At 38.2% G+C, this 72089-nt stretch overlaps 3 protein-coding genes across 5 annotated transcripts; all 3 read left to right on the top strand.

Annotated features, from left to right (window-relative positions):
• Positions 1–33621: 33621 nt before the first annotated feature.
• Positions 33622–35383, top strand: LOC140341313 (chymotrypsin inhibitor-like). Its single transcript, XM_072426964.1, has 4 exons — positions 33622–33742; positions 34233–34292; positions 34475–34522; positions 35056–35383. Exons 2-4 carry the CDS (start codon positions 34253–34255, stop codon positions 35277–35279), a joined length of 312 nt encoding a protein of 103 aa, XP_072283065.1. The 5' UTR covers positions 33622–33742; positions 34233–34252; the 3' UTR covers positions 35280–35383.
• Positions 35384–51635: 16252 nt separating this feature from the next.
• Positions 51636–56753, top strand: LOC140340712 (zonadhesin-like). 2 transcript variants are annotated; one of them, XM_072426075.1, is made up of 4 exons: positions 51636–51741; positions 53006–53064; positions 53154–53198; positions 56128–56753. In XM_072426075.1, exons 2-4 carry the CDS (start codon positions 53019–53021, stop codon positions 56481–56483), a joined length of 447 nt encoding a protein of 148 aa, XP_072282176.1. In that variant the 5' UTR covers positions 51636–51741; positions 53006–53018; the 3' UTR covers positions 56484–56753. The 2 variants fall into 2 exon arrangements, with proteins under 2 accessions (XP_072282176.1, XP_072282177.1); XM_072426076.1 differs by lacking the exon at positions 51636–51741 and adding an exon at positions 52863–52904.
• On the top strand, positions 56748–65570 carry LOC140340711 (hemocytin-like). 2 transcript variants are annotated; one of them, XM_072426073.1, is made up of 7 exons: positions 56748–56889; positions 59625–59772; positions 60519–60574; positions 61399–61461; positions 62303–62494; positions 62782–62961; positions 63047–64574. In XM_072426073.1, the coding sequence occupies exons 3-7, from the start codon at positions 60538–60540 to the stop codon at positions 63331–63333; spliced, it is 759 nt and encodes a 252-aa protein (XP_072282174.1). In that variant the 5' UTR covers positions 56748–56889; positions 59625–59772; positions 60519–60537; the 3' UTR covers positions 63334–64574. The 2 variants fall into 2 exon arrangements, with proteins under 2 accessions (XP_072282174.1, XP_072282175.1); XM_072426074.1 differs by lacking the exon at positions 56748–56889 and adding an exon at positions 64761–65570 and having other exon boundaries at positions 58347–59772; positions 63047–63228.
• Positions 65571–72089: the final 6519 nt, after the last annotated feature.

The raw sequence follows: 72089 nt of genomic DNA, 5'->3' as shown, positions 1-72089 counted from the left end.
AATTGGGTGTCCTCCCTTCCCTACGTACAGAAGATTCTGAGTGCTATATTTAGCTATGGCCCGTTTCTCACACTTCGGAGTCATCATGTCTGAAGTGAGCCAATGATGCTCAGCATATACTGCATGTGGAACAGCCAAACCAATGAAATATTCACGTGTGAGGACCAACATGGGTCAAATAAAATTATTTTTTTGGATTAAAGCTGACAAATGTAAGCACCCTATATCAGTTCAATATGATTTGTCCCCTGTACCCCTGTAGTTGCCAAGTGTGCTGGACAGCTTGGTCTCTTTGCAGCCACTTTGACCAGTCTACATGCACTTGCTCCATCATTGGTTGCACCTCGTAGTCATGGACCAGCTTCTCCATAGTGACAATAGTGGACCATGTATGCAGAGTCTCTCCACAAGAATTCCTTCATCGGTTGCTGGACCTTAAGCAATGAGCAGTTTGTGCTTCTCAGGTCAGCCTAAGCGACACTTTTTTGGCTATCTGTAAGGGTGGCCAGCAATGTAAGAGGCATTCTTTCCGATGACCACCATGCTGTGACCTGTGGATAGTAATGGCAGAAGGGGTTCCCTGAAGACCTGAACATTATTTTAAAGGTTCCCCATGTAACAAAAATTCAAGAAAGGCTGTCGTATTGTGCGTTGGCCCATGTTGCCCCCTTTGGGGTACAGGTAACAATGTGACAGCACTGGATCACCATTGAGAAAAAGTTTTCACCCCATAGCAGAAAGCACCTGAACAACCTCCCCCCCAGGACAGAATCATCACGGATTAATTCATTGAAAGCTGACTTTTCCTGAAAGTGCAGATTTCTAGTTATTTCATAATTTCATTATTTTTACTCCTTTGTTCCTCAACTTACTCACAGCAGAGGGAATCCCTTTGATGAATCTGGTTTGTACTAGATGCAATGATAAAAGGTGATGTAATACCACAAATGTAGGCATTCCATGGGTCAGACCTGTGTCATTCACTTGCACTGGGTGAGACAATGCAGAGGTGATTCTCTGCTACTGTATGTAGAATGTGATGTATCTGTGGATTGGGGAAAGATACTATCTGCCTAATAACTCAGGGGTCAAGGTATACATATTTTAAAAGAAGAATCAAATAGCTTCCAGAACAAAAAAAAGTTTAAATTCTATTAGAAAAATTGCTTAATTTTTAGGAAAACTTTTATACATACACCTTCTTAGTCTTTACTTAACATTTAATAATTCACATTCAATATTTGGTTTGGGTTCTTCAGTTTTAAGATCAGCTATTCTCAACCAAGGTTCTTCTATAAGTTGCTAGAGGGTTGACCTCCCATTTGATGATGGTTGGATAATTCCAGAGCAAACCCCACTTGTATAGCCACCTGGAAGGATATATAGTTCTCTATATAGAAAGTATTCTAGCCACCACCCTAGGAGGGGAATTCTATCAAAAAGTTGACCAATTCAAGAGGCTTTTTTTCCCCACTGGCCTAAAAATATTTTTTGGTAGAGGTTGCCCGAACTGGAAGTCATTTCAAGGTTCGCCCATGGGTAAAGAGGTTGAGAAAACATGGATAATAAATCTTTAAATAGCATCCTACACCTAGCATCCTCCTATAAATGACCCATAAAAGAATGGTTCAATGATTCTAACCAATATATTACACAGCTCCTCGTACAGTGGCCAAACATCCAAGAGTTATGAACACTCTCAAAGATGCTTCTGAATTAAAACAATATGGTGTAGCGCAGATTAATACAAATAAAGGATAAAACACTAATAGCTTACAAAACAAATCTTCATTTCGTAACTCTGCCTTTCTCTTCGTTAGCATGGATTTAAAAAGTTGAGCCAAAATTTTCCAAGTTCAACAAGTCCAGAATAACCCACAGCACAGTGTATAGACTTTTCCTCTGGAACATTTCCAGGTCCTGTCACTTTCACCTGCGCAATATCTCCAAAATTATCCCCTTCCTGTCCCCAGAGACCACCAAACTCCTTGTACACGTTTTTATCATCTCTCGTCTGGACTACTGTAACCTCCTCCTCTCTGGTATTCCACTAACCCAACTCTCCTCTACAATCTATCATGAATGCTGAAGCCAGACTCATCCATTCTTCCCATCTACCTACCTACCCCATAGACAGCCTTCCCACCTACCTACCCCATACACAGCCTTCCCACCGCTCCTCTTCCGCTGCCTCTCTTTGTAGTTCTCTACACTGGCTTCCATTTCACCTTAGAATCAAATTCAAGCTCCTGTGCTTTGCCTTCAAATCCCTCCACAGTTCTTGTTCACTTACCTTTCTGACCTGGTAAAAAAATACTCCCCTAGCCGCTCTCTTCGCTCCTCCAATGACCTACTAATGACTTCCTCACTCATAACCTCCTCATGTTCACGGCTCCAAGACTTTTCTAGAGCTTCCCTAAATCTCTGGAATCTTCCTCATTCTATTCGGCTTGCTTTCTGCTCCTTTAAAAGAGCACTCAAAACCCATCCTTTCATATTCACCTACCAGTGTTTTTCTGTCTCCTTACTACTCCTTACTACTCACCAACCATTCCATATCACCCCTTCTATTGTGTGAAACTTTCCCTCCTCTTAGATTGTAAGCTCTTCTGTGCAGGGTCCTCTCCTCTTCCTGTGTCGCTGTCTGTATCTGTCTGTCATTTGCAGCCCCTATTTAATGTACAGCGCTGTGTAATATGTTTGTATTTTATAAATTCTGTTTAATATTAATAGTCTTGCCTCTAGTCAGTTGAGTCACAAGAACTAATAATTTAAAGAAATGTAAAACCTTGCTCCTTTTTTATAAAAGAGAGTACACACAGCAGCCACGTTGTCATTGACTGGTTTACCTGTTAGGGAGAGCTAACAGTCTTGTATAGAAAAGTGCCAGGCTTTTCACAGTTTTTGTTTGAGAATAGCTTTCCTATTAGTTCTACAGATGGACCACATTAAATATTAGGATTCCAAATAAAAAGCTTCAGGCTCCAACCCCATAGTGAGATTTACCACAACGTTTTGAAATTTTGAGGAAGGTCCTCAAAACTACACCTAAGCCTATCATTGTATTATAAATGACACCCCCAATAATGCTGACACAGCACTTCCACATACATCAGTCCCTGTTGTTTCCAAGGGTTCTTACTTGCAGATTATAAATAGGGGGGTGGAGAAGCAAACAACCCACAGTGTGTTTTAGATTTTTACACAAGGAGAATATACAAACCATGTGTGGATAGTGCCCTGAGATTGGCCAATCCCGGTGCCAAAACCAAAAAGACAACATCCTTGTAGCCACTGTGGTAATAGCAAATGTTTCAGTGATTGGTGTAATAAAACTGAAGTTACACTTTTACATTATGCATTTTTGTACATGGAAAAGGTACTTATACAGTAGTAGACCATTGATAATTACTTTTCTCTCTTTGTGTACAATAAATAGGTATCATCTGATGGCCTATCCGACTCTTCTTTGATGCCTATGACCAGATGTAGTCCTCCACAATGATAGAAACCCATGCTAATTGTTCTTGTAGAGCTAAGGCTGGATCATCCTATCCCACCTGAAGATGTCTAAAAGAGTAGGTCATTCCAACCAACAACTAACCAATTTATGAATCCTTCTTTTGCATAGTGGTTAAGGTTGTTTAATGGTCCAGTGAATTTCAAGAGCTAAACCTCTTGAGTGATGCTTTATGAAAGGCTTTGAAGTATATCATCATGATGGCATTGAAAATCATTGCCATGGTCCATCACAAGTGGGGCTCATAAAGCTCATAAAGGTTGGGTCATCCTATCCCATCTGAAGATGTCTATAGGAGTAAATTATTCAACCAAACAGCCTGCAAGACTTTGAATGGCTTATTTCTCATGGTGATTCAATTACATTACTAATCCAAGACACATCAGTAGAGATAAATCCTTTTGAGTGAAGCTTTTCAGAAAGTTCCTAAATATAATATTATGATGTTGGGTCATCCTATCCCACAAGAAGATGTCTACACCTGTAGATTGTTTGAACCAACAACCAACTAAACCTTGAATGGCTCATTGCCCATGGCGATTCAAGGCGATAAATAAATCCAGGACTCATATAGTAGAGATAAAGCTTTTTAGTGAAGCTTTTCAGAAAATTCCTAATTACATTAGATTTGATGGTGCTTATGGAGCTTATAAAGTCAAGGTTGGGTCATCCTGTTGCATGTAAAGTTGTCTTTACCATTAGGTTATTCCAGTCAACTTCCAACTAGATTTTAAATAGCTAATCGTCCATTAGTGATTCAAGATATTTAATGATCCAGGCCACATAAGAGTAGAGATGAAAGGTTTTGAGTGACCCAAATTGCTTGTGATGGCCCGTCACAAGTGGTGCTTCTAAAGCTAAAGGTTGGGTCTTCCTGTCCCATCTGAAGATGTCTATAAGTGTAGGTAATTTCAACCAAGAACCAACAAGATTGTGAATGGTTTCTTTCCATAGTGATTAAAATTGTATAATGATCCAGAAAACAGTGGAGCAGTGCTGAAACCTTTTGAGTAAAGCTTTCCAGAAGCCTACTAAATATCATCATGATGGCCTTCAAGTGGTGCCTATAAAGTTAAGGTTGGGTCATCCTGTCCCATCTGAAGATTAGCAGTAGATCATTTAAAACAACAACCAACTAGATTTTAAATGACTCATTTCCCATGATTCAAAAAGATTATTAATCTAGGGAGCATCAGAGTAGAAATAAAAAAATGTGAGTGAAGATTCTCAGAAGGTTCCTAAATAGATCATCTGATGGTCTGCAAATGTCTTAGAATAGCCCATTATTAAGCTCAGTGTGGGCCATCCTTTATCATCTGAAGATGTCTATAAACATAGGTTGTTCCAACCAACAACCAACCAGTGTTTGAATATCTCATCGCCCAAAATCTAAAATAGTAGATTGTTCGAACCAACAACCAGATTTTATATGGCTCATTGCCCAAGGTGATTAAAGATGGCTAATAATCCAGGGCACACCAAAGTAGTGATGAAACCTTCAATTAAACTTTTCTGAAGGTTTCTAAATATATTGCCTAAGGGCTTTCACATGCCTTGTGATGGTCTATCACAATTGGTGCTTATAAAACCATGGTTAGATCATCCTATCCTATTTGAAGATGTCGATAGGAATAGTCAATTTCAACCAACAACCAACCATATTTCAAATGTTGCCTTTTTTTAGTGATTAAAGTTGTTTAATCATCCATTGAATCAGGGAGTAGTGCTGAAAGCCCTTGGGTAAAACTTTATAAACACTGAATGAAGATCAAAATAATATATTTAGAAACTATATTATTTTGATATTCAATCAGTGTTTATAAAGCTAAGGTTGAGTCATCCTGTCCTAGATTTTGAATGGCTTATTGCAACTGATTATTTAGGATGTTTGAAGATCCAGGGCACATCAGGGTACAGATAAAACCTGAAGTTTTCCAGAAGGCTCCTAAATATATCATTATGATGGCCTGCAAATGCCTTGATGGGCCATCACAAGTGGTGTTTCAAAAGCTAAAGTTTGGGTCATCCTATCCCACCTATAGGTGTCCTAAGGGCAGGTCGTTCCAACCAACAAGCAAGTAAACTTTGAATGGCTTCTTTTTATAATGGGTAAAAATATATAATGATCCAGTGCACGTGGAATAGAGATGATAGACCATAATGATGGATATTTACTGTCACATAAATATAAAATTTAGGAAAAAAATAGCTATCCACCAGTTATGTAACATCCCATTTCCATTGTATAAGAGGTGCGGTTAGGAACCTCAAATTCTCCAGGGCAAGAATTTTCTAGACTTCTAAAGATCCTTGCTTTGTGTTGCCGAATGCCATAGAAATGTATAGATTCTTCTGATGATGTCACCCAGCCTGCGTACATTCACAAATCCTTTTATTTAATGACATACACCACCCATCTTCCCTAACCATATAAATATCTTCCACCTTCAAAGCACTTCAAAACACAAGAGAAGACTGAGCAGCTGAGATAGGATTACATTGTTGCTCAACAGGTAAGAATATTGGAATATTTACATCTAACTATATTATGTTTTGAGGCTTTTATGTATAAGTCCTAACCAGTCCTGCAATCCACAGGTCAACATGATGAACAAGATTGCTGTAAAGATCTTTCTAACACTTGGTAAGTACAAAAATGCAAATAAGAATTATTTTTTTTAATTTTTATTAATAATATTTTTTTTTTTTATTTAAGATTTATTAATACCATACAATTTTAAAATTAGAACAAAACTAAAGCAATATATAAATAAAAATGAAAAATTGTATATAAAATATAACAATTATGGAACCTCTTTAAATTTAAGTAACATAACACTAACATAACACTACTTAGTCATTGTTATGAAAATTTTCATTTAATTAAAAATAAATACCTACAAATTAGTTACATTTTTACCTTAATTTTTAAAGTTGTTGTAAAGAATGAAAGAAAATGAAATAGGAATCAAACATTTGAAATATTTACACAAAAGCTCTTTACAGAAAATATCATTTTAAATTACACAGAAATACAAGACATTTACAAAATTTGTAGTTATTAAATATTTTTCACAGCAGTAGCTTGCTGCATTTCATCATCCCTATTGTAATATTTCCTTTGTAACCCCATTTTTTTAAAATAATTTAATAATTTCACTATAATATTAGTTAATGGTTAAAAAATTGCTCTGTATATCCTCAAGCTTCAAGCTGAATATAAAAATAAATAATATTAAAAAAAGAGCAAATACCAAAAATAGCAAATAAATAAATAAAATACATTTTTAATATTGTAAACCCGACATGTTCCGACTTATTATAAGAATTTAATGCCTTATCAGCATGTTGAGACACATCATCTCTGCACATGAATAGAAAATCAATTTCCATATGTATTTCACATTTGACAGATGTAAAATATTTTAAGGACCAGTTTTTCCATTAGTCACCTCTCATGTCACTCAGGTGTGCTGTTTGTAGGATTTTAAACAGATTCATATTGCTAGTTAAAGTAAAACTCTATTACCGGAAAATACCAGAAAATGTTTTCATCCTCTATCAGATTTCTCTTGCTCTATGTGTGCCCATTGAGAAATCTTTACATTATTTTCTGTCATAATAACTGAATCTGATAGGAATGAAGTGGAAATGGTAAAGGAATTCTCTCCAAAAAGGATTTATTTTAAATGATTAAATTTATTTTAAATGATCTTTGTAAGCACTTAGCTAGATCTATAACTCTATTTTATTTACTGGTATTTTTTTAGTTATATAGTATAGTTTATAAAAGTAATGTTCAATTATAGGTGCAAAATATATATATATATATATATATATATATATATATATATATATATAAATTTGATAAATGTTTTTAATGTCAATTTAGTTGGGTAAAAATAAAATACTGTTTATGAATATTTCATATCAAATCTTACAGCCAGCAGGGGTTACACTGAAGTGTACAGGTTTTCTACAGTGTTAGTTACTACTTTGAAAAGTTTGAAAAGTCCATAAATGTTATTGTTTAAACTGGTGCTTCTCAACCATGGTTCTGTGGAATCCTAGGATTCCTCCAGAGCTTCCTAGAGAAATGAGCTGCTTGTGCCACAGTTTATGTAACACCAAGGATCTGCAAGGGTGATATTCTTCCCACTGGCCAGCAATGTAAGAGGAATTCTTCCCACTGACCACCACACTAATGTACTGTGAGCTGTGGATATAGTAACTATACAAGGGGTTCCTCAAGACCTGAAAGTTATATCAAGGGTTTCTGCATGTAAAAAGAACAAGAAAGCCTGGTATAAACCTATATAAAGTAATTTTTTAAATCTTCAATTTACAGTTTTTTGTAAAATAAAGTAAATATACTTGGGTATCACATCTGTTGCACAATTTCAATACAGAATTCAAATGGTTTATATTTTCTTGTGCAAATATTATTTTACTATATTAGTATTCCATGTGCAATATTAGGATTACGGATTATTTATAAAACAAGGAATCAGACATCCTTTTCAACATTCCCTTGCGGGAATCCTCCAGGTCCATATATTTCAGTGGCAGTAATTGATTCTCATCAGGGAATGTCTGATTTCTTGTTTTTTTTTATAAGAGCTGTGATTCAAACCTTAGTAGTTATTTAAAATAATAAAAAAAATTAAAATAATAACATAATAATACCAGATAACTTATATATTTTTTGTCTTTACAGAAATCTGTGCCATGTTTGTGACCTCCCAGGAGACAGCGGCTCTGCAGCCAGGTAATAAGAACACATTATGAATTTATGTAATCAATCCCATGACGGATCATTTCTAAAAATAAGAGCATTTTCTCCTACAATGGTTTTAGTATCTATTAAATTTTTGAAAAACATTTTTTTTATAGAGAACGAATGTTATCTTTGTAAAACTAATTCAAATATATCATAAAATTATATTAGATCAATTTTATGTGCATTTTATGTAGCAATATGTCCTCTGAATAAAGAATACATTTTCTTTCTTCTTAAAATAAAAAAGGTAATTTAAATTAAAAAAAATAATATTAATAATTTTAGCAATTTTTTTTAGTAATGCACATATATATTTAATTATAATTATTTAGGGGTTTGTTCAATACATTTTGTGCTTTTTTAATAAAAAGTTCTAATTTACTTCAGGACTAAAAAAATATATATGTTTTTTTGCTATTTGTAAATGTGCGTTCAACAAAATATATAATAATATTTTGTCTATGTATTATTTTATTTATATTTTAAATATTTATTTTTTAATAATGTGTGTGTTTTTTTTATTTAAAATTGTAATTTTTATTACGTTTTTATTTATAATTTTTTACTTGCTTTTTTATTTTTAATTTAAATTATTTATTTATTTTAGGTTTTTATTTTATTTTATTTATTACTTTTTTTAACGTGAAGTAAACCATGTCCACAATTATTACTATAACCAAACTGGAAAATAAGGTTTATTTATCAACTATTTTTAATACAATTATTGGTAATTGCTGTTAACATTCATTTTGGGCTCTATTTATAAAACTGAAAAGCTGACATTCCCTTAAATATTCCCTGGTATGGAATTCTATGGAATGGTAGGAATCAATTACTGCCATTAAAACACATGGACCTGGAAGGAAATGTCTTATTCCCTGTTTTATAAATAGAGCCCTTTGGTATATGTTGATATATCATTTTATGACATTTTTACATTGTTACTTATTTCCATTTTTTTTAAGCAGATGCCTTTTGTGAGCCCAACAAGATATTCTACCAATGCAAACCATGTCCGAAAAGTTGTGGAAACCAACCTCTCCCTTGTCTGAAGAGCTGTCAACCTGAGTGCTACTGCAAACCCGGCTATGTTCTAGCCACACCAACATCCCTCACCTGTGTCCCCGAATCCCAGTGCAGTTCCTGTGGCCCTAATGCCCAGTTCAATGACTGCAGCTCCCACTGCCAAGACACCTGTGACAATTACCTGCAGATCAGCAGGGCGTGCCCACAGATGTGCCAGCCTGGTTGTATTTGCAATAAGGGCTACGTCAGGTATAATGACCAGTGCATACGGCCCATTCTTTGCCCCCAAAGGGGGAGGGCAGTCAATCCGTTACTTATACCCCTTCTGGCTGCTAGAGTCTCCAATAACTCTACTGCATAAGGGATTTCAGCTTTGGTTTATGTAATTCTATATAATATTTAAGTGCACTTTATATATATATATATAATTATATATTTTTTCTGTTTACGCTTTCAATAAAATAACTGTATTTAAAAATTGGTGCTGACCTTTTTATTACTGGGAAAATTGTACGCAATATTCATTTGAGTAGCAATTTTACCCGAAAACTGATTTCTCTGCATCACATGTAAGACGTAGGAGATGTTCCTTCATCATTTCTCTGTTATCTGCTCAATGCCTTCTATGACAGTAGAAAGACGGAACTGGAGATTTATTGGTGGGTCCGATATACTACCATACACTACAATACCATATACAACAGGCTACCGATATATACGTCTGTAGAACCATGGAACTGGATGAATGTCTAGCAGTCTGCTTCTGTTCTACTGATTAGTGTGCAGTAAAGAAACCTAAGCTTCAGCTTCAATTATTTGTATGTTCTTTCATAAAAAGAATGGGATTATTCTCTTAGGTACACAGTTTTGATCTTTTCTAATTTTTTAATATCCTGCTCTTTTATGATAAAATAATGACTTGGACATGATCTGCAAATAACCCAGCTTGAGCTTTCCAGACTTTCTAAGAATTGCTCTCCAAGACTGGTGAAGATAGCTTATCATGGCAGAAACTGGGCAAACCTGTAATGGATTTCTTGAAAATCATAGTTATGACGTACCTTGGAGGTTTGCAGGATCACCCAGGTTCTCCCATGATAGTCTATCTTCTCCGCTCCTGGAGAGCTTATTTAAATCAAACTCATGGGGTCTGATCTATTAACCTCCCCAGCGCTAAGCCCGAGTGAGACTCGGGGTAAAATAAAAATGCTGAAAGCGGTAACAGCGAGTCACACTCAGGGTAGGTAAAAAAGTAAAAGACAAACACTTACCCGGTCCCATCGGCGTCCTTCCCCGTCCTCCAGTACCCTGTTATCCTCTGGTCGCGTCCTCTTTGTAAGATCTGTCCCCCGGCGAGTGGGATGATGTTCCCCTGCAGTTCCCGGTGGCATTGGTGCGTATTTTTTTTACTTATTTAATTTATTATTTTGACATGATTTTGTGTTTCAAACTATATTATACTCATACTATTATGTTATACTGTAAAATACATTTTCATGAAAGACAATGTACCGCAATGAACCTGGGGGATCTAGCAAACCTGAAATGGATCTGGTCCAGGATTAAAAACATTTGCTAATAAATAACAAATTACTTTTAAGAAATCCATTCCAGGTTTGCTGGATCACCCAGGTTTACGGATGAAAGTCTTGGAAAGAGCCACGGAGAGCTTTAATAAATCAGACCCTTGTGTTAAAATAAGAAAGCCATCTCCAGCTGTAATGATCTCTTTATCTCTGACACTGTCCCTCACAGACGTCTCTATAATCAAACTCTTCAAAGTCTTCTTCTGAGTCAAATAACTTTGACTGACTTCCTTTGAACCAATGGAGGCAGGGACTTGCTCCTTGGGGGTGGGACATTAGGCTTAAAGGGGAATACTGCAAAATGTTAGCAGTATGTTATGATGTGATGCAGCTCTGTGCACTATTTAGGACCTACCTACTACAGGTAAGGGGGAAAACCTGAGATGATCTGAGATACCAGATATCTAGAAAAAAACTTAAAATAGAAGAACATAGGGGGGCTTCTTGGGGGTGGGCAGCTGACAGAGAAGTAGAGAGAGCATACGTTGGCTATTTTCTGAATAGATACAAACACTTTGGGGTAACCCTATTCCAGGTCGGTATAATGTGGGAATGGTTCTTGACCTTTACATCCAAGTTGAATGATGAAAAAATTCAGACAACCACTAACACTATCAAAAATGTACCTAGCTTACCTGACAATCAGAATTCAGAGAGAATTCAGCACCTTGCAGGGTCACTAAGGGCTCTAGATACAAAATCAGACATTCCCTCGTAGGAATCTTTCAGGTCTATTGGCCTGATTTAATAAAGCTCTCCAAGGCTGGAGAGGATACACTTTCATCAGTGAACCTGGGTGATACAGCAAACCTGGAATGGGTTTCCTAAAAGTCATTTGCTATTTGTTATCAAATATTTTCAATCCTGGACTTGATTCATTGCAGGTTTGCTGGATCACCCAGGTTCACTGATGAAATTGATCTTCTACAGCCTTGGAGAGCGCTAATAAATCTGGCCCCATGAGCCTAATTTATTAAAGCTCTTCAAGAGAGGAGACAGTAGATTATCCTGGGAGAACATGGGTGATCCTGAAAACCCCAAAGGGATCTAATACGTAATAGTAAATGATTTGCAAGAAATCCATTAAATGTTTGCCCAGTTTCTGCCATGATAATCTATCTATACCAGTCTTGGAGAGCTTTAAAAAAAGTCCCATTGTGAGAAATTCTGGGATGCTCAAACTGGGCTTTGATTATTTACAGATCACATTCAGACAACCAAAACTTTTTGACCTTTTTACGTCTGGCTTTTTTAATGCGAAAGACACCAAGCAGCAAACATTGGGTGTGTTTGAGGTTTCTTTTCTATGCATTACAAACAGGGATTCCCAGACACTAAGGGCCTGATTTTTTAAAGCTCTCCAAGATGGCAGAGGATAGACTATCATGGGAGAACCTGGGTGATCCAGCAAACCTGGGATGGATTTCCTAAATTTGTTTGCTATTAGTTGGCAAATGTTTTTCCAGGTTCCCCAGGTTTTCTGGATCACCCAGGTTCCCCGTGATGGTCTATCCTCTCCAACAAAACAAATCAGGCCCCATGTGTTCAGTAGAAGACACAGGTTAATTTCAACTGCATTCCATGATCAATGCTGGTATTCCAGGGGAAGAACTGCAATGATTGTAGTGAGATTTAGTCTGATAAACCAATGTGCATCATAAGTGTCTTGCTGATCTTCTATACACTCATTCAGCCGATTCCTGTCCGCACGCACTTGCTGCAGTGTTAGCTGTACATCTGTGCCTGGGGCGTCCTAATGATGACCGTGGGAACAGCAACAGCCATAGTCTCTGCTAAAAGTGCATGGGACAAGGTGACAACGCCAGAGCAAATTTGGAAGACAAAGAAAGAGAGTTGTCACCATTTAACAGAACAAAGTAAACCTCATAGGAGTATTGCAAATGATTATTTATTGGAAGTTGAAAATATTTTTTAAATAACACAAACTTGTTAAACCTTGGATAAGGGTTTAGTGATTGGGTGTACATTTACTTTGACTCACAAATACCAGTTATTATTTATTCTTTTTTTTGCCTATATATGACCAACATCGACTGTGTCGTTGTTCAGTTATCACAAAATCAGAACAAATATTGCCACGGCTATACAATGTTATACTAAAAGTACGCAACTTGCTTTTATTCCTAAGAATGAAGAGAAGGTGTACACATCAGACCGGAAACCTGGAGTGATCATCACCTAAAATATTTTTATCCCATTGACAGGCTGAACCATGCACCTCTGTGTGCAATTATCTGACAGGCGGGATAGAAACCGGCGGATTAAAGCTTTTTTATCGACGCCCTGCAGGACTAAGAGCAATCACGGGATCAACACATTTATATATAAATAAATCATATCATGAAATGAGAAGATTAATATGGAATGTAAGTCACATGTATCAAATGAAAAATATCAAAAACAAGTGTGGCTAAAAAACTGGGCCGGGAAAAATCATAAATTATTCTTTTAAAAGAAGGGACAATAGTTGTTGGGTGAAAGGACACTTGACTTAACCTTCATATATCGTCATAAAAATGAATGTCTTTTCAAAAATGTCCTTTTTGCCTAAAATGTCTTTAATTTATAAAACTTTGAAAAGTAAAAATTATTCTCTAAGTTTATGGTAAAGAAAACCAATAAAAATAAGTTATGGCTACAATGCTCAACTGCTCATTTCTAGTGCTGACCCCTGCAGTACCTCTTCTAATCCACAAGATGTCATCAGTTTTCCAGGTTAAATGACACCCAATAGTTTGTTGTATCTATAGGAAAAAAATGGGAGTCACAGAATGATATTGGGAGCCGATGGTGCACTAAAAAGGGCTTTTCTAGCCAAAAAAAAACAGGAGCAGGCACATTGTAGTGTGCGCATGGTGAGAATGTTTAAAATGCCTGACAGGTTAATTGTAAAAAGAAACTATACTCACTGGGTCTGATTCAATAAAGCTCTCCAATCCTGGACAGGACACTTCTCATTGGTAAAGCTGGGTGATCCAGCGAACCTGGAATGGATTTCTTATAAGTCATTTGCTATTTGTTAGCAAATGTTTTTTTAAATCTCAACCCCATTCATTTCAGGTTTGCTGGATCACCCAGGTTCATTGATGAAAGTGTATCCTCTCCAGTCCTGGAGAGCTTTAATAAATCAGGCCCATCGGTGGGAGTATGCACATTCTTGGTTATGGCACAGACTTACCTGTTTGCATGCACTCTGTAGTGATGATAAGTCCAAGATTCTGTCCCAAGATGCTTCCATCTTTAGCTGACTCCATGGTGGACGTCTGAGTTCATAGCAATCTTATTCGGCCATTGGATGGAATTCCATATTTATCAATACATTGGTACATTATAAAGTTATTTTTTAATGCAAACAATATGGACACACAAAATGACCCCGAATCAGCTGTTGCATTGCCTCCACAGCAGAGCTTAGGGAGGAGGAGGCAGAAACAGCATAAGTAGCCAATAGTGATGCTGTGTTCTTGTGTTACAATGAGTATTCTAATGGGAGAAGAGAACTGAGTGATTCAGAGATCTGTCCAGGTTCTGTTCATAAGTGTTTTATGTGGTTAGGGTGAATCACTTATGTCTTTTACTTTGCTTGATTCTATCGAATCCTACACCTGCCATGGCTTTGCCATTACCCCTATAGCCAGCACCAGCATTGATAGGCATCTCATTTTAAATCATTTTAGGGGTAGACATAACTGTTAAAGGAGAGGAAGTCCTGTGGCTGGACATAGAGGCCTAACCTAGCGGGCGGGTATGATTTTTTTGCCGAAATATTTATTATATTCTAAGGACTCCTAGACCTATACCCAATAAAGGGAAGGGTGGGTAAGCGGAGGTCTTTTATGCCCCAAGGAGGGTAGTTACTGCTCTAGTAATTTTGGTAAATTTGACAAATGAAGGATTGCTAGGTCTTAGTATCATGAAGAGAGCTATGGTCACTGGGGGCCACTCGCTTGGGGCACCATAATGACCCTGAATTTGCTCATCAGTTTGCGGCTTCCCCTTTAACTGTCCAATCACAAGCTGAGGAGGAGGACCCCCAGTGGCCAAGACCTTCATCAGGTCTCCTCGCCGGACATTTGTATTGCCTTTTATTTTTATGGGAAGTTCTATTTACCATTATCAGCTGTAAGGATCTCGTGTACTTATTATAATCTGCTATACAGTAGGTGGTGAAGGCTTTTATGTAATCCATTGTGGCTGTAAATATTTCCATTGATAGAACTCTCTAAAAATGTGACTTTGCAGGTCCCAGGCAATCAGATAATATTGAGATCCTTTTATAATAAAATCTAATTATAACAATTTATTCACACGAGCAGCTCCACCCAGGTATATCTTGTGTGACATGAAATTCGGATTGCAGACAGATCTGATTTTATAAGAACATGCTTGTCAGGGAGTCAAAAAACGTGGCCATGGGCCCCAGGAGGGGACCCAGTTCTGGCAGATGCATGAATGGCTGCAATGGTGCCAGGGGTTTATATTTCATAGTTTTGTTGGAGAGTCAACCGTATGATGTGCTCTTGCAGCAAATCACCCGGAGCCACCCAAGGGCTTCAAAAATCAGGCTCCATAGGACATCCGATGATTGTCCCTTTTGCAATTGTTTCCACCATTTGGCACCATTGTGTTCTATGGAGGGGGAAGGAACAGGGAGCTGCAGCTCTCCTCCATAGGAGTGAACAACGAGGTTCCTGTTCCAGATTGATGAACGACTTTGGGGGATTTTCACCCAAGACAAGCACGACTGTTCATCTCATCATCTGCCATTCGTATGAAGCTTTGGTCCATTGGCCTAGCTTGGGGAGCAATGTTTTGGGGCAATATATAGCATTTGTGTCCTGGGGGATGAGGATGGGGGATCATGTCACTAGATCTAAAATAAGGTTTGTAATGAAAATGGAAAGGTTTGTATTTAATGTTTTAATGTGCATGGTGATTGGGGGAAAGAAGGAACCAGGAGAAACAAAAAATATCTGCAGATCAAACTCTAGATTTAAAGTTTGGGTAATGCTATCCAGGGCAGTCATCAGAAATTTCTGGGCTCCATACTTCTTGGGTCCCCATTGCTAAAAGTTCCAGCATTGTAAAAGTCAAGTTTTTTTTTTTTTACCAGGGCCGGGTATAGAAGTACCCCTTGTCCCCCCAATGGTGGGCACGATGCCATCACTGCCCCTGCTGATCTCTGGAGTGCCAGTTTTACTCAATTTTGTTTTGAATTGAAGAGAATTTTGTTCCTGAATACAGTGACATGGATTAGAGTTGGAAGAATCGTCACACCGATACGGCAAGGAAACAGTGCAGAGATGTGAGGAGATATTTGTCAGCTGTACCCGGGGCAGGGTGACCACAGTGTCACCGAAATGTGAATGTGCCAGGGAAAAGTGTGCAGCAAAACTGACTGAACAAAAGGCAATATTATAACTAGGAAGTGCAAGGAAAGCATAACTACAGACTAGAACGGGATCATTAGTACAGGATGGTTTTTTGTAAGGAGGAATTTATTTTTTTTCTATTTCGCAATTTTTTGTGTATTTTATTCTTTTATTCTTCATTATTGCTTTATATTGCTACTATACTGTGAAAATAATAGAAATATAAATGAGACTAATAAAAGACATTGATAATATAAAATAGATGCAGAATTGTTGCAAGGAGGATCTAATGCTTGCTGCTCCCATTGCAAGTTCCTTTAACATGGATATAAACGTACTTTGTGAGAACCAAATGCTTTGCAAACCCAGATTCTGCCTTGTGAATGTAGCAGGGACATCAGAACTGATCATAGCCTATGCAGGGAGCAGAGCTGTGGGAGGGACCAGAAGCTCCATCCACCTTGCAGAAAAACACAGGAAGGGGCGGATACAAGACCAGTCATTCTGCACAAGGAGAGGGGGGTCTGTATTACAAGAAGGCGAGACATTGGATGACTGCACAAATCTGGAGGAAATACACAAAGCCACCAAGGTTCTGTAAGAATACACATGGCTCTTGTATATAAACTATTCATTTAGCTTTCAGGACAACACTTTGTTTTTTATTTTTGCATAAAGTAGGTGATGTTTAGAACCCCTTTTAAGTTCTTGGGCTCTCATTTTGTCCCTAAACAAACAGAAATGTGAATATTGCCAGCAATAAAAATAAACATCCCTGCTTTGCTCTATCCAAAATAATAATAAAATAACACAATATTTTCAAATAAAGCTACAATAAACCCAAACATATTAAATATTTATAAATGTCTCAGCTCCTAAATACCAATCATATTTCTGACTGTTTCTCTGTGTGTCAGGGAGTCGGTGCACATTTTATCCGTGCATTGTGCAGTGGGGCAAGAACGGATCTACAATGTGCTAAGCATCGCTGTGACCTGAGATTCCGGGTGGCACCATGTAGCTGCCAGGCACAACTTTCAGTGTTTGGTGCCACGTGCTGGTTGTGCTGCCGTATTCTCCTGTCTCTGTATGTGCTTGGAAAGTAAGCATGCTGATGAAGGGCTTGGCTATGCTCCTGGCACCAGGTAAGTGAGCATTATAGCAGGCAAGGATATTTAACATTTGAATATGAATGGATTTAAATATAAAGTGTGGTCCACAAGTGCACAGCTTTCCAGCTCTCTGCAACTCTTGCAATTCTGTTATTTTGGGGCTTGGAGAAGGTGGGGCCCTGAGTAAACCCACCCTGCCCTGATGTGGGTTGGCATTTGAAAAAAAATGACATGAAATAAATACGTGGACTGCCATTGCTTAGGAATCCGGCCTTTGGTGGCTGCAGATAGGAATGCAGCTCAGGCAAATCCATGGACGCTCAGATTTTGGTTTAGGCAGCAGCTGGCCCACAGTGGTGTCAGTGAGTACCCCTAACACCTACTTAGTAGCAAGATTCTGGTTTGATAGAATACCGAAAATATTCAGAAGTAAAACTCCCTGTATTCTGATTTGTCTCCTGTAGTTCTTCTCCTGGTGTTGACAATAACCCTACAGGATGGACATTATTCTAAAGATGACAGCACAGGACACCAAGACTCAAGTAAGTCACATCACCCCAAAGAGTCCCCAAAGTGCAGGTTCCCACGCTCCCTGAGCTGTACTTATGATTGGGAGCGTGGGAACCTGTGGTCACAGCTGATTAGAGGCACCCGAGTGCTTCTAATCATCTGTGACTGCAGGCGAATTCCAGATGAGCTCTCAATGGGGATTCTTTATTGAGAGATCATCTGAGTTCGGTGATAACGCAACCTCGTGGTGAAAAGTTCCTTTTCGCTGGGAGATCGAAATTAAAAATTTGGCTTACTCATCCCTATTTGTGATCTTAGGCACTACATGTTGTTAAAGTAAGACATGAAAATCTTTAGTTTGCTTTGTGCATCAATACTTTGTTACTATTGTCTTCACCATTTCTCATCCTTTTTTGTGAACGAAGCAAGAATAAAAAGGTTAAGAGGTTGAAGGAGATTTGGCTCTGTTCCTGTAAGTGAAGTTTCAGCTGTTGGCTCCATAAAATATATAAACAGTATCACTTCTTTACAATCCTAAACTTTAAAAGTAGCCTCTGGTTAGGATATTGGTTATAGGTAAATTTGGGAATCACTGCACCAATAAAAAGACCTTGTATACAGTTGTATAATTTGATTGAATCTCTGGACATCTAGTGGTGATATGGAGAATTGCATCTGCCTTTCATATAAGCCTTTAGCATTCTTGAAGCGAATCACTTATAATATTACGTTCAATATAATAATATTAAAAAAAATAGCCAGAATCTTACCTTTTTTTCCCCAATTTCCTTTTACATATACATTTTACAAAACCTTTCTGAGCAATAAATATTTTTTTTTATCTTGGTTAAGTTTCCCTTAATCATTTTTTAGCTTTTAATATAACATGCATGTATTTTATTTTTTAATTTATTTTTTAATTTTTAATGAAACGTTAAATGTTTAAAATGTTTAGTGAAATGAATGTAAATTTTTGCTCCTGTTTTTTTTTTTTTTTAACAATGTACTGTTTCAAAGTTATGTATAATATATTTTGTTGGATTTATGTTATTTACTCTTTTTCTTTTTTTTAAGCATTTAATCTTTAATCTTTTAATCTTTAATTTAATCTTAATCTCGAAATGACATTTTATTAATTTTTGATTTCTATATGCGGATTTACTGCACTTGATATTTATTTACATTATGAACCCCGATGAAGGAGGTGTCACCTGAAATGTGTTGGCTGTTACTTTGCTTGGACTTTTTTACAATTAGGTAGTCATGATATTTTCTTTTTCTTTTGCAAACAATACACACCTAATTGGATCTTTTGGTATATAATAACCCTCACACTCACTTCAACAAATTGCTAGCTTTTAAAAAAACTCTTTCTATATTCCTTTGTTTCCCACCTACATCAGCTATGTAATGGTTGCAGATCATCATAACATTTTTTTTTCCTTCCTTTTTTCCAAAGTGCGATCTGGAGATGGGGTTGGATATTTTTTAAATATTCTATACTGCATTTACCTAATTTAAGAAAAATCCTATTTATCTCTGCAGATTTGGGCTGTGATGCCAATAGGACCTTCTATGTATGTAAGCCGTGTCCTAAAGTTTGCCCTAACAAAACACTGGCATGCAACAAGATGTGCCAAATTGGCTGCTCCTGCCGTGAGGGCTATATGCAGGAATCCACTACATCGGCAAAGTGTATCGACCCTGAGGACTGTGTCTGAGGCTCCGGTCATTGGGTGACCATTGGATTTCTTGGGCTCCTTGCTGATCTCCAAGAATGTTCTGTCCAAAATCCCAGCTGACTCCCTGCTAGATACCTTCAATCATGGGACAAATACTTTGACACACAAAGATTGTAAAAACTCATCTGTAAAAAATCCTGTTAGTCTGTAATATTAAAAGTGTGGCACAATATACAGCAGTGGTATCATTTTTTTAAACTATTAAAATTATTCTTGAATTGCAGTTCAGTGACTTTGTCTAGGCCGAGATGATGTCATCAATCAGCTTCAGGCAGGAGGAAGCATTTTCTCAGTCTCTACTCCCCCTAGTGATCAGACTGGGAATTGCAACTTTGTAAAGTGAAAGCCTGCAGCTTGTTTACAATTTTGCACAGCATTTACATTTAGGATGTACCGCTCAGTGTACACTCTCAGCATACCCAGCATGCCTGGCTGCTGTGAATGAAATAACTCCTACATGGAGGAGGAAGCATTTTCTTGGTCTCCACTCCCCCTAGTGATCAGACTGTGTATTGCAACTTGTAAGATGAGATGCTGCAGCAGGAGCTGTTTGTTTGCAGTTTTGCTTATTATTAATATTATAATTATTATTATGTACACTGAGCATGTGCAGGTCTGTGTAGGATCTCGGCTTACCCCGCATGCCTGGCTGAGAAATAAATAACCTGTGCGTGGGAGTTGTTTTATTCTGGCCCAGCCAATTGATAAGGCCCACAATGGATTGCATTTTATTTTACTGCAGAAGTTCACAGCTCAAAAAATGATTGCAGATATTTCAGAGAAAGCCAATCTGGGTCATTCTCTATATTATGACTCCGAATGACTCCCCACCTAGTCTTCGCGGTCCTGCCATGTAATTAATCCCTCCCTTCCCTACAGCTGTATTCCTTATAAAGTGAAAGCCGACAGAACACGCAACCCATTCCCGTTCTTCCTGTTCCTCAATGATCCATAAGATGAATATACCAGACACGCTTATCCCAGAAAGCAATCAGACCACGAGATATAATCAGACACGGTGAAGAGTGTAAGTAAACTAAATGTTTTTTTGTTTTTTGATGTTTGAAGATTTTAGTGGAGCAATCCAGGCTGTTTTTTTAATGAACTTTTGTTCTATTTGTGGTTACTCCAGGAGGACAATTTCATGTTTGCAAATCTTACACTGCAAGGGATGATTGTATATTATATGTATTGTCAATGCAGAAGATTGGCTGATATGCTGGTCCCAATGGTTCCTTTCACCCCTCCCCTATCAACATGTCAATTATATTTTTAGGCTTTCTGTTTTTATTGCATACCCATGTATGTAAAAGAATGCCATCTCCATGCTCCTTCATGCAATGCAGATCATGTCTGGTGAGAGGGGCAGGGTGGGTAATATATGGTCCAGGAAAAATGAAAGCTCCCTGCTTCAGTAAAACTCTGATGAGCCCTTAGCACTGATGGAAGCAGTGGGCTCCTCTTGGGAGGGGTTATGCAAATATTAAAATGTCATGACAGGCCCATAGGATGCTGAGACTCCATGATTGAAGGAACTGAATTCCAGAGAATAAAAGGGGTGAACCAGGAAAAGTCAGGCTGGGTAAAGAGAGGTTGGATGATGCTGGATGTCCTGCAGCCAGGAAATGATGCGGGCTCTATCTAAATTTCTGCAGCTTCTAATAAATATTGGGAGAAGCGCACAATGTGCATTGAAATCGGAGTAAGTAACTTTAGTCCAGGAGAAGAGCCGGTTCAACTGTGCAAGATACGAGGGAGACTTAATGAAGGGAAGGCCGACCTATTGACTCCAATGTAATTTGCCCAATTTTTGCAGGGAAATGCTTCCCGTCCTAAATAAATGTTTTTGCTTCACTACAGGACAGAAAGCAGAAGATGCTGCGGATGTGCAAGACCTTTCTTATTATTCTAGGTATCTTGATATTTGGATTCTCTTATTTCTACTTTGCTGTAAAGAATTGTTTAATTAAAATCTCCTCTTATTCCAGCATGCATTTAACAATTTTTTCTGTTTTTATCTGTAGCAGTGAACGCTCTGCTTGTCCAGGGGCACAGAATACCCACAAGTAAGTTTTATATACTGAACTGCCAAATCAGACATTGTAATGAAGCCAAACTGCAAGCAATAGGCTTCAGGCCATGATGGGGCCACAGAGAAATGGAAGGTATGAAGTTGTCTAGTCAAAGCTCTGATTAGAATCCCATTGAAATGCTTTGGTGGGATTTGAAATGGGTAGTTCATTGAAGCAATCCTCTGGACATAATGTAACAGAAGGAACATGGAGGAGTAGTTAGTGTCAGGCACTGCTGGTAGGGTTTTCAAAATATCTACAAGTAGTAATTTCTGCTATTGGGAGCAATACAGGCGTTTAAGGCCAAGGGTGTACTTACTTTTTCTGCAGTACATCATACAATTATTATTATTTTTGGAATAGAAAACTTCCTTGTGTTTTAATATGGGTATATCATTTTTATGTGTACACATTAAAAGATGTAACACTTGGTTGTTGAAATATGTTGAAAATGTCAAAAATCATCTTGGGGCATATATACTTTTTTGGATACTGCAACACATCATGCTGTGTAATTCCAATGTTTCCACTCCCATCCAATACCAATATCCAGAAGGCAGATGGTACAAGTAAAGAATTTCTTTTGAATTTGAGTTTGTACACCCCAATATTGCTGCAATAATGACCCTGATGAAGAAGGGCTGAAACGCGTTGGAAGTTTTTTTTTCTTGTTGGGTTTGCTCACTTTTGCTCGTGAGCTCTTCATGCTATCCGTTTCATGCTATGGGTCATGTGAGCAAGAGGGAAGATTTACATTTTGCACGGGGGACACCTGTTCCTGCAATAATGGAAATTCCTCTTATTTCCTCTTCCTGTTAATCTCCAGGACAAGAGGTGAAAAGAAATCCCCCCTCTGGTCCACAAAATGGGGTGTTAACCCTTATCCATTTCCTATTCTCTCTAAAACTACCAAAAAACTTAAATTGGACAGCTAAATATTAAAGCAGACCTAAACTCAAATTTTTACTTTACGTAAAAAGGTAGGAAATCCTTTTGTTTAAAGTAAAAATGTTATTTATTTATTTATTTTAAGTGCAAAAAAAAATTAGGGTGCAGCAATGAGGACAGAATGGGAGAGCAAAGCCTCATCACATCACGCATCCTCTTGGCTGCTCCTTCTGCACATGTCCTGATGACGAGCATGCGCAGAAGGAGCCCTTTTATCAATGGAAGAAAAAAATTGCCGATGTCACACATGCGCAGTGAGATCAGCAATCATTTTCCCAATCTACGTCCCCCGATCTCGCGCCTGTGCACTTTGAGATTTGGTGATGTAGGAAGAAGAACCCGAAAGAAGAGAGAAGATGTCAGCACCCAGTGCTTCGATGCAAGACCCAAACAAAGAAGTCTCCCGATGGATCTGCGAGATTAAAGGTAAGTGTGATTTTTTTATTCTGGGTTTAGTTTTGCTTTAATTTTTTCATTTTTTTCCCATAGAGAAAAGATGCCTTCAGCACCAGACGTGGAAGGAGTGTGGGACCCCTTGTCCAAAGAATTGTGACAACATAGACTCACCACCAGTCTTCTGTGGTCTGAGCTGCGTGTCTGGCTGCTTCTGCCGCCCGTCCTTTGTGTTCCTAAATGGGGATTCCAGCATTTGTGTCCTTAGGAAGCATTGCAAATGGATCAATTTTAGAAATTGACTTTTCTATAATAATAAAACATTTACCTTAGACAAAGGAATTTGCATCAATTTTTTCATATGATAAGGCTATAGGTGGAAATTTGGACATATTACATTGAAACTGTATTGAGTATCTTGTCAGGCTGCGGACATGGAGGAGGAGGCATTGAGTCAGGAAATTCCAAAATTGATTTTATCATGGTCAGGCTGTGGCTGATGTTTAAAAGTCGGGGTATCGTGACTTGTAAGAAAATGTTAGTCCAACAAACAGAACCCAGGCATCTCTCACCCTTTTCATTACACTATCACACACAAAGCAAATCTCACATCCAGACAGCTGAATATCACTAAATTTGTATGGCATATGACTTTGGTTGATATTTGAGAAAAACTGTAAGAATGTTACATTTTTAATTAAAACAGATGACCAAGAGCTTTCCCAAAGATGATTTGACCATAAATTACATTTTTTACATTTTTGCCTTTTGTTGTATGAATTGGTTGAACCCTTCTATAATGACTATATCCACAGATCACAGTTTGTTAGTGTGGTGGTCAATGGAAAGAAAACTTCTTACATTGCTGGCCATTGGGAAAAATGTCACCCTTACAGATAGACAAAACGATCATCATCACTTATGCTGACCTGAGAGGCACACATTATTCAAGGAATCTCTACAGAAACCATGGAACCCTGGTTAAAAAACACTGAGCCACAGGCTTACCCACAGTCCAAACCACTCCTATTTAAGGCTCCACTTTTACAAATGGCTCATTTTTGCAGAAAGGGTCCGATGATGTCTCCTCTGCAGTAATGTGTCTTACCGGCCTGATAGCTCCGAGGTTCTGGCCACAAAGCTGAGCTACACATTCACAGCGTTAGCTTTAAATGCTAGTGAAGCCCGGCATGTACCGGGGATGCATTGTGCCAATAATGCCAATAAAGCCAATAAAGATGGTGTAAGATCAACCCTAGGAAGAAGAAGACGAGGAAGTTGATGGCTCAATGTGATGGACCACAAATAGGCGAGTTGCTTTATTTCCACTTTAAGGGAAAATGAGTGGATGGGAACCATTTTTACAACTTTGGTGGTTCATGGTACAGCTTCCAAAAGCCACAGGACACTTTTGGCCATGCAGTCGCTGTTTTAGATTCACACAATGGCTGTGCAAGGATATATTTACCGGTGGTGTGGTTTGCAGCAGGAGCTTTCCGTGCACCCAGGGCAATTTTCCACCATGGTTCTGAAAAAGCCCTGAAGGTTGGCATGAGGGTTAGAGTCTATGTTGACAGGCTTATGTTCAGTTAGTTTGGTTTTGATATAGTGTATAAGTAATATAAGTTTGAAAAATGTAAAACGTCTTGAAGCAGGTCAATGCTGGTCAGTAGGCAGTGCAGGTCAGTTTCACTTATATTTAAAAATGTCCCTATTTTATGAACAACCCCAATTCCTATACATACTTACACCAGACTGCAATGGTAGAGACATCTTCTAATTTTGCTTGATGTAAATATAAAAAACAAAAACAAGTAAGAAACAAAAAAAAAAAAATAGATAATAGATTTTCATTTTTACAGTAATAACTCTTTATTAATATTTTCATTCTTCTCAATTAAAATATAAATATTTTCTATCTATACTACAATATTTTTCTGTAATCATTGGAAACAAGGTAACATGTAAAGGAATTTGCAGACTGAGTATAATAATACGTTATAATAATAGATGTAAAAGAGAGAAATAAAGAGAGAACAAATTATTCATAATTCAAAATAATAAATACTTGGTCACATGACATGCCAGCTTTTTAGTTTTAAAATGAACTCCATACAGAATCCATATTTTTTCAATTTTTTTGTACAATGTTTCTGGAAATGGGTGAAAGTGATTTTATTTATTTTAAATGGCTACAGGGAGACAACTATGGGGAGGCAAACACTTTTAGTATAAGTAAAAATAAGTAATTAATAATATTAAAAGTATAATAATTAATAAAATAAAGTACATATAAGTAATGCATTAAAATAAGTAAATACTACAATTCTGGGTAACATATTATTAATATTATTATTCAGTAGATCTTTACATCTCATATAGATGGCTCTACCAACTATGCCAGACCTACTAATATGTATATATATATAATGTTTATTTAAAAATAAAAAATGGATGACATTTAATCCCATATGGGTCCAGATTAACCGATTTACAGGTTATTCTGTAAATTATATTGGATATTATATTGGATATATTTTGGGGAGAAGGGATCCAACAGGAGCTGAATGAGAACATCCATCTATGTTCATGATTTCCTTATATATATTTATATATATATATGATTGGCAGAAGTTTTAACTATTCTATGCTCTTAATGAAATTAATTAAAAAACTGTTTCACATTGAGTGAATGTTTTGTAACCAGCCTTTCTCATTATTCATCCCTCTTCTCCAGGAGTTAAGTGTGAATACGATCACCCGGTTTGGCGTTCCTGTGAATCGTCTTTTGATAACAATTGTGAAAGTAACGGCGTTAAAGAGCGAGCCTGCAACACGAAGTGCATAGCCGGCTGCTTCTGTATCAAACCGTACATCTTCTGAAGGGGCCAATCCGGCCCTCGCGTCCTCCCGGAGCATACACTGAGTACTGGTTGTGAATAATCAGTGTCAATGAATGAGGGTGGCACAAACATGGTCCATGCCAGCTGTCTGCCATAAAAGACCCTCGCTTCCTGCTAAAGTGTGTCCTGAACTTTGATTTATGGGGGAATTATAATGGATCGGGGGTGGTGTAGGAGGCATTACCGGAATGATTTTTTTTCTTTTTATTATTTCTTTAAAATATTTTTAATCTTTCCTAGTCACAACTTGCAGCTTGAAGCCAACAATATTCAAAGTGGTTGGCAAGGTACACACCAGCTGGTTTCCAATTGATACGGTATACAGTGGGCAGTGTTCCCATTGGATGGTGGTTGTCAGGGACAGTTCATTATAAACCACCCCTGACAACCACCAACCAATGGGAACACTGCCTTTTGTGTATTTTAACAACTAACCCCTAGCCATTGTTTAACTCGAAAATCTGAACATATTAGTTTTGTGCCAAGGGGTCAACTCTGTAATGGGTTTGGTGAATATTCTTTGGTTTGTTGGATCACCCAGCTTCACTGATGGAAATGTATGTTTTCCTCTCTAGCCTTGGAGAGCTTTAATACATCAGCCCCAAAGAAAGAAAGTTCAAAAAACACTTTGGTGTCCATTTATAAAACAGGTAATCTGAAATTCACTGATACCTTTCCTCTTTTAGAATCAATTTCATGCCATTGAAACACCTGAAACATTCTTCATCAAAAAAATTTGGAGAATACTATTTATAAAGCAGTAAATCTGACATTCACCAAATCTTCTGATGGAAAATCAATTACCAAATTTAAAAAAACACAGACCTGGAAAATTCACCACCAGAGTACTTTTGGTGAATGCCAGATTCATTGCTTTATAAACAGTAATCTCCAAATGAAAGAAAACTATAGGGGGGTGAAGACATGAGAGTGAGTTTCAAAAAGGAGAATGTTAACTTGCCAAGTTGTGTCATCGGTAAATAGGAAGGGAACATGAGAAACAAAAATGGAAAAGAGGAAAAAATGGAAAAATGGAAAAGAAAAGGGGAAAATTGGTAAAAATGGGAAAGGAAAAGGGAAAAATATAAAAGAAAAAGGGAAAATGCGTAAAAATGGGGAAGGAAAGGGGAAAAATGAGAAGGGAAAAAAACAACATGGAAAACGTAAAATGGAATGTTTACTAGCCAAACTGTGCCATCGTTCAATCACAACACGGACAACTTCTTGTTTTTTTAGCTTCTGTGATTTATTCCCGTTAACCAATGGACCATAAATTGCACTAAATATACCAATGAAACGGGTAAGGTAGAAAAATAAGAAGGGGAAATAATTTATAACAATATACCAACAGCAATTATCTGTTCCATGGAGCCACATGGTTCTATGGATGCCTTTAATATCGGGATGCTCCCGTATGACAATGCTAGGGGTTCTATTGCCAAAGCAAAACAAAGAAAAGGGGCATGTATGGGAATGTTTGGAAAGCGGAATCCTTTAATGTTTATGCCCGCTCTAGGATTAGGGTTTTAGAATATCAAGCCTTAAGGTGCTCAAGAAAACAAAGCTGAAGGAGGAGAGAGAAGAGATATTACCATGAAACACCATCCAAGGATATTTGCAAATCAAGTGATAACAGCATGGCGACAATTCCATTTTTTACACAGCACTTTGTTACAATGTTTGCCCCTTTAGCTTGCTGGTAACCTAATGACTTATCTTCTTATTTCTGTCCTTTCCATGTTTTGTCCTTTTTTCATGCCATTTGGTGTTACTCAATACTTTCCTGGCAATCTTTACCAGAAGGATTTGCCCCAAGCTTCTGTAAATAATAGGTTGGTATGGTGGGTGGATTAGTATTATTCCAGTCTGTAACAGACTTAAATATCAAGTTTGTGAAATATATCTTTATCTTATCTTCCATAGGAAGACCCCTTGGCTGACAGCGGAATGATGTTTATGGCAAAGATTGGCCAATATTCTGATAATCACCATAGGTTGTCTCTGTCCTGGCTTTGTAGAACGTATACTTTAACTCAGTGTTTCTCAACCAATATAACACGTGGGAACCCTTGAAATAACTTTAAGGTCTTCAGGGAACCCTTTGATAAATGTTATATCCACAGCTCACAGTACATTAGTGTAATGGTCAGTAGGAAGAATGTCTCTTACATTGCCAGCCATTGGGAAGAATGTCACCCTTACAGATCATTGGGGTCAGAGGTAAATGTCTTGGGAGTCACAAATTGCTCAGGGAACTCCTAGCAACCTCTGGAGGATTCCTGGTTGAGAAACACTGCTTTAACTTGATGACATCAGAATGTTACAATTTAAATGTTTATCCTGGGATTAGTAGACTGGTAGTAGACTCATCTGTGTATGCTGACTTTCTATGCTGTAGATTATTGGTTTTATGTTTCATTTATTTCTGTGTGAATGGCAGATTTCTCTAATGGGGAGAGACAGAGATCTAAAAACCTTATGAAAGAGAAAGAGAGATACAAGGTAAAGGAAAGAAGAAAAATAAGAAAGGGAAATGGGAAAGGAGGGGTAAAGAGGAAATGAAAAAAGGAAATAAAAAAGACAAAGAATTGAAGGAAAGAGAAAAAAAATAGGAAGATAGATAAATGAAAAGGAAAAATGGAAAAGGTAATGGAAAAAGGCAAAGCGAAAATAGAAAATGGAAAAGGGAGAAAAGGGAAAAGGGGAAAGGGAAAAAGGAAAGGGAAATGTGGGTAAGGGAAAATGAGAAATGGAAAGGATTAAGGGAAAGGGAAGATATAAAGGAAAATGGAAAAGCAGGAAATGTAAAAAGGAGAGGAATGAAGGATAAGGAAAAATGGAAAGGGGAAAGGGCAAAAAATAGGAAAGGGAGAGGGAGAAAAAAGGAATGGGAAATACAGAAAATGGAAAATGAGAAAAGAAAACGGGAAAACCGAAAAGAAAAAAGCAGAGGGATAAAGGAAAAAGGAAAAAGGGAAAAGTAAAGGAAAAAAAGGGGGAAAGGCAAACAGGGAAAGAGAAAATGGGAAGAGGGATAAAGGAAACAACAAAGGTAAATATAAGAAAAATGAGAAAAAAACAGAAAGCAGAAGGGCAAGGGAAAATGGAAAGGAGACAGAATAAAAGAGAAAGAGGACAGAAAAAGCGAAAAGCGAAAAGAAAAAAGAAAATTGTGAGAAGGAAAAAAGCAAAAAGGAGAAAATAGGAAACATAATGGGGAAAATGATAAGGAAAACAGGGAAAGCGAGAATAGGAAAAGAAGAGGGAAACAGTAAAATCAGAGGAAAAGGATAGATCAGTAATTTATTGCTAGTTCTTATACCCAGAGTTGTTCCTGAAAAGATTTTCTTTTTGGAAACATTTGCTCCTATTTCTTGTAAAGTTACATTACACAAATGTCTCTTCATTTCATTTATAAATAATCTTTCTAGTTTTCTTCTAGATATTACAAGGTTCAAAGATGCTGCGACTGAGCACTTTCCTTCTCCTCTTTACCCTGGGTGAGCTTGCTTTCTTCTGTGACCCAGACCCAGAAAGCCCGTCCAGATAGCTCACCTACCTCCTGGACCTACCTGCAGCCTACTTTACATTACCACAAAACAAAGAATCCCATTGGTGAGATGCTGGATGAACACATATCTGTTTTTCCGAATGTAAACCAATGTCAGATTCTCCTTCACTAATAAATTAGTATTAGTCCTCTTAACCTGCTTTTTAAGTCTAATTTGACATGGGAGTTTTCATTTTGAATTATTGGGTTCATTGGCCAATCACAAACTGGACCACAGAGCTTCAAACCTGCTTTCTGTCTGCTAATTTTCTTCTATGTTCCTGTTCACTTATTTTGTTTTTTACTCATACAGTCACGCACGTTCTGGCCAGGAGCAAACTTGGCAAATCAAAAGGTAAGTCATTCCCTGAACGGGCAGATTTTTTAAATAAATATAATAACGTATTGTAGAGGTAGAAAATACAAATGAAGAAGACATGACTAGAAGTGATACTCTGCTGGACTTAGTTCTTTCTAACAATGCAGAGCTTATAACAAATGTGGAAATAAAAGGGAATCTGGGTAGCAGTGACCATAATATGATTTTGTTTAATGTAAGCTGTAAACTTGAAGTACAAACAGGAAAGATAAAAACATTTAATTTTAAGAGAGCAAATTTTCCATTTTTAAGGACGGCTCTCTGTGACTTGGACTGGAAGACAATATTGTCCTCAAAGAACACAGAACAGAACTGGGAATGTTTCATGTCTGTTCTACAAAAAACTGAAAATTATATTCCAATGGGTAATACGTTTAGGAGGCTAAAATTTAAATCTATGTGGCTCTCAGCTGATGTTAAAAAAGCCATAAGGAACAAAAAAAGGGCATTCCAAAATACAAAAAATAAAAAGGATCACTTTCATCGAAGAAACCTATAAAGAGTATACCAAAAGATGTAAAAAGGAGATAAAATGTGCAAAACTTAAAAAAAAAAGCAGATTGCAAAGGAAAGTAAGGAAACCCCCCACTTGAGCTTATTAGACATTAGCTTTTAAACTTCCTTAATGAAAAGAGAATTTAACTTAGGGGGGCAAATTGTAAAATAAGGTGATTTGATCAAAAGATTTTTTTCCCTTTTTTACTATTTTTTTAAAATCAAATTTTAATTTTGTAGCTGGTGACACACTGGGAAGAATCTTCTATCAATGCATTGTAGCTGCAAAACCTGATTGTTAGTGATTTCTACTTTCTCTGGAAATAATTATGAGAGAAGTGATTACAAATAAGCCGCTAAATTCATAGGCTTAGTTGATAGCCGGAGGGCAGGTAGGACACCAAGTCACAATATTCCCCATTGTGTTCAATGCAGCAGAAGAATGTGAATTAGCTTTTGTGTCACCGGTGTAGCAATATGTGATAAACAAGTCTGACAAATTTTGATGATAAGATTATATGCTAATCCTTTTAAAGCAAGTCATTGTAGCAATGTTTTCTATGTGTCAACCCAGATCCCTAGCTACAAGCTGACGTTATCTCACTCACAAGTAGCAATGAGCTTCGTGAAAATTTCCTCGGACACAATAATGGTTCCATGAAATTTCGGCAAAACCATCAGAAGTTTGAGAAAATTATAACAGGAGGATTCACAGGGGATTAACGGGATTTCCTGGGACTCCTCCTTTTTGCAATCCCCGGGGCAATAGAGGGTAATTACCCTCTAGTGCCCCGGGATCGCACTGGATTCTCAGGAATCATTCTTGCAGTTCTGGGAATCCTGTTTGCAATCCCCGGCACTAGAGGTTAAATGGGGACAAGTCTCCTCATTTAAAACCTCTAGTGCTCCCTGATCGGCTGAGGATAGCTTACCAAATTTTTTTTTTAAATTCAAGCTCGATCGAATTGGTCAGTGAAAAAAACATTATCTTTATAAACTGAACAGGATAACCTTTGCCTTCTGAAAAGCAGACAGCATCATTCTCATGTTAAAGGTGGATGAAGAGCATAAAACGGCTCAAAGGCTTGCAGAACAGAGACGCTGATTGATCTTCAATAAGTGAATGCCTGAAGATTTTTGCACGTTGGTCATTTTGTGCTCCGGAGGGTATTTGCTGGCTAAACAAGTTTAGCATTGCTGCAGCCTGATATAAGATGATAAGTCATACTGTGTAGTAGTAAATTTGCTTCAGCCTTGGACAGTAATGAACTTTGTGCACAAAGGCTTGATAAGGGTGATTTGTCCTGGACTTGTATACGGATGTGGTGCAAGTAGAGAAAACCCTGACATGTATAATATGCAAGACATAGAGTGAAAGAGAGGGGGAATGTCCTGTGTTCAGTTTAGAGCTTCTTCTCATACCCCTTTACTATGCCTCCGATACCATTTGGTGTCATCTGCAAACACAGAAATGGTACTTTTAATCCCCAACCTGAGGGTTAATGGCGAATAGTAGCCAAAGAGAAGGCTCATTACATTTCCAAAATTGCCCCACAACACTTCTCTTTATAGAAATGCCTAGTTTTAAAAAAGAATCACAATCATAGTATAATAATTTTTTGTGTTTTCTATCTCTGCGTTATATTCTTCACCTCTATAGATGCAGCACTGTGATTAATCATTGCCACCATGGGACTTTCAAGAGTTAAAGGTGTGAAGGATTGAAAGAGTTCCTTTACTTTTGGGATGTATATAGATATATATATATATATATATATATATATAAAACATTAATTTCCAACTATATTTTTTCTTATGTATTTATGAAGCAAAAATAAATAAATACAAAAAAGGAAAAAAAATAGAAAATAAAATGATGTAATAATTTATTGTAACTTTGGTGGCAGCAAAACAAAATCATACATCATACATACAACATCAAATGTATTATAGTGTCACCTAGTGTTCACCTGCTTGAATTACAAGTGAGAATTATCCTATTAGTGACACTTCTCTTTATAGAAGTCAGATGAGAATTAATAAAGAAATAAAATCCATGGAGACCGCATATAGCAATATGGTTAGAGCAGCGGAATGAATGCAAATGTTATTACAGCCAATTTTTTTCATCAGAGACGCCAAGTCAGCACCAGGAACACCAAAAAAAAATGTGGAGCACAAACTAGGTAGGTTTCCTATCCCCTGCCCCTCCTCCATGGCTAATTGTTCCTGCATTGCAAAAGTCAAGCTCTTGTTTGGCCCCTTTCCCATACGGCAGCCCTGATTTGCACATTACAAATAGGATGGGGCCCATAAGTCTCTGATGGGAGCTTTAAACCTAAATATAGTTTTTTTTAGATAAAGCCCCACACTTTTGGCAGTGGTAATGAAGAGAAAGGAGAGCTAAGAATACTAAATCCCACCACTTTTCTGTTTAGGATTTCAATGAAATAAAAAAATTCCCTGTGGGTCCATCCCCCCCGATAGGAATTATAGGTTGCTGGTGAATTCAGCTCAGAGTTGACTGCAACTTGGATCAGAGTTGTTTCAACTTCAGATCAGAGCGAAGAATTTGAGCAATGTGTTTCCAAATCCGTGATTATTAAACCTGATTTCAGAGATATATTAGGCCATTGGATGAACAATTAGGAAAATGTACACCAAAAGCCAATATTCTCCAATATGGCACAAATGGAAAAAAATACAAGAGATGTATCTATGCCCAGGGTGCCCATTTCCAGTCCTTGTGGGCCACATACAGACCAGGGTGCACAAATAATATAATTATTTACTGTTGGCTATTAAAGAATTGCTACAACTATGTGCAGATCCTGGCCCCTGTTTACTGAAGTTGGGCAGCCCCCCCCCCCATGCCATATAATTTAAACATTCACTTATATTTTTATTTGTGTTTGCATTGTAATACAGCCATGGCAGATGTTACCTTCCAGCCTTGCAAAGCTCTATAATCCATTTATGAAGCTTGTTAGGAAATGAGTTCTGGTGTATTTATGTTGGGTTTATAGCACCTGCATAGTAACACCAATTCCCTCACCCACTAAATACACCCATAAAATGTCATGGGATGCTCGGGCTCTGAAGGGCTCATCCATTGTTTGCTGGGGTGTACAACAAGGCTGGTGGGGCTGTGACTGCTGAAGGTTTATTGTTCTGAAGTATTATGAACAAACACCCAAGTGATGATTTATTATCTGTTGGGACTTGTCGGTGCATTCTTCAGCTATGAAAAGGAGATAAATTTGGAAAAAACATCAGAAGGCGAAGATCTGAAGGCAGAGAGAGGAGCTTCACTGCAAGAAGAGCTGTAAAAGCGTAAGATTGCTTTCTATAATGTTCTCTATCTGTATATTCCTATATAAATATAAATATATATATATATATATATATATATATATATATATATATATACAGTATATATGTTATTTTATATTTTTAGTGCACATTTGCAAACAAAATCTATTGTTATGTAATATATTGGCTCAGAGATTATTTGAAGGGACTGAAATGTCGGAGATAGATAGATAGAGGGATAGATAGATAGATAGATAGATAGATAGATAGATAGATAGATAGATAGATAGATAATAGATAGATAGATAGAGGGATAGATAGATAGATAATAGATAGATAGATAGAGGGATAGATAGATAGATAGATAGATAGATTGATGAATAGATGAGATCCGTTGATTTATCCTGTACCTATCTATATCTATAGTAGATCAATATGACATAAAGAATACACAGATATAAATTAATTTTCTCCTTTTTTATATTTTCTTTATTTTTGTTACTTTCCGCAGTGAGCACACTCAGGGTAACAATGTTACGACAAAGTCTTGGATTTCTTCTTCTCACCCTGGGTAAGTGACCCACCAAAAATCTTTTTATAATTGATGATGACCACGCTCTTAGCTGGAAATGTATATATATATATTTTTCAGAATTATATGTGTTCTGGGTGCAGTGATTGGACCTTCTACAGATTCTCTTATTTCATTATACAGTGATCTATAATATATGTGCACATTCTCTCTTCCAATAGCATTGTGCTCTGCTGATGTCAAACAACGCCAACCCCCAGCACGAGAAGGTGAGTTCTCCCTTAAAAATAACATTGTATCAATTCATTTTTAAAATAATTTATATTTTGGTTATTTCTTAACTTAAGTTTGCTACTTTATTTCTTAAACACCTCTAAAACACTAAAAACTCCTTTAAAATAATATTACTTTTATTTTACTAATTTTTAAATATTTTATAAATTGCCACGCAAACCTTAAACAGGAGAAAGAGAGGCGTAGCTCGGGTGATACATTGGGTATGTTTTAAAGTAGTGGAATTGCTACAATAATCAGGAACAGGAATACTATTGGTTAAAAATATGAACAAAATAATTTTTGTATAATTTACTTACGTACTATTTATTTTTTATAAGTAAATTCCTATTTGTATTAAAAAAAAAAATTGGAAGGATCAAAAAAGTCAATCAAATTTCAGAACTGTGAAAAACTGGTCTGCCTGGTGTGGTAATGAAGCAGGATTATATTAGATATGAAAAGTCATTATATAATATATACTGCAAAAAAAAACTGACAGATTGACACCAATTACTTTTTGTCACAGGGAAGAAGTGCCAGTTCCCCAACCAGGTTTGGAATGACTGCGGCAGTGCCTGTCCCATGAACTGTCAGCGCCTCCGACACGATGATGGGGTTTGCACAATGAATTGCGTTCCCGGCTGTTATTGTGTCAGCCCGTATATCTTCAAATCGGGGACCTCTGGCCCCTGCACTCTGCCAACCAACTGCCCCAAAAAGGTTTCCAGGCCTGTAAAGGGCAGATCCTAAAGAATGAAGCAAACATCTGACCCCTTATACAATCCTTTTGGATTCATTAAATGTTTCTAGAGAACTCTAACAATCCACTGATTATTTTTGCTTGAATTACTTTTATTAGAAATCTCTAATTTCTCTTTACATTTATTATCTGGATTCAATGATTTCTGGATTCTCTGTATGATGGGTTTGATAATAACCGGCAGTGTATTCGGAGTCTGGCACAGTCCAGGCTGAGATTAAAGAATGAGACACCCAGGAGGTGCAATGGTTTGCTGCTGTCACCCATTAATGTCACCCAATAATGAAATAATTGTTAGGGGTTTGAATAGACTCAGGGCCAGTTATGGGGCAAAATGATCTAGGCATTTGCCCACTGTTCCCAACTTCTCCAGGGCCCCAACCAACAAAATGGCTGGGCTGGAATACTGTGCAATTAGGTCCCCATTTAATTTGTGGTCAATTTTCTAAAACAGACACTTCCAAGTTACCATGGTGTTAATTGTAATTTACAAGGAATATGTTCATCCTACGTGAACACAGTGCTGATATGTGACAATTCACAGTAATTCCCTAATTGAAAAAAAAGAATCCTCCACCGTTCTCAAACTTAAGCCATCCCTGAGTCACAAGTTGGAGACTTTGCCTGTGCTGCTGAAGGCAGGAGAAGCATTTCTTCCTCCAATTTATTTTGGTCAATATTAATTTGGAGTGCACAATATAACTATATAGCAAGTTGCAAGGTTTGAACAAAGCCAAGACCTGTGCAATGTACCATGATGGTGCCAGAGCTGAAAGCAAAGATGGCTCGGTCCCCTTCCATCAGGGGGAGAACTTATGCTAGTAAATATATATGGATTATTATGGCTGCAAATTAATATTCATCCTATATAAATATATATACAAATAATTGATATTTTTTGAAATATAAATTACCTGCAGATGACGTATGAAGGATATTTCTTAAGTTTTAAATGGTCAGCTATGCATTGAACTATGCAGAATCTGGGTAATCCAGCAAACCTAAAACTGGACAACCTTCTTCAGGTCTATGAATACAGATGACCTATCTGAGTATTGTATTATGCAAATGTAACGGAAGGGTCTCTAAGATTACACAAAGCAACCTTTTCTCTAATCTTTATATTGATTTGTTCTCTCTCAGGATTGGTCATTGGGATGACTTTTCTCTTTATTCATTCTAGCCTCTTGAAGACAAAATGACGACTTACCAGGTTGTGCTGCCATTGCTGGGTCTAGGTGGGTGGAATTGTTATTCTTCTTTATTATTTTATTTTATTTTATTTTAAGTAGACATTGATACAGATCTGTAATTGCTTATTGGTCAATAAATGTGAGAGAGAGGGGCAACAAAGGAGCCAATCAGCTGTGCTGCACTGCTTCAGGGATCATGCTGATAGGAGGGGAGAGTACCAGGACAGAACAGACACCAAGGGACATGACTATATACACATAGAGGGACAAGAAATGGGGCAGGCGGTTGGTATACAAGATAGGAAGTAAGGATAAAGAATAGGAGGTTAGGATATGGGATGGGAGGTTAGGATATAGAATAGGAAGTTAGCATTGGGAACGGGGGTTAGGATATAACATCCCAGGTTAAGATATAGGATGGAAGGTTAGAATAGGGGATAGGAGATTAGGATATAGAATCGGAGGTTCAGATATGGGATAGGAGGTTAGAACTTAAAATAGGATATTAGGATATACCACCCTAGGTTAAGATATAGGATGGGAGGTTAGGAAAGGAGATAGGGGGTTAGGATATAAGATAGGGGGGTTAGGATATGGGAGAGGAGGTTAAAATACTAGACAGGAGATTAGGATATGGGATAGGAGGTTATTATAGGGCATAGGGGGTTAGGATATAAGATAGGAGGTTATTATAGGGCATAGGGGGTTAGGATATACGTTAGGGAGTTAGAATATGGGAGAGGAGGTTAAGATACTAGGTTAAGATATAGGATGGGAAGTTACAATAGGCGATAGGAGATTAGGATATGGAATAGGAGGTTAGGATATTAAATAGGAGGTGCGGATTAGAGAATAGGGGGTTAGGATATAACATCCTAGGTTAAGATATAGGATGGGAGGTTAGCATACGGGACAGGGGGTTAGGATATAAGATAGGAGGTTAGGATATGGGTGACGAGGTTAAGATGCTAGACAGGAGGTTAAGATAATGAAAAGGGGGTTGGGATACGAGATAGGAAGTTAGGATATGGCATAAGTGTTTAGGATATTAGATAGGAGGTCAGAAAACAGGATAGGAGGTTAGCATATAGTTTTGGGGGTTAGAATATAGAATATGAGTTTAGAACAGGAGTTTAGGATGTGGGATAGGAGGGCATAATATGAGATAAGAGGTTAGGATATTATATTATGCTGTTTGCACTAAAATTCATAATACTATCTGTACATCATGTAGCAGAAAACTCATTTATCGATACATGCAACACCTGACTTTATTTCTTCTATGTTCTTACAGCTTTTACTATGACTGCAGCTAGAAGCGTCAAACCAACATGTAAGGATGTTTATTTTTTTACTGTTTTGAAAAGGGGAGAGGGAGTAAAAATTGCAACCAGAAGATTGTTGTCAAAGGATAAAATCTGAGACTCAGATTATGGAGAGAGTTTAGTTAGTTTTTTGAGACATTTATCCAGACTTCTCATTGCCCTTTAAAAATGTTCAATTGGAGAGAGGTCTGAAAGCAAACCTCTGCTTTGCTGAAAACAATTTTGTTACTACAACGCACAAATAAAACAAAAACTAAATCAATAAATCTTATCCTTTTTCAGGTAAAAAATATGTAGAGGCTGAACATTTTGCACAGATTTTGGACAGAATAGGGAAATGTTATAATATCTGTTTTTTTGCTGAGAGATTCCCCATCTCTATTGGCTCTGGTTACCATTGAAAATTATGGAAAGTCCTAAATGAAATAAATGTCTCCAGAACATAAATCTTCCAATCGGGGACCTCAGTTCTATTGATAATAGACTAAGATTATGTCAAGGGCTTTAGGATTGTTTGTACAATTGCCTTATTGTTTTTTTTTTTTTTTTTTTTTGCAGATTGTCCGGATAACCAAATTCCAGGCTGTTACCCATGTGCCATGCCACGCTGTGATACAATTGGTAAACCAATTGATCCTTGGTGCGATTATTGCTTAGTCGGTGGCTGCATCTGCATTCCAGGCTATTACTTGCAGGACGACAAATGCGTCCCAGCAGCTAAATGTCGAGTTGAATGTCCGGAGAACATGGAATACAAACCCTGCACCAAAAAGCCCGACATCTGTAACCAACCAATTGACACGCAGCAAGGAGAGGAACCATGCCAGCCTCGTTGTGTGTGCAAACATGGGTACATTCTATCCAAGGAAGGCAGTAACATATGTATCCCAAAAAAAGAATGCAAACACAAGGTATAAATAGCAACACAACGACAACAGTGGGGTTTCACTGATGATCTAGGGCAGTCTTTTAATCATGGGGAAGAAGCTCTGGAAGAATCCTGGATGAGAACAACTGGTCTAGAACAATCCATGGATTGCAAAATGCATATTATGAATTTACTGTTTCATATATAAAATATAAAATAATAAATATTTTCTTTTATTGAGATTGTAGTGCATTTTATATCTTTATGGTTTTAGTGATTTGCAATGTTGGGTCCTGGGCTCTACTACTTAATAAAGTAGGTTGTATGATCCTACTGTGAAGTTCCAACTCTTCTTGCATAAAATGGCAAACAAATGTCAATATACATTTGCAACTAAACATTGTGATGTCACCCTGTGATCAGTCATAAAGACGCTTGTGAGAAAAAAGAAAGTACACCCCTTTAATCATAGGGTTTTGTGTATCATGACACAAAAAAAATCCTGATCCTAAGCAAGTCCTAAAATTAAGTAAATCAAACCTCACACATGACATACTACAATGTGTGATTATTTATTTGACTAAGTTTAAATGCAGAAGCAGTGTGTAAAAAGTTAAGTACACTCTTACCACATCCATAGGAAAGAAGAGAGTAAGGACTAGCCAGGTTCTGCTAAATGTATCGAATAATAGATCATCAACCAGTGTGATCATCTCCATAAAAGCAGAAGGTTTTGGCAGTTTGCTGGTCCGGAGCATTCAGGTGTGTGTCATCACAGTGCCAATTTAGAAAGACATAAGCAATGATCTTTGAGAATCAATTGTTGTTGCCCATCAATCTGTGGAGGGTTTTAAAGCTATTTCTAAAATATATCAAAAGTCCATCATTCTACATGAGAGATGGATTATTGCCTTGGAAAACATTCCAGACACTTGCCAATCCTCCCAGGATTGAGCCCAGCAAATCACCCCAAGGTCCGATCATCCAATGTTTAGAGAAATTGCCAAACCTCCCAGGAGCTTCATGTCAGATCCCACAAGCCTCAGTTACCATGTTACATATTCATGACAGTACAAGTGATAAGTAGAAAAGACGTATGGCTGGTTTGGAAGAGTGGCCAGGAGAAAGCCTCTTCCCTCTAAAATACCATGGCAGCATAGATTAGATTTGCAAAGTTGCATCTGAACAATACACAAAACTTCTGGAACAAGACAAGACCAAAGTGGAGAGGTTTGACTATAACGCTCAGCCCCGTATGCACGGTGATGGAGGAGTGACTATTTGGACTTTTGCTGCCACAGGTTCCGGACACTTTGCAGAGCTTCTCTGTATACCAAAGTACAATAGAATGCTGAGAAGTTCCTGGCTTTGCCCAGAAAGAAGTGAGCCAGAGTTATAAAATAACATTTATTCAACATATTCCCCCCTGGGACTGATGCACTTGATACAGCGTAGTTGCAGCTTTTCTAGACTGTTCAAACAATCTATCTATCTAATAGTGTGAGTGTGACACAGTCTAACAAAGTAAAACACTTTTTTCACTTTGACAAAGCAAGCCAAGCAGCACAGACAGGTTTTGATGCTATCAGCAAATCTCTGTCAGGAGTGGTAAATGCAGGCACGCCCTGGCCTTATATAGGCCAATGGCTGGCTGTGTGCCATGCAGTGACAGACAGCCAATCGGCTGCTTGCCACAACAAACATGGAGGTTGAGCATCCCTGCTGTTATTGGAGGGCCCTAGGCATCATGGGGGAGGTCCCTAGGCATTGTGGGAGGGTCAAAAAAAGGAGATAAGGATGTAAAATAGGATCTTAGGCTATAAAATAGATATAGGATAGAAGGTTAGGATATGGCATATGCACTGAATTTATATTAGCAGCTGGACATCATTTAGCACAATGTTATTACATACAACATGTTATTTTATATTTTTATATATTTTGTGCGCATTTGTGGACTTGGATAGTTTGCAGACTGCAGAGAAGGCAAATAAACTCTAGATCAGCCTTTCTCAAAATCTCTCTGAAATAACATTCCTGTCTTCAGGGAACCCCTTCTATAATTCCTATATCCACCTCTCACATTATATTAGTGTGGTGGCCATTGGGAAGAATTCCTCTTACATTGCTGGCTATTGGGAAGAATGTCACCCTTACAGATAGCCAAAAATATCATTGGTGTCACTTATTCTGACCTGAGGGGTACAAACTGCTGAAGGAATCCCCAGCAACCTCTGGAGGAACTCTGGTTAGGAAACTCTGGTGTAAATGGGTTACCTAGAAAGTCTCTGATCTGAAATACGCATGCAAACATAATGTCTAAAAAGTCTTAAATTTCATGCGGCTTGTTAATTTCCAGGTAATCAATTAATTAATCATGTCACTTGGAAAATCTAATGACATAAAAGAATCATAAATGAATACAATTCTTTATTTTAAAGATTATTTGACTTCAGCTGGGGGTATATGAACATGGCATAGATAACCTATGACATAGATAAGAGTGTATGAGATAAAAGATCCATATATAAATAAGTAGATATATAAATGATCATTTTCTCCTTTTTTATATGTATTTATTTTTGTTACTTTCCGCAGTGAGCACACTCAGGGTAACAATGTTTCCACAAAGTCTTGGATTTCTTCTTCTCGCCCTGGGTAAGTGACCCACCAAAATCTTTTTATAATTGATGATGACCACGTTCTTAGCTTGAAATGTATATATAGTTTTCAGAATTATATGTGTTCTGGGTGCAGTGATTGGACCTTCTACAAATATTTCATTATTCAGGGATCTATAATATATGTGCACATTCTCTCTTCCAATAGCATTGTGCTCTGCTGATGTCAAGCAACGCCAACCCCCAGCACGAGAAGGTGAGTTCTCCCTTAAAAATAACATTGTATCAATTCATTTTTTTATTAATTTATTATTTGTTTTTTTCTTAACTTAAATTTGCTACTTTATTTTTTAAACACCTCTAAAACACTAAAACATCCTTTAAAATAATATTACTTTTTTTTACTAATTTTTTATTATTTATTAAATTGCCACACAAACCTTAAACAGGAGAAAGATAGGCCTAGCTCGGGTGATACATTGGGTATGTTTCAAAGTAGTGGAATTGCTACAATAATCAGGAACAGGAATACTTTTGGTTAAAAAATATGAACAAAATAATTTTTGTATAATTTACCTACGTACTCTTTATTTTTTTTAAGTAAATTCCTATTTGTATTAAAAAAAATTGGAAGGATCAAAAAAGTCAATCAAATTACAGAACTGTGAAAAACTGCTCTGCCTGGTGTGGTAATGGAGCAGGATTATGTTGGATATGAAAAGTCATTATATAATATATACTGCGAATAAAACTGACAGATTGACACCAATTATTTTTTGTCTCAGGGAAGAAGTGCCAGTTCCCCAACCAGGTTTGGAATGACTGCGGCAGTGCCTGTCCCATGAACTGTCAGCGCCTCCGACACGATGATGGGGTTTGCACAATGAATTGCGTTCCCGGCTGTTATTGTGTCAACCCGATAATAAAATAATTGTTAGGGGTTAGAATAGACTCAGGGCCAGTTTTAGGGCAAAATGATCCAGGCATTTGCCCATTGTCCCCAACTTTTCCAGGGCCCCAACCAACAAAATGGCTGGGCTAGAATACTGTGCATTTAGCTTCCCATTTAATTTTTAAGGGCCCAAATTTTCTAAAACAGACCCTTATTAGGTTTTGCTTTTCCAAGTTACCATGGTGTTATTTGTAATTTACAAGGAATATGTTCATCCTACGTGAACACAGTGCGGATATGTGACAATTCCCGGTAATTCCCTGATTGAAAAAAAAGAATCCTCCACCGTTCTCAAACTTAAGCCATCCCTGAGTTCCAAGTGGGAGACTTTGCCTGTGCTGCTGAAGGCAGGAGAAGCATTTCCTCCTCCAATTTATTTTGGTCAATAATAATTCGGAGTGCACAATATAACTATATAGCAAGTTGCAAGGTTTGAACAAAGCCAAGACCTGTGCAACGTACCATGATGGTGCCAGAGCTGAAAGCAAAGATGGCTCAGTCCCCTTCCATCAGGGGGAGAACTTATGTTAGTAAATATATATGGATTAATATGGCTGCAAATAAATATTCATCTTTTATAAATACATAAAGATAATTGATATTTTTTGAAATATAAATTACCTGCAGATGACGTATGAAGGATATTTCTTAAGTTTTAAATGGTCAGCTATGCATTGAACTATGCAGATTGGATGATGCACAAGGAAATCCAAACTGGATGAGAAGGGCTTTTGTTTGCATGGTAGATTGGTAAATAGTTTAATTGGTCCTTTATGATCTGTTATTATCCAATATCTGTATAATGAGACTGACATAAAGATAATTTGGCATAATAGAGTTCTATTTATATCGCCAAGTGAGACTCAACTGTTCCAAAACAAAATCTCTGATGCCTGGGCCAGACTGGCCTATCAAAGGACTGGAAGAATCATGGGTGGCCTTCAGTAATATGTTTTTGTGCTATAAAGAGGGTCATGGGGTGGCCACTTAGAGGAGGACTGGAGGATACCTCTAGGGGGCCCTGATAATATGGCACAATTTTTTTCAGTGCCATAAAAAAGGGTCATAGGGTAGCCACTTTGCCCTCGGGTTAACCCCCGTCCTCTGCCTCCGCAATGTTTTTTTCAGGAATAGAGAGAATCACAGGACAACCTCCTGCCCTCCAATGGGCACCTACTGTATTACAAAAATGTGCAACTGTGCTGTATTGGTTATACTTTCTAGTGGGCCTTCCTTATCACCCTCTCTGATGGGATCATCCCAAGTCCAACCCTGTCTGATGCACCAATCCACAGATTAAAGAGGACCAGTCACTAACACTATTGGCTTTATAATAAAGCCTAACTATCAGTAAGAGTTGTTCTTCATGTTTCTGGACTTTTGCAGAATCATCAAAGATCTGATATTCAGTTTGGTGCTAACATACCAAATCCACCTTGCCAACCAAGCAGTTGAATTTTGGCTTGGGCCACAGTCAAACATTAGCCTCAACTGAACTGAACATGGCTATAAAACAGAGGGATGTTGAAGCCACTTTAGTAATGAATTATCACAAAGAAGCAGGTTACTAATAAAAAGCTATCTTCTTCTTTATTTACATTTTAAATTTTGTCTAAGACCACTCTGGAGGTAAGCAAAAGTGCTGAAGACAATTGTTCTTCCTGGCCATATGGTGGCAACAAACATCTATTTCTAAGCTTCTGAGTGTGTATAACAACTCACATAACAGAGCTCTGTAGAAGTAAATGCGTAGATAGATTCAAAAGGAGGTCAACAAGACCAAAATTGGATTTAGAATCAGAAACTGAATGCCCTGATGAAGTGTCCATGGACCCCCGAAATGTGTTGGATTTTTGGATGTTATCTTACCATGAACCACTAAAGTCCCATAGGCACTCCATTTGTGATTTTGCATGCTGATTCCCCTTATGGGTACTCAGTATGGAGAACCTTCTTCTTAAAGGTCTTATGAAGACCACTAGAATATCAACTCAGATGTGTAAGCTCAGATGTGTGGTCAGTCAGGAGTAGGTATTGGCATGCATTCATAAGTTGTTTCTGAAATGCTCTAGTAAGCGATTGTGGTGTGGTTGCAAATATTTTGCCATGCTGCTAAGAATCATGGGACATCTGCCCTTAGAACTTTGCAATGGCTTTCCAGTGTGGTTGGAAAACATTGACATTTAGGTTACAATTGCACCACCTGTAAATACTGGAAAAAGCGGGCTTTGGGCTACTCGTATTTGTTACAAAAATAATGTTAGGGCTGCCCCCCCCATTATAGGAGATTACCTGGTGATAGGTGATTCCCTAAGGCACAGAGACTAAGTGTCTTCTAGTCTTCACCAGTGGGACTAGTTTGCTGCGGGGAGAGCACCACGTTGCGTCTCTTATGCTCTTCCCAACAGGGGTGAGTGGAACAGGGGGCTTCAGTGTAAGGGCAGCACAGGATAAAATGCTAGCAAGAGGGAAGGTCTAGGCAGGCAGCAGTGTAGTTCAGGTGCAAGCAAAGGTTAGGGCAGACGACAGGCAAGTGTAATCCAAGGCAAAGGTCAGGGGAGGTGGCAGACAAGTGTAGTCATGGTATGGCATCCAAAAAGCTAAATATGGCAGAGTATAGCTGGGCTAAGTCTCAGGTAGCAAGGCTGAGAATCCAGCAACCAGAGCCTAGAACAAGAGAGGTATAAATAGTACTAGTAGCCAATAGCAGGACAGGATTGGATCCAAGAACTAGTTTGCTCATTGGCTGCAATACATGCTCTGAAATCCCCTTCAGCTGTGCGTAGCCTCAGTAAGTGCAGGGGATGCTAAGAAAGACACTGCTCTGCACAGCTAAAGGGAGACTGGGGTTGCTGCAAGCAGCAGGACAGATGGACAGGTGGTGGTAACAGATATTCAGGGTTTTTGCAAGCGCAGTACTGGATCCACATCTTACAATACTGCCCATGTGAATAAAGCAATAAATGACTACTCTGCTCCCCTGATTGGTCTTGCAGGTCCCAAAACTTCAGTCTCGCCGGCTGAAGTTACAAAGGCCGTTCTCGTCCACATGTTTGGTAAGCGAGCATGGCCCAATTCGCTGCAAGACTGAATTTAATAAATTCGCTCGCTCTTCCCTAGCCAATAACCTATTCCACTTTATGTCAACTCAGGTGTGACCAATTCTTTTACAATTTACCTGATTCATACCATGGTGTCAGAAAAAAACACAAAAATAAATCTCTGTGCCAAATTATAATAATAAAAATTCCTGTCTTCCTATTTTTAACATATGGGTAATTTCCTTATTTGTGTACAAAAATGGAACATGGGGAATGACAATTGATCGTTAATTGATTTAATTGACCATTAATTATCCTATAGGAAGTTATAGATTGACGTGCAGCAGAAATTTGCATTCAATTAGTGATTCAGGATGGGCGCATATAAACAAGGACACATGAGCTTGCCTGACATGATCGTCCCTGAAAGCCTAGGATTGGACAGATCAACTCACACAGGTAGGTGCTCCCTATCCTCAGAATTGGCTACACGCAAAGGGGATGATTTATTAAAGCTTTCCAAAACTGAAGAAGATAGGAGAATCTGGGTAATCCAGCAAACCTAAAACTGGACAACCTTCTTCAGGTCTATGAATACAGATGACCTATCTGAGTATTGTATTATGCAAATGTAATGGAAGGATCTCTAAGATTACACAAAGCAACCTTTTCCCTAATCTTTATATTGATTTGTTCTCTCCCAGGATTGGTCATTGGGATGACTTTTCTCTTTATTAATTTTAGCCTCTTGAAGACAAAATGACAACTTACCAGGTTGTGCTGCCATTGCTGGCTCTAGGTGGGTGGAATTGTTATTCTTCTTTATTATTTTATAAGTAGACATTGATACAGATCTGTAATTGCTTATTGGTCAATAAATGTGAGAGAGGGGCAACAAAGGAGCCAATCAGCTGTGCTGCAGTGCTTCTGTTCTTATAGGGATCATGCTGATAGGAGGGGAGAGTACCAGAATGAAAGGACAGAACAGATACCAAGGGACATGTCTATATACACATAGAGGGACAAGAAATAGGGCAGGCGGTTGGTATACAAGATAGGAAGTAAAGATAAATAATAGGAGGTTAGGATATGGGATAGGAAATTAGAATTGGGAACGGGGGTTAGGATATAACATTCTAGGTTAAGATATAGGATGTGAGATTAGGACAGGGGATAGGGGGGTAGGATATAAGACAGGGGGGTTAGGATATGGGAGAGGAGGCCAATATACTAGACAGGAGATTAGGATATGGGACAGGAATTTGGAATATTAAATAGGAAGTTAGGATACGGGATAGAAGGTTAGGATTTGATATAGGAGGTTAGGATATGGGATAGGAGGTTAGAACTTAAAATAAGTGGTTAGGATATAACGTCCCAGGTTAAGATATAAGATAGGAGGTTAGTATAGGGCATAGGAGGTTAGGATATAAATTAGGGGGTTAGAATATGGAAGAGGAGGTTAGGATATGGGATAGGAAGTTAACATCTCAGGTTAAGATATAGGATGGGAAGTTACGATAGGGGATAGGAGATTAGGATATAGAATAGGAGGTTAGGATATTAGATAGAAGGTGCGGATATAGAATGGGGTGTTAGGATATAACATCTTAGGATAAGATATAGGATGGGAGGTTAGCAAAGGGAATAGGGAGTTAGGATACAAGATCCGAGGTTAAGATATGGAGACGAGGTTAAGATAATTAAAAGGGGGTTAGGATACAGGATAGGAAGTTAGGATTTAGGATATGAAGTTAGGATATGGCATAGGAGTTTAGGATATTAGATAGGAGGTCAGGAAAAATGATAGGAGGTTAGCATATAGTTTTGGGGGTTAGAATATAGAATATGAACTTAGAATATAGGAGCTTAGGATGTGGGATAGGAGGTTAGGATATTACGTTATACTGTTTGCACTAAAATTCATAATACTATCTGTACATCATGTAGCAGAAATTTAATTCATTGATACATGCAACACCTGACTTTATTTCTTCTGTGTTCTTACAGCTTTTACTATGACTGCAGCTAGAAGCGTCAAACCAGCAAGTAAGGATGTTTATTTTTTTTACTGTTTTGAAAAGGGGAGAGGGAGTAAAAACTTATGGAGAGAGTTTAGTTAGTTTTTTGAGTAATTTCGCATTGCCCTTTAAAAATGTTCAATTGGTGTGAAAGCAAACCTCTGCTTTGCTGAAAACAATTCTGTTACTACAACTCACAAATAAAATAAAAACTAAATCATTAAATCTTATCCATTTTCAGATAAAAAATATGTAGAGGCATTTTTTTGGACAGAATAGGGAAATGTTATAATATCTGTTTTTTGCTGATAGATTCCCCATCTCTATTGGCTCTGGTTACTATTGAAAATGATGGAAAGTCCTAAATAAAATAATTGTCTCCAGAACATAAATCTTCCAATCGGGGACCTCAGTTCTATTGATAATAGACTAAGATTATATCAAGGGCTTTAGGATTGTTTGTACAATTGCCTTATTGTTTTTTTTTTGTTTTTTTGCAGATTGTCCGATTAACCAAATGCCAGGCTGTTATCCATGTGCCATGCCACGCTGTGATAAAATTGGTAAACCAATTGATCCTTGGTGCGATTATTGCTTTGTCGATGGCTGCATCTGCATTCCAGGCTTTTACTTGCAGGACGACAAATGCGTCCCAGCAGCTAAATGTCGAGTTGAATGTCCGGAGAACATGGAATACAAACCCTGCACCACAAAGCCCGACATCTGTAACCAACCAATTGACACGCAGCAAGGAGAGGAACCATGCCAGCCTCGTTGTGTGTGCAAACACGGGTACATTCTATCCGAGGAAGGCAGTAACATATGTATCCCAAAAAAAGAATGCAAACCCAAGGTATAAATAGCAACACAACGACAACAGTGGAGTTTTACTGATGATCTAGAGCAGCTTTTCACAACTTTTTAAACATGGGGGAAAATTTGAAATAACTTTCAGGTCCTCAGGCAACCCCCTTCTATAATTACTATATCCATAGCTCACAGTATATTAGTGTGTGGTCAGTGGGAGGAATTCCTCTTACATTGCTGGCTATTAGGAAGAATTGTTTATTGCTCATAAGAAGCTCTGGAAGAATGCTGGATGAGAACAACTGGTTTAGAACAATCCATGGATCGCAAAATGCATATTATGAAGTTACTGTTTCATATATAAAATATTAAATGTTTTCTTTCCTTGAGATTGTTGTGCATTTTATATCTTTATGGTTTTATTGATTTGCATTGTTGGGTCCTGGGCTCTACTACTAAATAAAGTAGGTTGTGTGATCCCACTATGAAATTCCAACTCCAACTGGGTTTGGTCAGATTGGTTTAACCCATCCTTGTGATCTGTTCACTTCTGATTTTGCATAAAATGGCAAACAAATGTCAATATACATTTGCAACTAAACATTGTGATGTCACCCTGTGATCAGTCATAAAGACGCTTGTGAGAAAAAAGTAAGCACACCCCCTTTAATCATAAGGTTTTGTGTATCATGACACAAAAAATAAAAATCCTGATCCTTAGCATGTCCTAAAATTAAGTAAATCAAACCTCACACATGACATACTACAACGTGTGATTATTTATTTGACTAAGGCTAAGTTAAAAAGCAGAAGCAGTGTGTAAAAAGTTGAGTACACTCTTACCACATCCATAGGAAAGAAGAGAGTAAGGACTAGCCAGGTTCTGCTAAATGTATCAAATAATAGATCATCAACCAGTGTGATCATCTCCATAAAAGCAGAAGGTTTTGGCAGTTTGCTGGTCCGGAGCATTCAGGTGTGTGTCATCACAATGCCAATTTAGAAAGACATAAGCAATGATCTTTGTAGAATCAAAGTCCATCATTCTACATGAGAGATGGATTATTGCCATGGAAAACATTCCAGACACTTGCCAATCCTCTCAGGATTGAGCCCAGCAAATCTCCCCAAGGTCGGATCATCCAATGTTTAGAGAAATTGCCAAACCTCCCAGGAGCTTCATGTCAGATCCTACAAGCCTCAGTTACCATGTTACATATTCATGACAGTACAAGTGATAAGTAGAAAAGACTTAACACGTATGGCTGGTTTGGAAGAGTGGCCAGAAGAAAGCCTCTTCCCTCTAAAATACCATGGCAGCATAGATTAGATTTGCAAAGTTGCATCTGAACAATCCAGTTTCTTCAAACTCTGGAACAGATAATAGTCCGAAGGGGCTTGGTCAGGTGAGTAGGGGGGGTGGTGGACCAATTGGAGACCCAAGGTGTTCAATTTGGCAGCCACAACGCTGGACATGTGCGCAGGTGCATTGTCCTGCAAAAAAAGGATTCCTTTGGTCAACTTTCCACGGCGTTTCGTCATAATTGCCTTCTTTAGCTGGTCCAGGAGGTTAGCATAATACTGTCCAGTGATACTAGAGCCCTAAGGTAGGTAGTCCACCAACAGAATACCATCTTTGTCCTAGAAAATGGACGCCATTTTTTAGACGATTTCTAGGTTTGGAAATTCTTCAGCCACGGGGACCCGCTGTGGCGCCATTCCTTTGACTGTTCCTTGGTTTCAGGATCATAAATGTGGAGTCAGGTTTCATCCTCAGGCACTAACCTAGCCAAAAAGTCCTGTGCAGCTTCACAATGGGCCAAATCAGCTTTGGATGCTTCAACTCGTTCCTCGGCACCCACTTTGATGAAAGCTTGTGCATGTCTAGTATAGTGCTAACACAAACCTATGCACCCAAGAAATGTCATGTATCTGGGCTATCTTTTTTGTGGATAATCGCCGGTCCTCAAAAATTAGCTCATGGACAGCATCGCAGGTTGCCGGGTCAGTTGAGGTGGGGGGCGTCCACTGTGGAGCTCATCTTCAACAGTGAAATGCCCAGTCTTGAAAAGAGATATCTGGGTTTTAACAGTGCTGTAGGAAGGACACTTCTCTCCCAGTGTTTGTGACATCTCAGTGTGAATGTCCTTTGCTGCCTTTCCCTGGAGAAACAAAAACTTCATGGCGGCCCCTAATTCCAACAACATGAAACTTGCTTGTACCTCTGCCATCACAGCTTCTCACTAAAAGAAAAAACAGTTTTAGGAATCACAAAGACCTGATATTTGCACAGTTACATACTAAGATATTAGGCTGGCATATGCCCCCACACTCATTTTTCTATTTCATCTGGAAGGGGGCAAAGCCAGGAACTTTACCTTTCACCTGTTTTGAGGAGCTGATAAGTGCTATAACTGTAGACAAATGTATTTCAGTTAACCATTCAGTTATCTATAACAGTGGTCACCAACCTTCTCAGTCCCACTGAGCACTAAAATTACTGGCACCGGAACATGCTCCAACCTAACTGCATATTTTTGGAATGTAGGAGGAAACCTACGCAGACATGGGGAGAACCTGCAAACTCCATGCAGAGTCCTGGCTGAGATTTGAACCTGGGACAGAGTGCTAACCACTGAGCCACAGTGCTGCCCGTAGGGGAACCTATTATCATATCCAAGATGGTGGGCCCCAACACCATGGATTCATTTACAGGAAAATAACATGCATGAATTATGGTAATTTCAGGTATAATTTGATAAAATCTTTTGTCGACATGGATGATTTAGCAAGAGGGTCTCTTTATATCATCCACATACTATCCCACCATAACTCCTCAAAAAGACTTTCAAAAAAAGTGTAGTATATGATCACGGTGACACCATATAAATCCATTAGAAGATCAGTACATACAGCTCTCCAAATATGCTTTCTTGTGATTCCTTGTGGATCGGCACAGTGTTTTAGGGTCACTATAGTCCCCATTGGCATGCATGTAAGTAACAAAACAGGGTCACTTTAATGGTCAGGAGAACCAGTCAGTTACAAGACTCGGTTGTCCTATAAATATGGTATACGTAATGGCTAGTATTACAACTAGAATTATTGGCAGCTCCAAATCTCATAGTAATATTACTGGAATGAAATTGTAATTTCCTGGGCATAGTTGTTGCAATGTACTTCTGTGCCTTGCCAAAAAAAGAAAAAAAGATTATAATGAAGATAGTGTTACCCAAGAGTTGAAACCAACCCAATGCCACTGGCTATAGCCAGCCATATTTGTATATACTTTGTATACAATATAAAATGATTTATATGGAATGATGCCAAAATTCACTGTACTGGAACACATTGTGCCATCTGATGTTATCGGCAGCACAGAGAGGAAGGAACATGAGGAGATGATGATTATTTGCAATGTCCTGCGTCAGTATATTTATACATAGTGAGTCACTACACACAATGCAATCCTTTGATTGCAATATAGTATATAAGAACACAATACACAAGAGTTGTCTGTGGGCTGATGTGGCAATCAGAGATTACAAAATAATCAGCAAGCAATGTGTGCTTCATAAATAGGGCCAGAGTGTTCTTCACAGGGATCGTGAACTACAGTACAAGGTACAGCTAAGAAAGTTATCATTAATATTTATTATTATTAATGTTATAGACACTGCATTATATTAGAAGGCAGAGCTAGGAAGGATATCCATTAATAATATTACTATATTGGGTTGAGTTATAGCACATGAAACAGCTAGGGAGTATTATTTTTCAGAAAATTCTGTTCATTATTAGGGATGAGCAGGAATGCTCGGGCATTCTCGTAAAAATTTCTTCGAACTTCCCATGGTCCCCACACAATTTCGGCAAACCAATTTCACGAAACCACCGGAAGAGGAAATTAAAACAAGAGGGCTGCATTCAGGCCTGGGAATCCTCCTGTTTGCGATCCCTGGGGCACTAGAGGTAATTAACCACTAGTGCCCCGGGGACGGCAGAGGATTTTGATGTTATGAGCATTAAGGATTGTGAATGACAGCACAAAGCAGAGCTAGGAAGGGTATCAATATTATTATTATTGATTGTGCATTACAACACAAGGTACAGATATGAAGGTTATTCATGTTAATAATATTATTCAATATTAATATTCTGGACTGTGAGTTACAGCACAGGATACAGAAGAAAAATATTTTTTTTTTTCTGCTTTATTCTCTTTCTTTTGTCTTCTTCTTTATTTCTTCTTTATTGTTTCTTCTCCTTTCTTTCTTTTTTTTTATTTCTTCTTTGTTCTGTCTCCTTTGTTCCTTCTTTTAATTTCCTTTCTTCCTTTCGTCTTTTTTTCTTTCTATCTTCTTTTGATTACAACACATGGCACAGCTGGAAAGGATCTTATTATTTTATTAAGGTTCCTAATAATATTTATTATTAATATTATTTCTACATATAATTATTAACATGGATTATGGGCATCAACTTTATGATATAATAATAGTGATAATAATAATTAAATTTGGTATTATTCATTTGTATTTATTTATAAAAGAAATCATTTTAACAATTATTACTATGATTATTTGTGAATTATAGTACTGAAGAAAAATATTAACATTATCATGGATTATCATTGTTTTGGATTAGTTTTACCATAAATTGTCAGTTACAAAGTACAGCTAATAATATGATATAGCCTATTGGTATTTGTTATTTAATCCTAATATATATGTATTGCAGTGGTGCTGTCATTATGGTTAGCATAACAGGAAAATCTCAAAGCACAGGTGAACACAGCCAAATCAACCTTCATATGTTCACACTACTTTATTTTATGGTATATAATGTCACCTCGTTCTAAAATGACAATGTTATGATTGTTCCACAGACACAGATCAGCCATGGCCATATCTAGGTCTCAATGGGCAGTCCAGCTGTTGCTGTTGGGTGAGTCTGCTCTGTCATACAAAACAATTGTAAGATAAGTGTTTTCTGTGTATTCTTCCTTTAATAAATTGTTTTTTGATCGTTCTCAGCTTTCAGTCTGCTTCTGATTGGAGAATGCCAGGCTGCCACTACAGGTAAGTGACTTCACCCAGCCTGCTCAGCAAGGCATTGGCAACACTTCAAACCATTAAAAAGCTAATTGTCCATTGCAAACACAATAAATGATTGTATATATCCATAAACAAATTACCCTCTATAATTATTGTATGAATAAATACTGAGCTGCATTGATTTGTGTTTTTTTATAACTGCCTTGACTTCAGCTTCAAATGCAGACTGTAACATATGTTGATTTGTCTTTATAATAACTTCTTGAAACCTGAACAGCTATGAGCATTGAGGCAAGGTATGGGTATTCATTGCATTCTATGGCTCGGTTACAGATAACCCCATCATATCATGGCATGCTGGGTGTCACCAGAACAGAAAGTAGAATCTCTCCAACAAGGGCAGAGAAATAACTTTTCCCACTATATCCATAGTTAAAACTCTTTACACTCTTTATGTTGTTTATGTTGATATGTTTTATCAAATTGAATTAAACTAAAAAAAGTATAACACAACAATAATACATGACTAGGGTAGCCCGTACCTTGCCCCTTCACCTTACCCCCCCACCATTTACCAACATACCTCCTCTCTTGCCAGCCCCTTTTCCATCCTTCTTCTGCATCTTCACCTTACAAACCACACTACCACAATCTGCAGTTTAATGGCTGGCAAGCAGCCGTTTATTAATAAATACAATAACCAATTATAACTTAACATTATGTATCAAATTAATAATTTAACACATATTAAATATATGAAAATAAGCAAATAAATATAACACTGAAACAAATAAACACAAACAAATACAAACAAACAAATAAACTAACAAACAACAAACAACAACACAGTAAACACCATAATCAACCAATAATAACTTTAATTAACCCGCTTATTTTCTTTGAATTAACCCTTTAATAACCACCTTTTCAAATACTATCTCAACATTTCCCAACCAACGACTAGGTTGCAGGTCCGGAAGGTAAAGTCCGCCACCACCACATCACATATTCTCCAAACCACCATACCAACCTGGCCCCTAAGCAGCCCAGTGCCACCTCAGGGGCCTCCACCTTTTACCACTTAAAGGGGGGTTCACCACCACCTTGGGTGCCCCCCCAACCAAAATTTAACCAGCACTCTTACCTCCCACCAAACCTCAACTGCCTCCCAACCCTCTATAATAAGGGCAGGAGGGTGGGCAACTTCTTCTTTTCAAAAAATGTGACTCACTTCCGTTTGACTCTCCTTTTACCCTCTACTCACTCCGCCCCTACTACTTCCGACCCAACCTACTCCCCCTCCTTCCTTTCCTCCAGGACTAGCTTTTAACCCTTTCCAACCAACCCCCACCCCTTGCTTCGTGTCTGTCCGTGCCCCCTGTCATGTTGCCTTCCGCATAATTCTTTGCTACAGGCTCTCTGTATAATAATAACAGTAAAAATGAATAGAAGGAATGACATCCTGGCAGTGCCTCAGCACAGGTGGCAGAGCAAAACGTCAGCCAGTGAAAGCAAACATAGAAATGTAAACAGTCACCATGCAAGAAATAGAAGAGCTTGGCATGTAAATTTGTTATTCCGGGATGGACAAATTCCAGCACGGCACATGTGGCATGGCATGGACTTACCTGTGTGTAGCCACCATGTAGCTGCCCATCACTGCAGGGAGGCCACCCACAGGTAAGTCTGTGCCATAATCAGCTAGCATGCTGCATCCTTGGAAGGGTCATCTTTGCTTCCAGCTCCATGGTAGACTTCAGTGAGATTAGCGAGCCTCTTCGGCTATTGGATGGCCACTAATGACATGCACAGGATGAGTTGGTTCTGTATGCGGCCCCACAGAACACAAAGCTGATGTACAACAGTGATCCCCAACCTTTTCAAGCTAAATGCATGGACTCTGAACCGCACATGGGGAGCGGTATGTTAGTCAAAGAGGAAGAAACTTCCCCCCAGAGTGATGTCATGATGCCAGAACCTGCTCACTCCCCCATCACCTAAGACTGGGATGCATACGGGAGACATAGTCCGCAGCTCTGGCTGCTGCACTCCCCCAAGCGGGGTCCTTCTCCTGACCCCGCTGGGGGGTGCATCGGCCTGAGCCATGACCCACCTGCCAGACGCGGACTGGGGGGGTATGGACTAGTGTTAGTCAAATAGCTCACTATTCGATTCAACAGTTATTTGATCGAATAGTGAGAAATTCTCCAGGTGATCAACACCATTGAAGTCAGATTGCCCTTGCAGCCCTTTACTAGCTGTATGTGTTGTTGGATAGAGTACAGCGCTGCAGCAGCAATTGCTGTTGCTGTCCTGTGCTTCTACTATGTATTCTTGGATAGAGTTTCTCTATTCAAGAATACAGGGCCCTACAGGTGATGAATGGGGCAAGTCCCCATTCATCAGCTGTAGTGCCTGGACATTGTAATGGAACTGCAGAGGTCTGCAGTTCAGTTTCCCATGTGAAGTCACAATGGAGCTGAACTGCAGATTACCTCCACAGTTCCACTACGATCTCCAGGTGCTATAGGTAATGATCATAATCTATAGTGCCCGGAGATCCTGCAATGACAGGTGGATTCCCATGGCTGCTCAGCCACGGGTATCATATTGTCATTGTGGGAAAACCTATAAAAAAAAGTTAAAAAAACACATACATTCATACATTTTAAGAACTAATATTTATTTTTTATAAACACAGTTTTTACTTTTTTTTGGAATTTTAACGGTCAAGTGCCAGGTTTTTTTCAGGTCGGGTCTATTCGAATTCGAACAGCCATATTTGGGTTGAATATAAGCACAACCTGAATTCGAACATCAACACTAGTAGGGATGCCTGTTGTACAATGTACAGCTTAAACAAAAAGCCACCAAGAGCCAGGGATTTATTTTTATATGTTTACATATAGTTATTCATTTTTCTCATCATAACATCTTATTTTGATTATTTTAGAAACTCTTTGTCCCTCCGACAAGACCCCCGGCTGCAGATCTCCTTGCTACAGTAGCTGTGACACCCTCAACCTAACCGCTTGCCATGACACATGTACAAAAGCTTGTGTGTGCAGAGAAGGATCAGTCTTCCAATCAGTGGATTCCGATGTCTGCGTTTCCATCGAATCTTGTAAGGTGACCTGTCCTGAGAACTCACAATTTGTGCTATGTTACCGGCAGCCCCGGGAGACCTGCACCACTCTGGGTATCAAATACCAACCTTCTCAGTTTTGCATGCCCCGCTGCGTGTGCAATGATGGTTATGTCCTGTCCAATGAGCCCAATCCTCAGTGTATAAATAAGAAGAAATGCTAAATGTAACCTGAAAATGACATAAATAAATACAAAAGCATAACAGCTTTGGTTGAAATTTCATATTTTACATTTGATTATCAGGCTTGCATTAGGTCAATCCTTGCAGAAATAAATGAGTGGATAGAAAGCAGACAGCCATTATAACTGTTTGGAATATTTCCTTCCTTGCTGTTGCTGTAATGATAGACAAACTAAGGACTGAACGTTCCTCATTGATTTGTTTGACACGCTGTCATGCTGGAGCAAATAAACTTTGTTTTTATGGCCAAACTGCACTGTGTGTGTCTCTACTATATTGTGTATTATTAAACTATTGGACCATAACTGCAAATTACATTTTATTTTCAAAGGTTACAACAAAGTCTTCGGTATCCACAGCACCTCCTCAAATAGGATTCATATCTATGTAGGCAAACATTTATTGCTATTTATTTTCTATTATTCATGAATCATTTTAACTTTATTGTTTGCAGTTGTATGCGCAATGATAACGTCATACACACATAAAACCAGCAGAGGGAGCCCTATGTGTGCACATATAGTTCATATCTCAAAAAATACATGTATAATATGTAGAATGTAGATGCCAAATCATCGTTTCTGTATTCGATCACTATACCAGAGTTTACTATATTCCAGCGTTTCTCTACTTTTTTTTAACACGTGGGAACTAGGGATGAGCAAGAATGCCAAGAAGGCATTCTTGCAAAAATTTCCATGAACTTCCACTGGTTCCGTGAAATTTCGGTGAACCAATTTTGCGAAACCATTGCAAGAGGAAATTAAAACAGGAGGATTCTCAGAGCTGCATTCAGCCCTGGGAATCTCCCTGTTTGCGATCCCCGGGGCACTGGAGGTTAATTAACCTCTAGTGCCCCGGGGATCGCACACTCTTCTCAATGAATGCAGGCACAACTGCAATCATTGAGAAGATGCCTGGCAAAGGAGAACCTCCTGACATGTATCATCTCTCAATCAGAATCAGAAGGCCATTCTCGCTTACATTTTTGGTAACAGAGAAAGGCCCGATTTGCTGCGAGATCAAACCTAATATTCTCGCTCATCCCTAGTGGGAACCCTTGAAATAACTTTCAGATCTTCAGAGAAGCGCTTCTAAAATGACTATATCCACAGCTCACAGTACATTAGGGTGGTAGTCAGTAGGAAGAATGCCTCTTGCTGGCCATTGGGAAGAATGTCACCTTTATACATAGTCGGGTCACTGCCCTGAGATTCACAAACTGCTCATTGCTCAAGGAATAATAAAGTGTTCTGCAATGAACCCCGACCTCAACTGTACTGAACGCATTGGGATGAACTAGAATGTTGACTGCAAACCCAATCCTATTATCCTTAAAACATGAGAATCTGACCTTTCAAATGGCCTTCTGGTTCAATATGCGCAAATTCCCAGACACACTGCAACAATGCAGAAAGCCTGCCCAGAGAAATAGAGGCCAGAATAAGGAAAGGGCTTTCCCATATTATTTACCATGATTTTGGAATAGGATGTCCAATAAGCTCATAATAATGAAGGTGGTCAGAAGTCCAGACTTAACTTCACTCCCCACTGCTCCCATTCAAGTCTGTTTTTTGAGGCCGTGGCAGATCGTGGTGTGGTTCACAAAAAGGGCTTTTGGCCACGTAGTGGTGTTTGGAAGAACTTCACCCCAGGTGCAATTATATAGAAATGTGATAAAGTTAACTGCTCCTGGGAACACAGCACAACTTTTCTATACGGGTGCAGATTTCCTCCACAAAAAGATTGTTAAGAATGCAATTGAAATATTTTTCCTATTAAATTAAAAATTGGATTATGATTTACGAGGGGGTGCTGAGAAGTTCCTGGCTTTGCTGTCTTCAGATGAAATAGAAAAATCAGTGTGGGGGCATATCACAGCCTAATATCTTAGTATGTAACTGTGCAAGTATCAGTTCTTTGGAATTCTTAAAACGTGAGATGCACGTGAGATGCAAGCAAGTTTCACGTCCTTGGAGTTATGGGCCATCATGAAGTTTCTGTTTGGAGAACTTTCCCTCCTACAGCACTGTCACTACCTGGATATCTTGTTTCAAGACTGGGCATTTTACCGTTGAAGATAAGCCCCACAGTGGGCACCCACCAAGCTCAACTGACCCGGCAACCTGCAATGCTGTCCACGAGCTGATTATTGAGGACCGGCCAATATCTGCAAAAGAGATACTTGACATCTCCCGGGAGCGTGTTGGGTTTGTTATCACCACTATCCTAGACATGCGCAAGCTTTCAGCGAAGTGGGTGCCGAAATGTTTGAACAGTGATCAGAAGAAGGAACGAGCTGAAGTGTCCAAAGCCATTTTGCCCCATTTTGAAGCTGCACAGGACTTTTTGGCTAGGTTAGTGACTGAGGATGAAACCTGGCTCCACATCTATGATCGTGAAACCAAGGAACAGTCAAAGGAATGGCACCACAGTGTGTCTCCACAGCCGTAGAAGTTCCAAACCCTGAAATTGGTCAAAAAAGTCATGGCATCCATTTTCTGGGACGAAGACGGTTTTCTGTTGGTGGACTGCCTACCTCAGGGCTCTAGTATCATTGGACAGTGTTATGCTAACCTCCTGGACCAGCTGAAGGAGGCAATTAAGATGAAAAGCCCTGGAAAGTTGATCAAAGGGATCCTATTTTTGCAGGACAATGCACCTGCACACACTTCCAACGTTGTGGTTGCCAAATTGGGTTTTAGATTGGTCCACCATCCCCCCTACTCACCTGACCTGGCCCCTTCGGACTATCATATGTTCCTGAATTTGAAGAAACACCTGAAGGAGCAGCGTTTTGAGGACATTTCTGACATCAAAGATGCTGCTGAGAGCTGGTTTGCAGCCCAACCAAAGGACTTTTTTTTGAACGGTCTACAAAAGCTGCAACTACGCTGTACCAACTGCATCAGTCTCAGGGGGCAATATGTTAAATAAATGCGTTATTTCATAACTTTGGCTTTCTTCTTTCTGGGCAAAGCCAGGAACTTCCCAGCACCCCCTCATTTTAGTGTTGTGTGTATTTTCTATGGTTGAGTTTTTAGATGTTGAACTCAACAAGCATTTATCTTTTTTCTATTTTTGAAGCTAACTTTTAAATCTATTGTTTTTTTTGTATGTAGAGCACGGAACAGCATCCATCAGGTGTTACACTTCATTGTTACAATGCAGGAGCGCAACAACCTTACAGGTGACAAATCGATCAGCTTCCCAGATAGAATCCCGCTGGCCACTGCTAAAATCAACCAGATTATCCAGAACGCAACAGAGGTGAGTTCCATCTATCCTTCATTCTTCTTTATCGAAAAGATACAATTTGTATTTGCTATTCCAAAACATAAAAAAGCTACATTTCTTCACCAAATACATTTTCAATCCCAACATATTAGTTTGAGAATTGTACCGCTGAACCAACCACCTCAGAGGCTATAAAAATTTTTAGATAGTTAGATAGATAGATTCTGTATTGAAATGTATAATATATACATTTTATATACACATATTTATATATATATTACCAATTACTGAGTTGAATCAATACAGTATTTATATTTAAAACCAATGTTCAATTTTGCAAAAAGCAATATAAAATAATTATTAGTTTTCAAAGAAATTGTTTATTCTTTAGTTTTCTTTATCTTATTTTTAAATTTATCTTTCTTCTTTTTTAAATATTATTTGTATCTATTCGTTTTTTTTTTTCTCAGTAATTACTATTCATATATTTTTTTATCTGTCGCTTATATTTTTTTATTTATTTCTTTTTGTAAAATGCAATATAAAATAATTATTCATTATCAAGAAAATTGTTCATTTATATTTTGTATTGTTCTATACATTTTTAGCACGCAGGACTTTTAGAAGCTTACACATTACTAAATTCCAATAAAAGTAATTTATTACATTCCTGGTATTTGTTTGTATCAATATTAATATATATTTTTTTAATGACTTTGTTTATGGATGTATTTAAAAAAGTAACTTTTTTTAATGTACTTTTTGAATTTAATTTCTAGATTATTAACAGAGAAAAAAATGAAATGGGAAAATTTCTGTTATTTATTCATAACTGGTAAGAATTTTTTTTACTATTTATGGAAATTGTATTAATAATATTAATTATTTTTTTAAACATATTCTTTATAAAATATTTTCATACTTTTATTTTGCCTACAGTGATTGTACAAACTTCATATAATTCAGTTTTACATTATGGGCTCTATTTAAAAAACAGGGAATCTGACATTCTCCAAATATTCTCTGGTGGGAATCAATTACTTCTACTGAAACACGTGGACCTGGAAAAAGGAATGTTTGAGGGAATGTCAGTTTCCCTGTTTTTATATATTGATCCCAAAGACATAACAACAATATATTAAAATAAAGTCATTACAAAGACACACCTGTGAATAAATACACATTGTGATAAAAGTGTATCGTCTCCAGCCTTGGGGAGCTTTAATAAATCGGGGCCATTGCTTGAAGCCCCATAGCATGAAACCCGTATCCGAATCGTATTCACTTTATTCTATTCATGTTTGATATATAGTTGGGAGTTGGCTCATATTGTAAAGCCTAAAGTTCTGTTTTACTTTTGTATGTATCTGTATTTTCTTTCTGTATATGCTGAACACCTTTAATAAAAATATACATTAAAAAAACAATATAATAGTTTGTAGTTATTTTTTATTAAATTATATTTATTAGTTTTTATTATTATATTTCATATTGTAAAATATTAGTATTATTTTATTACATGTGTGCATTATGTTGTATATTATTATAACATAACATGGATAATACAGGTTTGCTTTCCAAAGATCCGCATTGCTTACTCACTAAACAATCTGATGAGCCCCAGTAGTTTAATTGTTATTTTGATTTTTCAATCTACAGCTCTGTCATTCTGCCAAAGTCATCATGAAGTTCCGCAGGAAGGCAGAAACAGCAGCAGCAAAGGTAATGCTTGTTATGGTGAATATGATATCCCTAGGTGTCAGCTGCCTTTAAATACATTCATATCTGTCAACAAACTTTTTGCTACCACCATACTCATTTGCTGCCCCTATTCTTTGTGAATTCAGCTCGCCAATTTTAAAAGGTAATTACAAAGCCCCTAGGTTAGTCAGAGAAGTGGAAATGGAGAACCCTCGCATTTTACAAACAAATCCAATCAATTGTTACTACCCACGTTTTTATTTAACATTGCTTTTTTCTTTGATTTTTCTCTATTGTTACTATGATGCTACTGGCTGGTGTAGTTGATGTTCAATACCCAAATTTACAATTTCTTTATTATGCTATATTATTTTTTAAGCCATGAATGATGTTTTCTGTCTTGATTCTTTTAACCACAACTAAATTAAAAAAAAAAACTTTTTATCCCCTCAATGCCACTAGTTTTGGTGACAATACAGTCTTCAAGAGTTTTGCTAAAGTCTTAAAAAAATTACCAAGTGGCTTTAAAAATGTCTTTTCTTGACTCTAACTTCAATTTACAGAAAAATACATGTTTTTTTGTTTTCACTCGGGTCATAGTCCCACATTTTCTCCTAACTATTTTTTTAAAGTAATCCAAAAAGTTGGTAACTGTATTATTATTATTCTTGTAAAAACTATTTCTCACTTTTACCAATCTTTTTATTCCTACCTGCTTTATCCGTAGCTAGCCCTGGGTAACCCTAGTGGCAAGAGTTTACCTAACTCTAGTCTAATTTAATGAAATGCTCCAGGAACTGCACAGGTAACTTGCATATATAAAACACCAATTTATAGGAATTTTGTTTATTTGTGAATCCAGAGCCAATCCTTAAGTGTCCACATGGTATGAAAGAGTCGAATTGTGCCGGGTGTTGGTCCAAATGCCCAGTAGAAGGAATGAGTTGCGAGAAAAAGGACTGCCAAAGCGGCTGCGCTTGTGAAGAACACGGACACGTGTGGCATAATGGAATGTGCATTCCAGCTTCTCAGTGCCCCTACATTCCTAAGGAGGGTGAGAGATCCACTTATGAATCCAGGCATTACCCAAATTCCCCCCCCCCCCCGCCCCTTTTACATTCAGTCCCGGGATTATTTTTTTCTTCTTGCCTTGTTCCTGTAGCTTTGAAAAGGTTTTCCTACTTTTGGTGACATCATAACCACCTCCAGGAAGCTCAATTCCTATTGGCATAGACACGCCCCCAGAACTACATCTCCCGAGACCCCTTTCAATATTAGAGGCAACTCCTGAAAGACGAAGCAGCACCATTATTTTGTATTTTTTTCTCTGGTAAATTTAAGGTGACAAATGTCCAGAGGGCATGGTGTGGAACTTCTGCTCCAGCTGCGATCACTACTGCAATGTGTTTGGGCAAGACTGCATCCCTGGCTGCAGGATAGGTTGCGTGTGTAAGAAGGAAGACCACCGCATGTTTAATAGAATCTGCCAGAGTAAATTCGCATGCAATGAGTATGCTTTTGGTAAGAGAACCTATCTTCTTTTCAAAGGGCATGAAATCGATAAAAACACAAATGTAACTCTTTATTATATATTTGTTTTTTACAGTTCAATCATGTTCCAAAGGCAAAAAATATTCTTACTGTGTAAAATGTGAGCAGTTCTGTTTTCCTACAAGTGAATGTGCCAAAAAGTGTACCCAAGGCTGTGTGTGCGAGGATGAGACACTTGTTATCTACAACAGTAATTGCATTAAGCGTAAGGACTGCCCTAGGCATGGCATCGGCTCTGTGAGTATTTCACTTGTAAAGACTGGTAACTGGCTGCCAAAAGTGATGTGCTGTAACAATAAGAACAGAGAAGATTTAAAGATCAATACATTATTTTATCAATAATTTGATCAAAAGTATAGATTAATTGTCATGCTCAAAGAGATGGAACCACTAGGGGGCACTTTGGATAGCTTAGAGCTGCTGTGAGCCCTAAGAAGGGCCAAGATTCTAAGTAAAAGCCTGTTTTTTTCCAGAGAAAATAGAGGTGAAGTTGTTGCACTGAAGACTGATCCTAGGTTGCGGTCTTTGGGCACACCAGAGTGGACAGAACAATGTGAGGCACCAGGAGAATAGTCAATGACAGCTGGGGTCCAGGCAGGCAGCAAACAGGTCAGAAAACCAAGCCACGGGTCTAGTACCGGAAAGCAAAAAACTGACAGGGGTGACACGGGGGTCACCAAAGACACAGGGGAATGCAGGAAACACAGGTATAGATTGGAGACATGGGTGACACAGGGGTCAGAGAAGATGCATGGGAACGCAGGAGACACATGAAGAGCCTGGAGGTACGGAAGACACGGGGATCAGTGAAGACACAGAGGAATGTAGGGGACACAGGTAGAGACTGGAGACATGGGTGACACGGTAGTCAGAGAAGATGCAGGGGAACGCAGGAGACACAGGAAGAGACTGGAGGTACGGAAGACACGGGGATCAGCGAAGACACAGAGGAACGTAGGGGACACAGGAAGAGACTGGAGACATGGGTGACACAGGGGTCAGCGAAGACATAGGGGACACAAGAAGAAACTGGAGGCACAGGGATCACTGAAGACACACACGAATGCAGGAGACACAGGAAGGTGAACAGCAGACTGGACAACAGAGGATTAGCACAGAAACTGGACTGGGAAACACACAGGCAACAGCTAAGAAGGACGTGCTTCAGAAGAGCTATTGGGCTTGGCAGTAGTCTGGTGACACGTTGCTCAAATTGTTACAACACAAAATACATTAAAATGCACATAGTGACCCCTGTCCACTGTCAAAAGTGCCTACAATTGGGCACAAGACTTTTATATCTAGACTATGGATCATTGAAAAAGGTGGCCTGGTCTGACGAATCACATCTTCTAGAGCATGTGAATGTCCAGGTGCATCTTCCCATCTTACCTGGGAAAAAAGATGGAGGCAAGATCCACCATGGGCAGAATACAGGCCACAGAAAGTAGCCGGGAGCAATATGGATACAAGGCAGGACAGCAGAGGTCATGACACTTATTTGCTTGATTCACCATCAGAGATTTAGTATAATCCGTGCCGCCAATGGTGACTGGGCAGGGAGTTGCCTTTCAATACCAAAAGTGAGATGAGACCATTATGGTTTTTTTTTAATGAAACTCATAGATTTAAGTCAGAAAATAACCTATGAAATCAGTAACATGTTAAAGTTTAACGATTTGGTTTGGATTTAGGTCTACATAAAGACTTTGGACATCGACTGGATTTCATTTTTATGTTTTTGTTTTTTGTTTTTTTTGTTTTTTTAGTTCCCCTAATCTGTTCTGAAAACCATGGCAGAGCGGCGGAAGTGGAAGGCTTCCTCTACTTGGAAAGACGTCAAACATTTTTATCCCTTTTATCGACTTCTGTTTTTAATTGCAATCAAAATTCAGTGGAGATTCACATACTTGCAGTGTAATGAAATGTTTTGCAGTCAATTTTATTAAAGGTGGGCAGATTACAATACTGAATGATTATACCATAGGAAGCAAATAAAATCATTTTGGCAAAGGAAAGAAAATGGTGGTGATGGACAAGAAATCCATTTCAGGTTTTCTGGATCACCCAGCTGATAAAAGCGAATCCTCGGTGAGCATTCATAAATCAGGCCCATTGTCTGTTTTTTATAAAGTTCGATTCCTTTATGGACCTTCTGTATAAAAGTTGTATTATCACAAATCAGACCGCTGATTTAAATATTGCTTACAATCATGGATTATTCCAGGGCTATCTAGAAGAAAATCCCAATCGTCTCTGGTATTACAGGGAGAAGTTAGAAGTTCTCTCAAGTTTTGGTTGCCGTCAAGGCATCACTTTGTCATGATTGGAGCTCTTGCTTCCTATCCTTGTAAAACACAAGAAGTGTTGACCACAACAGAGACTGAGAGATCAATGGAAATTTAATAAAGAACCATAAACACAAAAGATGTACAATGTCTACAGATTGTGAAGGAGAGCCTTTTCCCCGCAGCCACCATGCACTGGAGAAGGGCCCTTGCTGTACAAGCGGAGGCCCCCCTGCATAGGTTCAGCATACCCCTCTGCAATAAACTTATAGCTCTGCAATAAAAAAAAAACACCATGTTACCTGCTGATTGAAGACCTAAGACCACAGCTTGCATACAGAGAGCAAAGGTCCTTCTTGGCATTATATTGGCAATATTGGCCCCTTCTGCTCAAGCTGTGGTTGATGTCACGTCATTATTTTTATGCACCTCAAGTTTATTTTTTAATTTGAAGGTCCAGCTTGGCTTTACTGAGCTACATTCAAAGCTTTTTTCATTGCTTAGTCACAGATCAGGATGTTGCAATCTAATTCAGGTTTCTTAATCAGATGAGCCAATAAATTGCAGATTTTATTACCAAACTTTGTCTGTCCTGTTTATTGTGCCAGTTGGGTCAATTGTGTAAGAGAGACTATGAGCAATGCCAACAACAGAACTATAATTAAAGGTGTTTCCACAGCTAGGTCATTATAGTCTATCTATAGCCCAACCACACCAAGTCATTAAAGTGCATGTAAAGCCTTGTTTTCTATATTTGGTAGGATAGAGAATGATTATTTATTTATGTATTTATTTTTTTCCATCTATGTCCCATTGGGGTGATTTTCCTTTACTTCTTGTTCTGGAGACACAACACAAGTAAGGAAAAAAGGGAATAGTTGTCCCCGGAACAGTTGAAAGCCTTGCTTCTAGTCATGTTATGGTCCAAAGGTACAGGATGTTTAATATATGATTAGGTGTCTCCAGTGAAGGGTTCTGGTAATACAAAGTCTATTGTGCTATTTTAACCATGTGGTCACAGTTTGGTGAAAACTCTTTTCTTTTCCAGCATGACTGTGTACAAAGACATGGTGTCACCATCTTGGTGTGGAGGGTGGTAAATTGCCTCTACAGACCCCTGACTTCTGCCCTACTGAACACCTTTGGGGCAAATCAGCCTTCCTATGCAGGAAAGCCATTTCAGAAGGTTGTTAACACCACAAACAGACAGGGTGGGGAGGGGGTTTGTTTATGATCTGGGGTGCCTGTGGGGGCAGTGTCAAGATCTGTGGTGCCTGAGGGGGCAATGTTATGATCTAGGGTGCCTGTGTGGCCAATGTTATGATCTGGGGTGCCTGTGGTGGCAATGTTATGATCTGGGGTGCCTGTGTGGCCAATGTTATGATCTGGGGTGTGTGTGGCCAATGTTATGATCTGGGGTGCCTGTGGTGGCAATGTTATGATCTGGGGTGCCTGTGTGGCCAATGTTATGATCTGGGGTGCCTGTGGGGGCAATGTTATGATCTGAGGTGTCTGTGAGGACAATTTTATGATCTAGGGTGACTGTGGGGGCAATGTCATGAGCTGGAATGCCTGCCAAGGCAGTGGTATGATCTGGGGTGCCTGTGGGGGCAATTTTATGATCTAGGGTGACTGTGGGGGCAATGTCATGAGCTGGAATGCCTGCCAAGGCAGTGGTATGATCTGAGGTGCCTGTGAGGACAATTTTATGATCTAGGGTGACTGTGGGGGCAATGTCATGAGCTGGAATGCCTGCCGAGGCAGTGGTATGATCTGGGGTGCCTGTGGGGGCAATTTTATGATCTGGAGTGACTGTGGGGGCAGTGTCATGATCTGGGATGCCTCCGGGGGCAGTGTTATGATTTGGGGTGCATGTGGGGACAGTGTTATGATCTGGGGCTATAATATGATCTGGGGCCCAAAAAATGTGCCCAAAAAAATTAGGTCGGCTGAATCCCTGAATATACTGGATATCCTGGATTTTCCATCAATATACACGGCCATATTACAAGATGGTCATCATTATCACACATGGATTGGGCATCACAGGCCATAGCTTAATGCCATTGGGGATTTTTGGGTAAGCTGGACGAGACATTACATAGCGGTCTGACTCTCCCATCATCAGTACAAGATCTTGGGGAAAAATGAATGCAAACCTGGATAGAAATAAATTGTGTCATTGCATAAAAAACAATTATAACCATACCATTGTGAAGGTGTCCAATTAAATTGTGTGACGTGTATATCATGAATTTGGGTTTACTTGTAAATGTTTTGCAGAAGATTTATACAACCTTCACCAAGAATTCAGCATATTTCCAATAGAATTCAATTTAATAATGAAGTAAAAGCTCTGTAGATCCCATTTATAAATAAACTGGAAAAGATATGCAATGAAAGACATCAATTTTAAGTGGGAGTTTTGAAGCCAGTGCCATCGGTATATTACAAAAACAACAAAATTTTATTAATAATAAACATTAAAAACAAACATAATTTCAAATACATAAAACACAATAAAATAGTGGGTGTATATAATGACCTCTCCTTACAGAATATCCCCAAAGGGTTTAAATTCTGAATTACTTCTCAACGCATTTCGCAAAAAAATCTGCTTCTTCAGGAGGAAGGCGAGGAGAAGTCTGATGTTTGTACTTCCAGCAGCCTTCTTATTTAAAATTGTTGCAAGGAAGGAGGTGGTTATGGTAACAATGGTATATTCAAATCCTGTTTAGCTAATTAGTGAGTAATCTCTTTCAATTTTCTATACAAATCACATTGATTCTAAGTTTCATGTCCTTCAGTCCTCAAACAGATATACGAACATACAGCCCAACAGCACAGCCATGTTCCTATTCCATCGGCTTCCCTTGCAAATGAGTCAAGGCTGTATGAACGTATATCTGTTTGAGGAAGTTGAACAATGATGGATGAAGTTAAATAATTAAATCCTAAATTATATTCAATGCATGCAATGACAGTTCAGATCTATGGGATGTAATGAATGATAGCTGAGACATAGCATAGATAATCGGCTCTGTGGTTGAGCATAGGAAAATAATAATAATAAGTATTCTGTAAAGAGACAAACTTTCCCAGTTCAGTTGTGCACCTCTGCTCTTGTAGAAATAAAGCCTCCACCATTCCAACATATTAATATTTATATTACACAGTATTTATATAACACTGACATATTACGTAGCACTGCTGTCATTGTGCTGACACTCCATGTCCTGACAAGAGCTGACACTCTAAAGTCCTGAAAAGAGCTGACAATCTAATGTCCCTACCATACTCGTATGTCTTTTAATACACTCTAGGGCCAATTTTTGGGGGAAGATAGTTAAGCTAACTGACTGCCAATGTGCATCAACAAATATATTTCCACCAGAGGTGCACAACAACATAAGCCTGGACATTTTGATTGTAAGAGGCTAAATGAAGATCAATGTTTTGATGCAACAAAAGGTCCAGCAAAAATAAGCTTCTATGACCCCCAAGAGACATTTTAAGCCTGTTGTACCCTTAAAACACTTTTGTTTTGCCTTACTTTTTGACTACAGCATATTTCACAAAAATGGTGACAGTGCAACAAAACTTTCCATATGTTTTGGTAAAAATCAGAACTTTTTTTGGAAAGTAAAAACTTTCTATTTCAATCACCTATAGGCATACAGCAGGGACAATAAGTGGCCATGCACAGCCTATTGTTGTTACTATCAGGAAACCCAACCTGAGAAATGCCATGCATTCAGCACTGCATGTGGGTGGGGAAATTGAAATTTTGTAAAAGTGAAAACTCTACTTGTCACGGATAAATATGAGATGGGCTTAAAATCCAGTGATGCAGGATTGGGGTTGGGTAATGAGGATTTGCTGGATGATGTCATTTTGGGGTATATAAGGGAGCTCTGTATAATATTTATTTACATTGTGTGTTACCGACACAAGACAAGGTTCAAGACAAGACAAAACATTGTCTTTCCATTTACATCCACGGAAGTATGGTAGTTTGCTTTATTTTCTGATAATTAGAACTGTGCATAGCGAGATAAGAACTAAAACAGGCAGCTATATTAGAAACATTGCAGAGTGAGCAAAATACTGTACCGGTGTGATGTACTCAATATATATATATATATATATATATATATAATCATAGCATCCTAAAATAAACTTGCACTTAACTAATTTGGGAATCTGAATTTGATTGATACTATATTTGCCTCTGTTTTACAGATCTTGCTAACAATGAAGTTGCACATCGTTGTATTGTCCATCCATGTTCCTGTTCTTGTTCTTTGAACCAGGTAATTCCATATTATTGATATCTGAACTCCAGATAGACATCTAAATAATAGATGTTCAGCCACTCTGTGTGGTCACAGCACCCTTGCCAGACAGTACAGCTGTGCCAATGAGCTCACTATTACTAGTACATTGTAGTCACCAACCTGTCTCCCACCTGTGGCTGGACATGATAAGCAACATGATGAACCCGGAAGTTGATTTCAGAACACATATATTGATCCTGTGTGAAAAATAAATTCAGGCTGACTTTACACCTTTGTGTAGTGGCAACATACATTGCAGGAGTGATGCGCCAACGTAAAGGACCTGCTTTGCAATGCATTACTGTTCATTCACCATTTGTTATTTTTGTGTGTTCATAATTGCATATCATATTAAAATTTAAAGATTCTGTCCACAGACCAACCAGGAAATAGTCATTGTATACAGGGATATGTAATCAATCTGCTTTTGTTCTATCAGCATTTCAGTGCCCGAAGACATACCCACCATGGCCACCGAGTAAGTAAAACATGAATCTACATACCATAACCTTACTAAGCACATAAAGTGTTTAGCATGACATGTATTTTATGTTTAGATAAAGAGCACAGGAGGAAATGGGAAAAAAATCTGTAAAGCCAAGAAAAGTTAGAACACATAAGTCCCCATTGGAAAATGCCTCTTCACTTCTTGTTTTGGTAATAGTGCTCACTAGGGTAAACAGAGGGAACATTCTTCCTAGTGAGGACACAGAACAGACTTGTGGGTTTAAGCCTTCCATACTATACATACCCCAGGATATGTGTGATATTTGGGGTATAGGAGGAGACCTATGTATTTTGCAACCTTTGGCGTCCCTCAACTTCCAGCTGAACTCAAAAGGAGGTAGAGGGCAGAATAGACATGCAAAGTGACGCATGGTTTTTTGTTCATGCACCATGCAGTGTGTACCCTGGCTTCATTCCCAGCACCATTGAGAACACACCTGGGAATAGAGGTGCTAAGGATAATGTAAATTCTCAGTGACTAACCAATGGCCGAAGGGGATTGGACCCTAATGATTTGGCAGCGAAGATGGAGACAACAGGGTATGCACTGGTGATAGGATACTGTAGCCGTTATGGGTTACCAGGGGGTAAAAATATGATAAGTCTTTGTACACTTGCTGCAAAATACTGCCACCCACCTATGCCGTTTTAGCTCCACTTTAAGTCTTGGGTACTCCACTGGGATGATTTTCTGGCAATATATCTAGCTCTCTTTCAATCCACTTCTGGAGTTTGGCCTTGTGTATGCTCCATAGTATTACAATACAGAGAACTGGTGTCCCTGTCTTGCACTGGGGTTCCATCCTACTGTTCTCTAGTGGATGGGGAATGGCAGGAAATAGGAAGGGACAAAGTGTGCCAGGGAGATAGATGGAGCAAAGCTATGCTTTCCAGTGCAGCCTCTCACCTATGACTTGCCATAAAGTAACAATGGTACAATCTAATCACTGGGGGAGAGGAGACGGAGATGTTTCCTACAGCAAGCAGCGGACTGATGACCATGGATATGATGCAGCTATATATTGTATAATCCCAGAAATGTATTTATGTAAAATACTGACAGGTCCACTTTAAGTAGCCATACCTTCTGTACATTTATCAGCTAAGATATGAATGATATTATATTCTAATACATCATCTTTTCTTGTGCAGGGCCTCCATGTACAATAGAACACACTAGTGAAAGTTACTGTATATTAGTGTATTGAATAATTTCCTCAAGAAGCTGGTTTCAAGAGAATTGCGGTGCTGGCTTGGTTTTGCGATGAAGGATATATCTTTTCTTTTTCCAACATATTCACAAAATGTATTTTAAATGAAGAATGTAAAAATATCAAGTCACAGATCAGTAATCATGAAATTGGTATATAAAATTAGCAAAAGCTTTACCAAAAATGCTTTTGCAAAATAGGAGTCTCCAATGAATATGTTTTGTATTTATGATTGTATTCATCTTAGAATTATTTCTAAAAATACATATATTTTGGTGGATAATATTGTTGTGTCATGGTTGGATAAATTTATATGGAGAAAGTTGCTGTGCAAGAAGTTTGGATAAAGCTGTGTAAGGACTGCTGATGCATTGTCCAATCGCTGCACATTATTTGTGGCTATTGTTTCTCACACAATACATTTTAATTAGCATTTCCAGAAAACCTGTCTTGTCTTTACCTTCCTGGAACACAATATTGATGGGATGGGCTATTCCCTGAGGTGCAGGGAGTACCAGACATTATGATTACTTGTTGTGTAACTAGATGTTGGATGATGTAACTTTTACAGTATAAAGAGGAACAGCACAGAATATTTACTTATATTATCTGTCCCCTACAAGAGGTAAACTGCTTCCTCATCTTCTCGATCTCCATCCAGAGAGGTAAGGAAATTTGCTTTTTTTTTCTTTTATTCTCTTAGTAATAAAAACTAAAGAGGTATTGAGACAAGAGAACTACAACATAGACAGCTG

Source organism: Pyxicephalus adspersus, chromosome 11 (genome assembly GCF_032062135.1).
Source record: "Pyxicephalus adspersus chromosome 11, UCB_Pads_2.0, whole genome shotgun sequence".
NCBI lineage: Eukaryota > Metazoa > Chordata > Amphibia > Anura > Pyxicephalidae > Pyxicephalus > Pyxicephalus adspersus.
Note: the sequence above shows the minus strand (reverse complement) of the source record. Positions and strands in the feature narration are given on the sequence as shown.

What these genes read in the sequence shown, in the direction of transcription:
- LOC140341313 (XM_072426964.1), top strand. Translation starts at nt 34,253, where the DNA reads ATGTTACGACAAAGTCTTGGATTTCTTCTTCTCACCCTGG. An exon ending in ATTTCTTCTTCTCACCCTGG is followed by an intron (nt 34,293 to 34,474) that starts GTAAGTGACCCA and finishes CTCTTCCAATAG; the next exon opens with CATTGTGCTCTGCTGATGTC. An exon ending in CCAACCCCCAGCACGAGAAG is followed by an intron (nt 34,523 to 35,055) that starts GTGAGTTCTCCC and finishes TTTTTGTCACAG; the next exon opens with GGAAGAAGTGCCAGTTCCCC.
- LOC140340712 (XM_072426075.1), top strand. Translation starts at nt 53,019, where the DNA reads ATGGCCATATCTAGGTCTCAATGGGCAGTCCAGCTGTTGCTGTTGG. An exon ending in AGTCCAGCTGTTGCTGTTGG is followed by an intron (nt 53,065 to 53,153) that starts GTGAGTCTGCTC and finishes GATCGTTCTCAG; the next exon opens with CTTTCAGTCTGCTTCTGATT. An exon ending in ATGCCAGGCTGCCACTACAG is followed by an intron (nt 53,199 to 56,127) that starts GTAAGTGACTTC and finishes TGATTATTTTAG; the next exon opens with AAACTCTTTGTCCCTCCGAC.
- LOC140340711 (XM_072426073.1), top strand. Translation starts at nt 60,538, where the DNA reads ATGAAATGGGAAAATTTCTGTTATTTATTCATAACTG. An exon ending in CTGTTATTTATTCATAACTG is followed by an intron (nt 60,575 to 61,398) that starts GTAAGAATTTTT and finishes TTCAATCTACAG; the next exon opens with CTCTGTCATTCTGCCAAAGT. An exon ending in ATGCAATGAGTATGCTTTTG is followed by an intron (nt 62,962 to 63,046) that starts GTAAGAGAACCT and finishes TGTTTTTTACAG; the next exon opens with TTCAATCATGTTCCAAAGGC.